General features: G+C 41.8%; 1 protein-coding gene across 1 annotated transcript; it reads left to right on the top strand.

Moving 5' to 3' along the window:
* Positions 1–32,961: 32,961 nt before the first annotated feature.
* LOC126084304 (sodium-dependent phosphate transport protein 2B-like) lies at positions 32,962–63,026 on the top strand. Its single transcript, XM_049898791.1, has 12 exons — positions 32,962–33,073; positions 33,167–33,301; positions 36,002–36,130; positions 43,221–43,364; positions 45,317–45,428; positions 47,769–47,964; positions 50,268–50,363; positions 51,393–51,513; positions 57,650–57,817; positions 58,854–58,970; positions 59,084–59,208; positions 62,403–63,026. Exons 1-12 carry the CDS (start codon positions 32,962–32,964, stop codon positions 63,024–63,026), a joined length of 2,079 nt encoding a protein of 692 aa, XP_049754748.1.
* Positions 63,027–72,089: the final 9,063 nt, after the last annotated feature.

Here is a 72,089-nt window from a genome sequence, read left to right as displayed (position 1 = left end):
TTCTTGGATTAATGCCGGCCTTGTTGGAGTGAGATGGAATCTCATTGTAGTTTCGATTTGCATTTCTCTAACGGCTAATGATCATGAGCATTTCTTTAGGTATCTGTTAGCTACTTGAATGTCTTCTTTAGTGGTCTATTCATATCTTTTGCCCATTTTTTAATTGGGTTGTTTGTCTTTTTGTAGTTGAGTTTTTGCAGTATCATGTCGATTTTAGAGATCAGGAGCTGATCGGAAATGTCATAGCTAAAAACTTTTTCCCAGTCTGTAGATAATCTTTTTACTCTTTTGGTGAAGTCTTTGGATGAGCATAGGTGTTTGATTTTTAGGAGCTCCCAGTTATCTAGTTTTTCTTCTACATTCTTTATAATGTTTTCTATACTGTTTATGCCATGCATTAGGGCTCCTAATGTTGTCCCTATATTTTCTTCCGTGATCTTAACTGTGTTAGATGTTATATTTAGGTCTTTGATCCATTTTGAATTTGTTTTTGTGCAAGGTGTGAGGTATGGGTCCTGTTTCATTTTTTTTTTTTGCAGATGGATATCCAGTTATGCCAGCACCATTTGTTAAAGAGACTCTCTTTTCGCAATTTAACTGCTTTGGGGACTTCGTCAAATATCAACTGCTCATATGTGGATGGATTTATGTCTGGATTCTCAATTCTGTTCCATTGGTCTATGTATCTACTGTTGTACCAGTACCAGGCTGTTTTGACTACTGTGGCGGGATAATAGGTCCTAAAATCAGGTAGAGTGAGGCCTCCCACTTTGTTCTTCTTTTACAGTAATGCTTTACTTATCTGGGGCCTCTTTCCCTTCCGTATGAAGTTGGTGATTTGTTTCTCCATCTCATTAAAGAATGTCGTTGGGATTTGGATCAGAATTGCATTAAATCTATAGATTGCTTTTGGTAGAATAGACATTTTTATAATGTTGAGTCTTCCTATCCATGAGCAAGGTATGTTTTTCCACTTACGTAGGTCTCTTTTGGTTTCTTGCAGAAGTGTTTTGTAGTTTTCTTTGTATAAGCCTTTTACATCTCTGGTAAGATTTATTCCTAAGTATTTTAACTTCTTGGGGGCTACTGTAAATGGTATTTGGTGGATTCCCCTTTGATGTTCTTTTTGTTGGTGTAGAGGAATCCAACTGATTTTTGTATGTTTATCTTTATCCTTATACTCTACTGACCTATTAGTTTCAGTAATTTTCTTGAGGATTCCTTAGGATTTTCTGTGTATAAGATCATATCATCTGCAAATAGAGATACTTTTACTTCTTCCTTGCCAATCTGGATGCCCTTTATTTCTTTATCTAGCCTAATTCCTCTGGCTAGGACCTCCAGCATAATGTTGAATAACAGTGGTGATAAAGGGCATCCTTGTCTGGTTCACATTCTCAAGGGGAATGCTTTCAGACTCTCTCCATTTAGGATGATGTTGGCTGTTGGCTTTGTATAAATGCCTTTATTACACTGAGGAATTTTCCTTCTATTCCTGTTTTGCTGAGAGTTTTTATTATGAATGTGTGCTGGACTTTGCCAAATGCCTTTTCTGCATCAATTGACAAAATCATGTGATTCTTGTCTTTTCTTTATATGATGGGTTACATTTATTGTTTTTCTAATGTTGAACAATCCCTGCATACCTGGTATGAATTCCACTTGGTCATGGTGAATTATTTTTTTGATATATTGTTGAATTCTATTGGCTAGAATTTTGTTGAAGATTTTTGCATCTAAGTTCATGAGGGATATAAGTCTGTAATTTTCTTTTTTTGTGGTATCTTTACATGGTTTTGGTATCAGGGATGTGCCAGCTTTGCAGAATGAGTTTTGTAGTATTCTGTCCTTTTCTATGCTCTGAAATGCCTTTAGTAGTAGTGGTGTTAACTCTTCTCTGAAAGTTTGGTAGAACTCTGCAGTGAAGCCATCTGGGCCAGGGCTTTTTTTGTTGGGAGTTTTTTGATTACCTTTTCAATCTCTTCTTTTTTTATGGGTCTATTTAGTTGTTCTACCTCTGTTTGTGTCAGTTTAGGTAGGTAGTGTGTTTCTAGGAAATCACCTCTTTCTTCTAGGTTTTCAAATTTGTCTGAGTACAATTTTTCTTAGTAATCCAATATGATTCTTTTAATTTCAGTTGGGTGTGTTATAATATCGCCCATCTCATTTCTTACTAGGGCTATTTGCTTCCTCTCCTGTTTTTCTTTTGTCAGTTTGGCCAATGGTTTATCAATATTGTTAATTTTTTCAAAGAACCAGCTTTTGGTCTTGTTAATTCTTCGAATTGTTTTTCTGTTTTCTATTTCATTTAGTTCTGCTCTAAGTTTTATCATTTGTTTTCTTCCGGTGCCTGAGGGTTTCTTTTGTTGCTCTCTATTTTAGTTGCAGGGATAATTCTTTGATTTTGGCCCTTTCTTCTTTTCGTATTGTGCAATTATTGATATAAATTGACCTCTGAGCACTGCTTTTGCTGTGTCCCAAAGGTTCTAATAGGAAGTGTTTTCATTCTCATTGGATTCTATGAATTTCTTTATTCCATCCTTAATGTCATTTATAATCCAGTCTTTTTTGAGCAGGGTATTGTTCAGTTTCCAAGTGTTTGATTTCTTTTCCCTGCTTTTCCTGTTATTGATTTCCACTTTTAAGGCCTTATGGTCAGAGAAGATGCTTTGTAATATTTCAATGTTTCGGATTCTGCTAAGGCTTGCTTTATGGCCTAATATGTGGTCTATTCTAGAGACTGTTCCATGTGCACTAGAAAAGAAAGTATACTTGGCTGCTGTTGGGTGGAGTGTTCTATATATGCCTATGAGGTCAAGTGGGTTGATTGTGGCATTTAGATCTTCCATGTCTTTATTGAGCTTCTTTCTGGATGTCCTGTCCTTCACTGAAAGTGGCGTGTTGAAGTCTCCTACTATAACTGTGGGGCTGTCCATCTCACTTTTCAATGCTGATAGAGCTTGTTTTATGTATCTTGCAGCCCTGTCATTGGGTGCATAAATGTTTAATATGGTTATATCTTCTTGGTATATTGTCCCTTTAATCGTTATATAGTGTCCTTCCTTATCCTTTATGATGGATTTAACTGTAAAGTCTATTTTGTCAGAAATTAATATTGCCACTCCTGCTCTTTTTTGATTGTTGTTTGCTTGATATTTTTTTCCATCCTTTGAGTTTTAGTTTATGTCTCTGAGTCTAAGCTGTGTCTCAAGTAGGCAGCATATAGAAAGATCGTGTTTTTTAATCCATTCTTCCACTCTCTGTCTCTTTATTGGTGCATTTATTCAATTTACATTCAGCGTAATTGTGAATAGACATGAATTTAGTGCTATCATTTTGATGTCTTTTTTGTGTGTTGTTGACCGTTTCTTTTTCCCACTTAATTTTATGCACTCAGTAGATTATATATTGTCCTTTCCTCACATTCGTTGTTGTTGATTTTGTTTCCGCTGAGTCTCTATTTTTTACTTGTATTTTATTTTGATGTCTAGGATAGTTTGTCTCCTTTGTGGTTACCTTATTATTTACCCCTATTTTTCTAAATTTAAACTTAACTTTTATTTCTTTGTATTGCCTTGTCTTCCTCTCTATATGGAAGATCTATGACTACATTTTTTTTATGACTACATTTCATTAAAAAAAAAAAATTTCTTAGTCCCTCTTTATTCTTTTAAAGTTGTCTTCTTTTACATAATAACATCACTGTTTCCCTGTTTTGAGCATTTTTTTATCTTGATATATTTTTGTGATTTCCCTGTCTAGATTGACTTCTGATTGCTCTGCCCAGTGTTCTAGTCTTGGGTTGATACCCAATATTATTGATTTTTTAACCAAAGAACTCCCTTTAGTATTTCTTGTAGTTTTGGTTTGGTTTTTACAAATTCCCTAAACTTCTGTTTATCTGGAAATGTCCTAATTTTACCTTCATATTTGAGAGACAGTTTTGCTGGATATAAGATTCTTGGCAGACAATTTTTTTCCTTCAATTTTTTTAAATAAGTCATCCCATTACCTTCTTGCCTGCATGGTTTCTGCCGAGTAGTCCATGCTTATTCTTATTGGCTCTTCTTTGTAGGTGACTTTTCGTTTATCCCTCACTGCTCTTATAATTCTCTCTTTTTCTTTGGTTTTGGCAAGTTTGATTATAATATGTCTTGGTGACTTTCTTTTAAAGTCTACCTTATGTGGAGTTCAATGAGCATCTTGGATAGATATCTTCTCATCTTTCACAATATCAGGGAAGTTTTCTGCCAACAAACCTTCAACAATTCTCTATGTATTTTCTGTTAGCCCTCCTTGTTCTGGTACTCCAATCACTCATAGGTTATTTCTCTTGATAGAGTCCCACATGATTCTTAAGGTTTCTTCATTTTTTTTGTAATGCTTTTATCTGATTTTTCTTTATCTATATTACTGCCAAGTGCTTTATCTTCAAGTTCAGAAATTCTGGCTTCTACTTGCTCAATTCTGCTCCTCTGACTTTCTATTGAGTTGTGCACTTCTGTAATTTTATTGTTAATCTTCTGAGTTTCTGATTGCTGTCTGTCTATGGATTTTTCCAGCTTATTAAATCTTTCATTATGTTCCTGAATAATCTGTTTAATTTCTTCAATTGCTTTGTTTGTGTGTTCCTTGGCTTGTTCTGCATATTGTCTCATTTCCTTCCTGATGTCTTGAAGGTTTTTGTATATTAATCTTTTGTATTTTGCCTCTAGTAATTCCAGGAATGCACTTTCATCTAGAAGATCCTTTGATTCTTTGTTTTGAGAGCTTGTTGAAGTGATCATGGTCTGTTTCTTTATGTGACTTGATATTTACTGTTGTCTCCAAGCCATCTATAAGTTATTGTATTAGTTTATTTTCTGTTTGCTAACTGTGTCATAGCTTCTTGCTTTGTTTTGTTTTGATATGCCCAAATGGTTTGCTTGAGTGAGTTAGCTTGATTATTTTTGCCTTACAGCTCTGATATCCTGTCCCCAGATGGCTAGAGCTGTTATCAGGTATATCAGTCTAGGAGTCCATTCACTTTTCTTGTGTGAATTTAGCTCAGGTGTCCAGGTAGATGATTATCAAGTGTGTAGTACATGCTCTATCCTAAAGTCTTAGGGGGCAGGCTTGATTGGTGTAGGTACCAGTATCTGGTTGCAGCAGGGGGTCACACTCTGAACAAGACAGAGGGCTGAGAATCACCCCCCACGTGCCTCTGAGGAAAGGATGTCCCTGTTCCCTAGAGCGTACAGGTGAGTGGGTTCTGCAGACTGACCATGGGCACCCAATATTTTTGGTTGTAAGGACTTGGAGGAACCAGTTATCCTTGGACCCCCTGGCGTGGGTGGCTGCGTGACCTGAAAGGAGGCACCAGTCCTTAGGCCCCTGATGTGGGTAGGTGAGGACCCTGTTTAAAAGACAAAGCAATGTCAAACATCAAACACTGACCTCTCTGCCCCACCGCTGAAATGGTTGGAGTCTGCCAACAAGAGCCTATTCTCCTGAAATAGGCCCATCCAGGTCCATGCAAAGGGGAAAGGTTCTCAAAGTCCACAGACTGTTTATGCCTGGACAGGAGCCGCTTCTGTCCTGAGCTCCCCCGGTTATTGGAGCTGGCAAATTTCTTTTTCCCCAATTGCAAATTTATTCCTTCTCCAAGGCTGGGAGGATAGTTCTTGGTGCTCAACAGGGCCTATCTCAGGCCCAGTGAAATCAGCTGCTGAAGCTGGCTTGGGAGCGGAGGGTGGGGGAGGGGCACAGTAAATTATATGCAAGTATTTAGCTTTTGCCGAGAGCACCATTTTTCTCTGGTTCTGGAGATGTGAGTAGGCTGTGTGGCTGGCTGCTTCTCCCTGAGGAAACTGTGGCCGAATTCTAGTACCAGCCCACTGCCACTGCTCCCAGGAATGGTGCCTGGTGGCTCCCAGTGATTCAAGTCCGGTAACTCTTCTCTGCTTCTGAACCGTCTTTCTCTCCCCCGGCCCTCAGTTCATTTTCTAAGCTTGCCTTTGATATTCAGGGCTCCTAGCTTGTCATAAATATACTCATTTCACTTGTTTTTTCAGCTTTTTGTTGTAAGAGGACTTGCTGGAAGCATCTGTCTATTCCACCATCTTGGCTCCATCCCCTCAGCTCAGCATTTTTCACTGTCCCATGAAATGAATTAGTTCTTTATAAGAATCAGCACAAAGCTGGTTCTTATGAGGCAGAGGTTAAAGACGTTCCAAATGTCCAAGTTTTCCAGACTGCTGTACAACTCCATCATCTCTGACACTAACTAATCCCCCTCCCCACAGTACTCTTCCTCCCATCTTTGAGTTACATAATTCACTGCAACTTCTCACAGAACTCACAAACCATATCTAGGAAATTACTCATGCATTCGTGGAGGCTGGAAAGTTCTAAATCCACGGGTCAGGCTTAGACTGCTCCTGACCCACAATGCTACATGTGGCTCCAGAGACTGACAAACCCAAACTGGCAGGTCAGACCACACGCTTCTGGCTTACAAGGCTGTGGAAGATGATGAATCTGGTCAGACGATAGGCCACAGGCCCAGGGGGCTGCAGAGGCCAGGAAATCCCAGAATTGACAGGTCAGATTGCAAGTCTCTAACTCAAGTCCGAAGAACTGGAGGTCAGATGATCACAAACTGGAGGCTGGATCCAGATGCAGAGAGAAACAGCCTTGTCAAGGCATGCATATATACATATATATATATATATACCTTGGATGCAGGCCACACCCCAGGGAAAGGCATAATTCCTGCAAGGCTGTGGCTCAACACCCACACTAATATGCTTCATTAATATGTACATTAGTATGTAAAGGCTGAAAACTCTGGTGGCATAGTGGTTAAGTGCTACACCTCCTAACCAAGACATTGGCAGTTCAAATTCACCAGGCACTCCTTGGAAACTCTATGGGGCAGTTCTACTCTGTCCTATTGGGTCGCTATGAGTCGGAATTGACTCCACGGCAGTGGGTTTGGTTTGGGTTTTTATGTACAGGCTAGGATTTAAAACACATGAAATGGAGAACAGTCATACAATATTGAGAATCAAGGCCTAGCCAAATTGACACATAATCTCATCCATCACTGGCTCCTTGTTCTCACTAATGATCAGTCAGAACAAAGCCAGAGTCTAACTGCAGAACTGACCATCAATTGTTCATATGCAAGTTCAAGCAGAATTTGATGGAAATTTGAACAAGTCCACAAAAGCCAAAGTATGGCCTTGAGTATATCCCACCTGAATTGAGAGACCATCTGAAGAATAGATTTGACACATTATATACTAACAACTGAAGACCAGATGAGTTGTGGAGTAATATCAAGGACATCGTACATTAAAAAGACAGAAAAGAAAAAAAAGATCATAATGAATGTCAGAAGAGACACTGAAAGATAGAGCAGCTAAAGTGAACAGAAGAAATGATGAAGTAAGACATGAACAGATTTCAAAGGGCTTCTCAAGAAAGCAAAGTATGTATTACAATGAAATGTGCAAATATATGGAGATAGAAAACAAAAAAGGGAAGAACATCCTTACCATTTCTTAAGGTGAAAGAACTGAAGAAAAAATTCAAGCCTTGAGTTGCAATACTGAAGGATTCTATGCGGAAAGTATTAAATGCTGAGGGAAGCATCAAAAGAAGGTGCAAGGTATACACAGAGTCAGTGTATTAAAAAGAATTGATCAATGTTCAGCCATTTCATGAGGTAGCATGTGATCAAGAATCGATAGTACTGAAGGAAGAGGTCCAAGCTGCACTGAAGGTACTGGCTAAAAACAAGGGTTCCAGAAATTGATGGAATACCAGTTGAGTTGTTTCAACAAATGAATGCAGCACTGGAGGCACTCACTCATCTTTGCCAAGAAATTTGGAAGACAGCTACTGGCCTTTAGGATGTTCTACCTCTAGGCATCTCTGTTGTTTGGAGAGAGTCAGAACTGCAGTGTCTGTGGAGACTGGGCTGAATCAAGGCAGTTTGCAATCTAATCCCATTGGTTTCAAGTCTCCTTCCTGATCTCAAAATCAGTGCTGTCTTGCTGTCTTTTGGGGAAAGGACAGGCATCCACAGCCCTATCCTCTGTCCTCTTCTCAGTCCTGCCCAGTCCTGCTTTGGGATGGACCTCCCACATGCTGCTCTGGGACCTGGGTGACTTGGAGTACAGGTAGCCTCCGAGCTGTAGGCCTGTAGCAGGGGATGCAACCCTGTAGGTGTCCACAGGAGGGTGTGGGATGCTGTTTCTCACTACTCAACACTGAAATAATATCAGCAGAAAGTTTTTATGAATCTGGCACCAGGATTGTCCCCTGCTACCCTCTATGTTATGCCAGAAAGGCCTTGTCTGGGCAAGAGTGAGTCTTGGCTTTTCTGTACTAGAAGTTTGACTTCTCTGCACCCCAGAGGAAAAGTCCCCAGAGTTATTGAGCCCTAATCATATACAATGTGGGCATCTTTCCAAGGATACATAGGAAAAAATAGCACCTTCAGAGAACCTGTCAGAAAAATAAACAAATCTGTTTAGAAAGTATAGCCAGAATGCTCCTTAGAAGTGAGTATGGTGAAACTTGTTCTCCTGTACTTTGGACATGTTATCAGGAGGGATCAGTCCCCAGAGGAGGACATCATGCTTGGTAAAGTATAGGGTCAGTGAAAAACGGGAATGCCCCCACTGAGATGGTTTGACACAGTGACTACAACAATGAGCTCAAACATAGCAATGATTGTGAACTTAACACAGGACCAGGTGGTGTTTTATTCTATTGTATGTAGGGTCTCTAGGAAAACTCCATGCCACCTAACAGCTACAACGAACTGAACTAAAATGGTGTCTGGGGGGCATATTCTCAGGGTTTCTCCAGTCTCTCTCAGGCCAGTAAGTCTGGTCTTTTTTTTGTGAGTTAGAATTTTGTCTTACATTTTTCTCCAGCTCTGTCTGGGACCCTTAATTGTGATCCTTGTCAGAGCAGTCAGTGGTGGTAGCCTGGCACCATCTAATTGTACTGGACTTGGTCTGGCAGAAGCCATGGTAGTTTTGTTCCATTAGTGGTTTGGACGAATCTTTCCCTTGTACCTTTAGTTTTCTTCATTCTTCCTTGCTCTCAAAGGGATGAGACCAGTGGAGTATCTTAGATGGCTGCTCATAGGCTTTTAAGACCCCAGATGCTACCACTCACCAAAGGAGAATGTAGAACATTTTCTTCATAAACTATGTTATGTCAATTGAGCTAGATGGCCACTGAGACCATGGTCCCCACAGCCCTCAGCCAGCAATCGGGTCCTTCAGGGAGTTTGGATGTGTCTAGGGAGGTTCCATGACCTTGTCTTGTACAGTTGTGCTGGCTTCCCCAGTACCGTGTGCTGTCTTACACTTCACCAAAGTTAACCAAAAAACCAAACCAAACCCAGTGCATCGAGTCAATTCTGACCCATAGCAACCCTATGGGACAGAATAGAACTGCCCCATAGAGTTTCCAAGGAGCGCCTGGCAGATTTGAACTGCCAACCCTTTGGTTAGCAGCCGTAACACTTAACCACTACGCCACCAGGGTTTCCTCACCAATGTTACCACTTATCTATTGTCTATTTAGTGTTTTTCAATCCTCATTCCTCCTCTCCTATCAAAGCTTGTTTCTTTTTGTGTGTAAACATTTTCATGAGTTTTTATAGTAGTGGTCTTGTACACTATTTTTCCTTTTGTGATTGACTTAATTCACTCAGCATAAAAGCTCTCCAGATTCACCATGTTGTGAGATGCTTCCCAGATTCATCATTGTTCATCACTGCGTAGTACTCCACTGTGTGTATGCACCATAATTTGTTTATCCATTAACCTGTGGATGAGCATATAGGTTGTTTCCATCTTTGGAACTGTGAACAATTCTGCAATGAACATGGGTGTGCATGTGTCTGTTCTTGTGATGACTCTTGTTTCTCTAGGATATATTCCTAGAAGTTGATTTATTGGGTCATATGGATTTCTATTTCTAGCTTTTTAAAGAAGCGCTATATCATTTTCTAAAATGGCTGTATCATTTTCAATTCTCACCATCAGTCCATATGTGTTCCAATCTCTCCACAGCTCTCCAACATTTGTTATTTCCTGTTTTTCCTTTTTTTTTTTTTTTTCATGCTAGTAATGCCAGAGTGAGATAGTATCTCATTATGGTTTTGATTTTCATTTTTCTAATGGCTGGTGATCTTGAGCATTTCCTCATGTGTCTGCTAGCTGCTTGAATGTCTTTTTGTGTGTGTGTGAAATGTCTGTTCATTTCCTTTGCTCAGATTTAAATGGATTATTTGTCTTTTTGTTGTAGAGGTGTTGGATTTTCCTGTAGGTTTTAGAGAATAGACCCTTGTGTGATTTGTAATAGCCCAATATTTTTTCTCGGTCACTAGGTTCTCTTTTTATTCTTTTGGTGCAGTCTTTTGATGAGCATAAGTTTTCAGTTTTTAGAAGAACCCAGTTATCTAGCTCATCTTCTGGAGTTTATGTGTTGTTAGTTATGGTTTGTATCCTGTTAATGCCATGTATTAGGGCCTCTAGAATTGATCCTATTTTTTCTTCTATGATGTTTTTTTTTTTTATTTTATGTTTAGGTCTTTCATCCATTTTGATTGATTTTTGTGTACAGTGTGAGGAATGGGTCTTGTTTCATTTTTTTACAGATGGACATCCAGTTTTGCCAGCACTGTTAGTTAAAAAGAAAGTCTTTTGCACATTTGGTGGACTTTGGGCCCGTGTGGAAGGTCAGGCGACAGTAGGTGGACGGATTTACACCTGGGTTCTGTATTGTGTTCCTTTGGTCAATGTATCTGTATTTGCACCAGTCCCAGGCTGTTTTGACTACTGTAGCTGTATAGTAGGTTCTGAAGTCAAGTAGTACAAGTCCTCCTACTTTATTTTTCTTCTTCAATAGCACTGTATTTATCCATGGCTTCTTCCATTTCCATATAAAGTTAATAATTAGTTTTTCCATCTCTTTAAAGAATGTTGTTGATATTTGGATTGGGATTGCATTGTATTTGTAAATTGCTTTGGGTAGAATTGTCCTTTCCACAATGTTGAGTCTACCTATCCATGAGCATGGTGTGTTTTTCCATTTGGTTTCTTGTAGCAGTGTGTCCTAGTTTTCTTTGTACAGATCTTTTAGAACCCTGGTTAGATTTATTCCCAAGTGTTTTATTTTTTTAGGGGCTATTATAAAAAGTATTGTTTTCTTGATTTCCTTTTCATTATTCTCTTTATTGGTGTATAGGAATTCAACTGATTTTTGTGTTTATATCGTATCTCACTATTCTACTGAATCTATTATTTTCAGTAGTTTTTTCGTGGAGTCTTTTGGGTTTCCTACATATATAGTATCATATCATCAGCAAATAGGAACAGTTTAACTTCTTCATTACCAATGAATTCCCTTTATTTCTTTTTCTTGCCTTATTTCTCTAGCTAGGACTTCCAGCACAAGTTTAAATAGGAGTGGTGATAAAGGGCATCCTTAGCTTGTTTCTGTTCTCAAGGGGAATGTTTTCAGCCTCTCTCCATTAAGAATGATGTTGGCTGTTTGTTTTGTAGAGATGCCTTTTATTATGTTGAGAAATTTCCCTTCTATAGCTATTTTATTGAGAGTTTTTATGAGGAAAGGGTATTGGACTTTGTTGAATGCCTTTTCTGGATCAATTGAGATGACCATGTTATTTTTTTTCTTTCCTTTTATTTATTTGATGGATTATATTGATTGATTTTCTAATGTTGAATCATTCTTGCATACTTTTTATGAATCCTACTTGGTCATGGTGTATTATTTTTTTGATATGATGCTGAATTCTATTGGCCAGAATTTTTGCATCTGTATTCATGAGAGATATTGGTCTGTAATTCTCTCTTTTTTTTTTTTTTTTTTTCGTGTGTGTGTGTTGTCTTTGCCTGGTTTTGGTATCAGGGTTATGCTGGCTTCATAGAATGAATTCAAAAGTATCACTTTGTTTTTTATGTTCTGGAATAGTTTGGTTAGTATTGGTGTAAGCTCTTGTCTGAATGTTTGGTAGACTTCCCTAGTGAAGCCATCTGGGCCAGGATCTGTTGTTGTTGTTAAGAGTTTGTTTTTATTACCTTTTCAATCTCTTCTCTTGTTATGGGATTATTTAGATTTTCAACATCATTTTGAGTTAGTTTGGGTAGGTAATGTGTTTCTAGAAATTTGCCCATTTCCTCTAGGTTTTCAGATTTGAGGGAGTATAGTTTTTCATAATACTCTGTTATGATCATTTTTATTTCAGTTGGGTCTGTTGTAATGTCCCCCATTTCGTTTCTTATTTGGGTTATTTGCTTCCTCTCCTGTTTTTCTTTTGTCAATTTGGCCAGTGATTTGTTGATTTTGTTGATCTTTTCAAAGAACGAACTTTTCGTTTTGTTGATTCTTTCTATCGTTTTTCTATTCTCTATTTCATTTATTTCTGCTCTGATCTGTATTAAATTTCCTTTCTTCTGGTGGCTGTGGGCTTCTTTTGCTGTTCTTTCTATGTGTGTGAGTTGTGTAGCTAATGTTTACTTTGTCCCTTTCTTCTTTTTTGATGTGTGTATCTATTGCTATAAACTGGCCTCTGAGCAATGCATTTGCTTTTTCCCAAAGGTTTTGGTATGATGTGTTTTCATTCTCATTTGATTCTAGGAATTTTTTAATTCTGTCTCTGATTTCTTCTATTACCCAGTGATTTGTAAGCAAGAATGTTACTCAGTTTCCATGTAATTGATTTTTTTTTTCTCTTCCTTTTGTTAGTTTCTACTTTGATGTTTGATGGTGTTGTGGCCAGAGCAGACACTTTGTATTACCTCAATGATTTGAATTTTGTTGAGGGTTGCTCTGTGGCCTAAGATGTAGTCTATTCTGGAGAACATTCCATGTGCATTGGAAAAGAATGTGTAGTTTGCATCTGTCAGGTGGAGTGTTCTATATATGTCTATGAGGTCAAGTTGGCTGATTGTGCCCTTTAGCTTTTTTGAGTTTCTTTCTGGTTGTTCTGTCCTTTACCGAGAGTGGTATGTTGAAGTCTCCTACTATTGCTGTGGAATGGTCCATTTCTCTTTTCAGTGCTGTTGGAGGTTGTTTTACGTATTTCAGAGTCCCGTCATTGGTGGTGTAGATGTTTATTATGGTTATGTCTTCATGATGGATCATCCCTTTTTTGTCTTTAATGGTGAATTTTGTTTTAAAGTCTATTTTATCTGAGATTAGTATTTCTGCTTCTGCTCTTTTTTTGGTAGCAGTTTCTTGATATTTATATTTTTTTCCATTCTTTGATTTTTAATAAATTTACATCTTTGTTTCTAAGGTATGTCTCTTGTAAACAGCATATTGATGGATCCTGTTTTTTTGTTTGTTTGTTTTACCTATTCTGTCACTCTCCATCTCTTTATGGGTGCATTTAGGCCATTTACATTCAGTGTAATTATCGATAGCTGTGAGATTACTGGAAATCCTGATGGCGTCACGGTTAAGGTCTACGGCTGCTGACCAAAAGGTCAGCAGTTCAAATCCATCAGATGCTCCCTGGAAACTCTATGGGGCAGTTCTACTCTGTCCTATAGGGTCATTATGTGTCAGAATCAACTTGAGTGCAATGTGTTTGTTTTTTTGTTTTTGCGAGTTTATTGCAGTCATTATCATTTTTAGTGATTTTTTTTTGTACTGCAGACATTTTGTTTCTCTTACTCTCCTGTACTGAATTCCTTTTGTTTATGATTTTTTTCATTTCTTTTGTTTTTGTAGATTTTGTTTTTACTGAGACTTCACGTTTTTCTTTATTTCGATGAGTAGGTTTGTTAACTTTCTTTGTGGTTACCTTGAACTTTACTCTTGTCTTCCTAGGTTTGATCCAGTCTATTATTACTTGGTATTGCTTTGTCTTTCTCTCCATTAGAAAGTTCTATACCTACACCATTTATTCCCTCTTTTATTTTTCTGATGTTGTCATTTATAGATTAGCCTCTTCTGTTCCCTGTTGTAAATCCTCTGGATTTGAATAGTCCTTGAGGGTTCATTTCCTACGTTGGTATCTGGCTGTGGTGATCTTTCATCCTAGGTTCAGGCTGTGGTCTGCTGTTGTTTGTTCTCAAACTGAAGGACTCCGTTTAATGATTCTTGTAAGGTTGGTTTGGTTTTTACATATCCCCTTAATTTCTGGTTATCTGGGAATGTCCTAATTTCACCATCATATTTGAACAAGAGTTTTGCAGGATATATTATTCTTGGTTGACATTTTTTTTCTTTCAAGTTTTTATATATGTCAACCCATTGCCTTCTTCTCTGCATGGTTTCTGCCAAGTAATTAGTGCTTAGTCTTATTGTTTCTCCTTTGTATATGACTTTTTTTCTCAAGCTGCTCTCATGATTCTTTCTTTGTCTTTGGTTTTAGTGAGTGTGATTATGATATGCCTTGGTGATTTTCTTTTGGGGTCTATCTTATGGTGTTCATTGAGCTTCTTGGAGAGTCAGCTTTTCATCTTTTATGACAGTAGTGAAGTTTTCTGTCAGAATTTCTTCAATGATCATCTCTGTGTTTTCCATTTTCTCCCTGTTCTGGAACTCAGATTACTAACAAATTTTTGCTTTTGATTGTACCCCACATAATTCTCAGGGTTTCTTCATTTTTCTTCATTCTTTTTTCTGATTTTTCCTCAAGCAAGATTGTATCCAAGCGTTTGTGTTCAATTTTGCTGATCTTGTCTTCCATTGTTTCAAACCTGCTCCTCAGACCTGTCCTTTTCTGAAATCTTGTTACTTCTTGGATTTCTAGTTATTGTTTTTGTATGATTTCTAGCTGTGAATTTATTTTGGCATTTTGTTCCTGTATTACTTTCCTGAATTCTTTCTTTCTTTTTTTTTTTTTTTGTTCTGTATTTTTTCCTTGAATTTCCCTGCCTTTTCCATGAATTTGTTGATTTTTCCCTCATTTTTCCCCCTTTTTTGCTTCAACTCTTGGATATCTCTGAATATTAGAGATTTGAATTCCCTACCAGGTAGTTCTAGTGCCTTTTTTTCTACTGGAAAGTCATCTGGTATTTTATTTTGGACGCCTACTGGAACCATCCTGTCCTGTTTTGGTTTCTTTTGTTTGTTTGTTTTTTGTATATATATATGTTTTGATACTGTCTGCTATCTTCGGGACATTCAGTAGTTATTTCTTTCATTTAATGACTGTAGATTGCTTCATCCTGCTTTTTTTTATTTGTTTACTTCTAAGCAGGCAGACTGTGGGTTCTTTGTTGTTTGCTTGTCTGTGAGTACAATAATTTTCACCTCCTTGTCCAATGGGCAGGGAAAGTCACTCAGTTATGGTGCAGCAGGGCAGGTCCAGCTGAAGGAGAGGGGCTGGGAATAGTTGTTTGTATCTCATATGGGAGCTTACAGGATGGGCCAGGGGTCAGTGTAGGGCAGGTTCTAGTAGCCATGCCTGTGCTGCCCAGGGGTGTGGTGTTCAGCACATGGTGCAGGTTGGCATGAGGGAGGGGGAAGGTTGTGTGGAGCCAAGATGGGTATAAGAAAGAAGAGAGAGAGGAGAGAGAAACAGAAGCCAAGGCAAACAAAATGTGTTGAAGGAGCTTGCTGTTGGAGTGGAGAGACAAAAAACTGAGAAATGGAGAAAAACAAAAAGGAAAAAGAGAGAGAGAAATAAAAATATATAAATAAAAATTAAAAGAATGAAATACCCCCAAGGATCCCACAAGTGACTGGGGAAGTGGCTCCCAGGACTTGGAGCACAGCCCATCTAGTAGAGGTGGAGATGGCACACAGCACCAGGTATTCAGGAGTCAGAAAGGGAAGGAAAACAGAGAGAGATGAGAGACTGAGAAATGAAGAAAGACAAAGAGGGAAATAGAAAAGAAAAAAAATAATAAAAAAGAAAGAAAAGCCCCCAGGGATCCAACCAGTGTGTTTGTGCAGACCTAGGAAGTAGCTCCCAAACCCTACAGTACAGGCTGGCTAAAAAAAGGGGCTCCCAAATTGTGAAAAGAAAAAGAAAACAAACAAAACAAAACAAAAGAGACCCCTTAGATCCCACCAATGTAGTGGCACAGACTAGGGAGGCTGTTCCCCAGCCTAGTGACACTTCACAGCCTGTCAAGAAGAAGCAAAGATGGTACATGGAGCCAGGCGTTCGAGAGAAAGGAGGCAGATGAGGTGAGATGCAGGGAAGAAACCAAAAGAAGCCAAAAAAAGCACCAGTAACAAAGAAGTAGCACTGAAGGAGCAGGCGGTGTAGTGAGGGCAAATCCAAGCGGCACGAAGCCAGTGCCTCCTAGCCGGTCAAGTAACCACAGCCAGCAAGGCAGAGGCAGAGGTCTAGCAGGGGGAAGAAGGGTGGGGCATGGGAAAGCGTACATCACTGGTTACCAGGTCCCCTGTCTCCTGCTGGGAGCTCCACGCAGCTGCTTTCCTGTTCTCCTGTCTCCAACAGGAGTCCAAGATGGTGAATCCGTGCTCTGTTAGCTGATAGGGGACCTCTGCTTGTATCTCTCCTTGCTCTCTGTTCTCTGTCAGTTTCTTATTCCATTTGGTGCTTGGTTAAGTTCTTTATCTCTTCATCTGATGCTCAGGGACCCAGGATTGACATTTGTTTTACTTAGTTTTCAGGGTTTTTTTGCTATAGAGGGGTGGTGTGGTGCTTCTGTCTACAGCACCATGTTGGTCCCGCCTCTCTGGGCTTTTCTTTATTTCCTGTCATTTTAATGACCTTTTGCTTTTTTCATATATGCCTGAAGGACACTTGATGTCATCCCACAACTCGTCTGGTCTTTGGTAATTTATGTTCAATTTGTCAAATCTATTCTTGGGATGGTCTCCAAATTCGGGTGGGATATACTCAAGGTTGTAATTTGGCTCTTGTGAACTTGTTTTAATATTCTTCACCTTCAACTTGAATATGAGGAATTGATGGTCTGTTCCAGAGTTAACCCCTGGCTTTGTTCTGACTGATGATGTTGAGCTTCTCCATTGTCTCTTTCCACAGATGTAGTCAGTTTGATTCCTGTGTATTCCACTTGGTGAAGTCCAAGTGCATAGTCAACATTTATGTTGTTGAATGAAGCTATTTGCAATAAATAAGTTGTTGGTTTTGTGAAATTCTAACATGAGATCTCTGGGGTCATTTCTATCACTGAAGCCATATTTTTCAACTACCAACCCTTCTCCTTTGTTTCCAATTTCCCCATTCCAAACACCAAGAATTATCAATGCATCTCTGCTACATATTTGATCCATTTCAGACTGCAGAAGTTAGTAAAGATATTCAATTACTTCATCTTTGGCATTAGTGGTAGCTGCATAAATCTAAATAACAGTTGTATTAACTGGTCTTCCTTGTAGGCGTATGAATATTATTCTATCACTGACAGCATTGCACTTTAGAATAGATCTTGAACTGTCCTTTTCGATGATTAATGTGACACCATTCCTCTCCAATTTGTTATTCCCAGCATGGTATGCCATATGATTAAGTGATTCAAAATGGCCAATACCAGTCCTTATCAGCTCACTAATGTCTAGGATTTCAATCTTTATGCATTCCATTTCATTTTTGACAACTTCCCATTTTCCTGGGTCCATACTTTGTACATGCCATGCTCCAGTTATCAATGGTGTTTGCAGCTGTTTCTTCTCATTTTCAGTGGTATCACATCAGCAAATGAAGATCCTGGAAGCTTTACTTCATCCACGTCATTAAGGTCAAGTCTATTTTGAGGATGCAGGTCTTTCTCAGGCATATTTTGAGTGTCTTGCAACCTGAGAGGCTTATCTTCTGGCACTATACCAGGCAATGTTCTGCTGACATTCATAACCTTTCCACTGGCCAATTTTTTCTTTAGAAGTATATCACCAAGTCCCTTTTCCTAGTCTGTCTTAGTCTGAAAGCTCAGCTGAAACCTTCCACCATGGGTGACTCTGCTGGTATTTGATATACCAGTGACATAGGATCCAGCATCACAGCAACACACAAGCCCCCATAGAATGACAAACTGACAGATGAGTGTTGGGGGGTGGGTTTAAGGAGAAAAGACCATCGTTGAAAGCCTCATGCAGCAAGTTCCTGGGGACACTAAATCACCTGATTGGGTCAGACCGAGGAATCTGACATTACAGATGTTGACAGGTCGGGGACAGTATACAGATTTGAGTTTTGGCTTGTGGGAGAGTTCATGAATTGTTAAACAGGAGGAGCAGAGAAGAGAGTGGAGAATATGCAATCAGAGCCTGCCTGAGGCACAGAAGAGTATGAGTGAATATGTTCAAAGAAGACACATGAGGTAGGTCATTCACACTAGGAAATGATCTTTATTATGAGCCTGACAGCCCCTAAAACATAAATGTAGAACTTGCTTCAGAATCCAGGGTCTAGTCACTTAGTTATGCTACAACACATTCATTATTCTGTGTAACCAGGGACCAAAGCTTGAGATTCTTGTAAAGAACTTAGAAAGTTTATTCTCACATGCATCGCAGACAATGCCCTGGGCCACATTGTTACACACCAAAGGACCTCGATGTCACCCTGTGAACAGAGAAGGGAAGAGTCTCATCCCAGAATCCTCTTGTTTCCCCCTTCTGGCTTTTTTTTTTCCCCCTCCTGGTTCCCATGTCCTCCTGCTCAGGGTCTGGGTGTTCAAAGGAGGTAGGGGCTTAAGAATCACCATTCACTTTGGCTCTTAGTGAGAAAGGTGGGCAGAGACCATACCTCTGGGATCCCTAAGCAGAGTGAGTCTCTGCCCTGAGTCCTCTCTTCAGTTCAACCCAGTCCCAGACTTTACTCTTGTTCTCCCATGAAGGAAGGACCAGAAATGAGCTGGATGAAGATGCCTGGGTGGCATCCATGGTGAATCCTGCTGTAACGTATCTTCCTGGCCAGGGAATTCCTGACCATGGTGCTTTATAATCACTCTGTTTGTGGAGCAAGGCAGGAAAGATGCTTGTCTCTTTACCACTACCATATTCTTAGTGTACAGAGGGTTCCCCACACAGTTGGGTGGCTTCGTCATAGTGTGAGATGATTTGCTTGCACTGTTGCTTGTTCTGCACTTCCAGGTCTACTTCCTGGAGTGTGGCTGACAACCAGCCATTATCTGTTATTCCCCAGGCTGCCACACTGCACGACAGCTCTGGCCTCACCCTGGGTAGGGTACTAGTCTGCACAGCTATGTTCAGTTGAGCATTGTATTCCAGCTGGTCAGAGAAGGTGAGAAATGGTAATTCCCATCATGTTCTGCCAGCAGGGCTCTGAGCTAGGAAAGAGGTTACCTGTTCCTTCCTTGTTCTTAGTGCCCCCCCATCCCCTTCTATTGCACTGGGACCAGTAGAACAGTCAAATGGAAATGGGAGAGGAACCTGAGACTCTGAATGAGCTGAGGCTCCCCAGTACCCTGTGAGAGTGTGCCCAAATGGAGACAAGAGGATACCCTCAGTAACATGATGTCTTTGAAATTTGAAACTCTGCTAAACTCTGGGTGAGGGAAGGCTTGAAGCACAGGATAACTTGCTGCATGTTTTTAACTTTCTTGATATTGTAAGCTCCCAGGGTGGCAGTCATATTTCTGCAAAGAAACACTCAATACAGAGAGTCATAGGAACTTCAACTCAGCATTAGATAAAGATATTGATGTTCCAACCCAAGGCAGGCCTGTGGCAGAGTCAAATTTGGAAGAGAAAAATGGGCAGAAGTTGTGCCTCACTTCTTTCCTCCAACACCTCAGTCCAAATATGGACCGTATTACCTTCTCTCTGCAGCAGTGACCTAGGCCTGGTCTTTTAGCAGCCTCACCTACCACCCAGTCCCCAGTCCACAAATCCCAATAATCTAACCAACACTCATTCCCCCAGGCTGGAGATGAACAGAAGGTACCTTGATGTGCTCATAGGTCCCAATGGACTGAGGGACCGTGCTGAGCTATGTCTTGGAAATGGCGTTAGGGTTTCCAGGAAAACAAGAACCCAGTCATTGCTCCTCACCTTTCAAACAGTGAGCAGCTGTCAGTACAGTCTTTTCGCTCCAGAAAATTTCCACATACTTTCCTAGTGTTCTCAGAGACTGTGGCTGATGCCATTTAGGACTGGGAGTGTTGTGCAGCCTCTGTGCACCCTTCAATCACTGTTTAAAGAGAAAATCTCTAAGCATCTTTGTGCTCACAGAATCCAGAGGATGGGCACTGCCTGTTATATAGAAGACTGGGATGTTCAGAGGCTGGATGGTCTACAGAGTGTGATTTGGGTTGGAAGCTGTGCTGCTAACACTGAGATGGGATCCTGGCTCCTGTGTGCAGAATGGCTGTTTTGTAGCATGACCATTTTTGTCCCTAGTACTCATTTTCTTCCTCCAGAGATGAGAGACCTCAGCCTTTATTTGGGTTAAATATACTTCAGACACATGTTAATAGGAAATGATCTGCCTTTAGCATACGCATCCCAATAAGTGCTTCAAGTCCTCTTCACTTCCAGCAAGCAAGGTTGTATCGTCTGCATATCTTCCCAGTCTGTTTTGAGTGCCTTCCAACCTGAAATACTCATCTTCCAGCATTTTATCAGACAATGTTTCACGGCTATTTGTAAGGTGTTCACTAACTTTTTTTTTTTTTTCCCCCAGAAGTAGACCACTAGGTCCTTCTTAGTCCGTCTTAGTCTGGAAGCTCAGGTTTCTTGGGAACATTTTTCCCTTTGAGTTCTTCACATTGTTTATGCACTTACTGATGACAATCAAAGAACTACAGCCTTCAGTAAGGACTGTTGTTATTAGGCACTGTCAAGTCGATTCTGACTCATAGAGACTCTATGTACAACAGAACAAAACACTGCCCAATACTGTGCCATCCTCACAATTGTTGTTATGCCTGAGCCCATTTTTGCAGCCACTGTGTCAGTCCATCTTGTTGAGGGTCTTTCTATTTTTCACTGGCCTCCTACTTTGCCAAGCATGGCGTCCTTCTCCATGGACTGATCCCTCCTGATAAATTACACCTCAGTGTAAAGAAAACAAAAATCCTCACAACTGGACCAATAAGCAACATCATGATAAATGGAGAAAAGATTGAAGTTGTCAAAGATTTCATTTTACTTGGATCCACAATCAATACCTATGGAAGCAGCAGTCAAGAAGCCAAAAGACACATTGTATTGGGCAAATCTGCTGTAAAAGGCTTTTTTAAAGTGTTATAAGACAAAGATATCACCTGGAAGACTAAGGTGCACCTGTTCTAAGCCATGTTAAAAAAAGACTGTCTTCTCCCAGTTTAATGGACTTTGGGGCTCTGTGAAAGATCAAATGGCAGTAGGTAGATGGATTTACATCTGGATTCTCAACTCTGTTCCATTGGTCAATGTGTCTGTCATTGTACCAGTGCCAAGTTGTCCCGACTACCATAGCTGCATAGCAGGTTCTGAGGTCAGATCGTGCAAGGCCTCCAATTTTGTTTGTTTTCAATAATGCTTTATTACCTGGGGTTTGTTTCCTTTCCATATAAAGTTGACAATTAGTTTTCCCATCTTGTTAAAGAATGCTCTTGGTATTTGGATTGCACTGTATTTGTAGATTGCTTTGGGTAGAACTGACATTCTCACAATGTTGAGTTTACCCGTCCGAGAGCATTGTATGTTTTTCATTTACGTAGGTCTCTTGATTTCTTGGAGTACTGCTTTGTAGTTTGCTTTATACAGATCCTTTATATTTCTGGTTAGATTTATTCTTAATTTTTTTTTTTTTTTATAAATGGTATTGCTTTCATGATTTCCTTGTCACTAAGCCTTATTTTCCTCAGCTATAAAACCAGAAAGCGCCGCAGTGGCAAAGGGCATGCATGAGTTTTAGAGTAAGACCCTGTGTCATGCACCCTAACCCCTCCAACAACCCCTCAGCTGGAAAGGGAGCTACTCTGAGCCTCAGGGAAGGGTTTTGTATGTGAATTCGAGACAAACATCCCTTACTATGGACATATTGAATGCTTTATCTTGCAGTGCCCTACACATAACTGGATAGCCGTTTTTATAAGCATCATGATGTGCTCTCCCCAGGTCAGACAGGATGGAGAAAGGATATGAGGAAACAGGGAATACACCAGGCAGAGCAGGACAGTGAAATAAGGGCCCATGAGGGGGCCATTCTCAGGGTGACACCAACCTTAGCCCCTTCCTCAGCCATTCAGATACAGACCAAGCTTGCCAAGTCTCTAACTTGTTAGAGCCCAGGCGACCAGGACAGAAAGCACTTCCAAAGACTGATAAGGCCAAATAATCCTGCCTTTGTTTGGGAAAGAGTTCCCAAGTGGCCTCTCTCTCTCAAAGTCCCTGGCCTCTTCAGCCTCAGAGGACCTAGACTAGGACTTTTAGGTTCTTGGGGACGAGAAAGCAGGGGACAGACCTGGAGCCCAAAGCGTCCTCCGCTTGCTGGGCTTTCCGTGGCCAGAGCTGGAAGGGGGTGGGACGGCGCGCGCCAGCCGCGGGCCAAGGCGGGAATGGCTCCACCGGGCGGAAGGACTTTTGCTGCCCCTAGGGCGACTGGAGACCGTCTGAGGCACTCCTCTGGGCGGGACACACAGCAGGCAGCAGGCGAGGCCACGATGGCCTCATTAAGCTGGCAGGTAGGCAGTGCCCTGGTGATGGCGACGGCGGCGGCGGCAGGCCGTCCTGGAATGTGTGAGAGGCGTGATGACAGCAGCTGCTACCTGCCTCTTTGCGCAACACCTGCGCTATGTATACCAAGCGTGCTGCGTTTTACCTGGGTGTCTTCTTCAGTCCATTACCTGAGACAGGGGCGCTGGTGAGTACCGCTGCTGGAGGAAGCGAGCTTCCTTCTCTCCTCTCTCTCCCCAGCTTTAAAGAACTTTAAATTACTTTACCTTTTAGTTATCCCTCCATGCTGACCTCAAGGAACTTGGCTTTGAGGTGCAGAAGAGAAAAAAATAATAAACGTTTCCAAAATTTCCCAATTGTTTTCTTCTTAATGTTACGCCATTGCTATTACTACTACCACTGTTACTACACTATTACTACTGACAGGGTAATTAATCCCTCACACTGGGGACCCTAGAATTATGTTTGGTTTAGGGAGGGGGGATACGATAGTGGAAGGCACCACCTAAGGGTCAAGACAATTGAGTTCTTTTTTTTTTTTTTTCGGCTGAGTCACTAAGCAGCTGTGTGAACCAAGGCAGGTCCCTGTTAGCTCCTGGCCTCAGTTTCCCCTCCTTTTAAGAAGGGGAATGGGATCTTCTTAGTCTTTGCCACACTTTGTGTGGCTGTCTGGTAGTGGGGCCTCCCCTCAGGACTCCCACATGCTTGTTTGCAGGGTTTTTTATCTAAGGTGACTGTGGGAGACAGTCTTAGTTTGTTGTTTGCATCTGGGCAGGCAGCAATCAGCAAAGAGTTTGTTTTTCAGCTGTTTGGGGAGAAAAGAGCCCACAGTTAATTTTTCAGCATTATCAGTGCCAAAGGGTACCAGGCAGGTGGGCTACAGAAGTGGCTCAAAGAAGATGCGCACAGAGACAGTTGGTTTACTTGTGGGGGGACTGAGCATTGTCAAGCCAGGAGAGACAGGGACACACGTTGGTACGAGGTTAATTCAGGTTGCCTGGGACAACCTGAACCGTAGCTGGTGCCAAGGGAGGAGAATTTGAATCTCTTGCTTTCCTTGGTGAGGAGGCAGCTTTCTCAAATGTGTTGATTTCATAATGGCAGCCTGTGAATTCCATTTCCTGGGATCACTTTTCTCTCCCTGTTTTAGGTTCACTCAGAGGTTCCTGTATTACGGCACTTCTCCAGACCTTGTTTTTCTTTCTTTCCTTTTTTCCCCCCGTACTGACAATTCTGTAACCTGCTCTGTGTTGAGTATTCCTGGATGAGTTGTGTCTCATAGGAATGATCATTGTTTCAGATTGTTAAGGATGTTCAAATCTCTTTACCTTTGCCAGCCAACCCACTGACAATGATTTCTTCTCTACTTTTTGTAACTTTGGGAACTGGTAGTAAGAAAGGCATGCTTTGTAAAAGGTTTGGATCCTAAATAAAGACCTCCTCCTATGCTCACCCACATCACTCAACTATCTCATTGAAACAGAAGTCCCTGGTAGTGTGAGGACAGGGGTCTGAATTATTGCTGTAGAAAGTTGACACACACATTGCCTGAATTCAATTTAATGAAGAGAACAGCCTCTTGGGATCAGGGGGATATGGAATATACCAAGATTTTAATACCAATTTCAGCTGTCTTCCATCCTACTGTCCTCACCCCATCTCCACCCTGGGGACAGTCCTCAGTGGAATGGCAGGTGTCAGCAGGGAGGTGTGCAGTCAAGACATCCCAGGTGGCAAGAGAGGCCCCAGTGACATACACTTGTTGAAACTCTCGATGAATTAAACTCCAATAAGTTTAAGATATTTCTAATCATAAATTAACCCTTTTAACTGCCATAATGTTGTTTTGCACTGTCCAACTCATAGTGACCCTATAGGACAGAGTGGAACTGCCCCATAGAGTTTCCAAGGCTGAAATCAGGTGGCTAGGTCTTTTCTCCCAAGGAGCCTCTGGGAGGGTTCAAACTGCCAACCTTCCAATTAGCAGTTAAGCCTTCCGCTATTGCTCCACCAGGGTTCCTTAACCCCGTAATACAACGATGATTGATGTAACTACAAGAATTTATTTTAAAATGCCATAAATACAAACTAAAATCTTCTATGAGGGTAATGATTTGATAATGTGACCCAAGTTTAAAAAAACAGGATTAAAGTCTTTTTTACAGTCCTGTTAATGCATCTCATCAAAAGTCTAAACTAAGCCATTCATCAATGTGAAGTCCAGGCCATTGTTTCCTTGTCTCCTCTGCCCCAACATGCCTCCCTCATATCTTTCTACCACCACCATATCCTTGGGGATTATTTTCCCTTGTGATGGCTAAAGGAAGCCGAAGAAAAGTAGCTATCATCGACTTGGGAAGTCTTGGTCATTCTTTGAAAGAACAAGAAAATATTTCGTGAGCATATTAAGATGGACAATGGAATCAGAGTTTGAATTGCCTAAGCAGGGGCTGTGGCTGTGTGACTTTAAGCAATTAACCTGTATGTGCCTCAGTTTCCTTCTCTGTAAAATTGGGATAACATCGGTACCTATCTTAGGTACCAAGTGTTCAACAGACATTTGTTGGCTGGCTCTTATGTACCAGGCTCTTCCTAATTGTGGGTAATAGTCATCATTCCAGCCCTTGTGGAGGCCAACACCTGATAGGAGAATGTAGGTCTCAGTCTGGGTCTTTCTGTGGGACCACCTGCCCTGGGCCTGGCCCACGTGCCTTCGCTACTGCTGTTCTGGGCACAGGCGGCCCCAGCACACGTTCCGGATGAAGAGGCCCAGACAGTGCTGCTGGAGCAGCCAGTTTAGGTGGGGACAGCCAGAAACTTTGCTTGGCAAGAGAATACATTCTTTTTGGCATTGGGTACATATGTGGGAGCAGGAATTTGAGCCAAGAAGATTATCAGCATAGCCAACTTGTTTGTAGAGACCAGTGGTGGCAGCAAGGGAGCAGATGTGTGATCACAGGGGACCTAGAGGACTGTGAATAGCCACTAATCCTCCTCCTGGGAAGACATCATTACCTTTTCTCTGTTTCTTCAGGGCAGGCAGCAAGCTAAAGTGATGCTCTGGGGGAAAGGTGTGTCTTGCTTTCTTTATCTGTAAACAGTAAAGAACCTCTCGTTATGACATTTGATGAGTCCACAAAAACTTCACAGGACTCTCCCCTGTCCCAAAACAAATGCTAGCTCTTTTCTGTTCATTTGAGTTCATCTGTTACACAAATGGAGAGAAGGTCGTCTGGGTGACCAGCACTAGAGAAACCTGGAGGTTAAACTAGTCATTGTCAATGAGGAATTTCATTCATTCATTCCAACAGGTCCTGTGCTAAGGGCCTCACCTACAATTCATCCTCACTACTGCTCTGTGAGGGAGATGATGTTATCGTCCCCATTCTTGAGATGTTGAAACTGAGCACAGAGTCACATGAGTGAGTGGTTCTCTGTCCATGTGCCAGGCACTGTGGTGTCAGCAGAGGTAGGAAAGTTGGGGGCCAGGAGGCTCACCCACATAGCTCCCCAGTCCTGGTGCTGACTGTGGGGAGTTGTCTTCAGGTCCCCCCCTTACCCCAGGGCTGTGGAGTAGCCTGCAGAGAGGGCTGGGGCTTTGTTGGCAGGAGGGCCAGGTGAATGAGGCCTATGTGCCCGTGCCATGGGGTAGATGCCAGCATGCTTCCCTCTGCTGCCCTCACCTTGACTGAGGTACTAACTGTCCTGCATTTCCCCACTTCCAGGTCCCAAGAGAAGAAGCTTGAGCTGAGGGGTGGCAAGGGTGAGGAGGGGAGTGGCCGGCAGCTCCAGAGCATGCTGGACTGGTCCGTTGGCAGTGCCAAAGTATATGGACCTGTGCCTTTTTTCTTCCCTGTCGTGTCTCGTACAATGAACTCCCACAAACAGTGGTGCAGTAGAATGTAGGAGAAAATGAAGCACTAAGGGAGATGATTGCTTCATCACGGAAGTGTTTATATAGAGGAAACTGGAATCGACGCAAAAATAAACGGTCAAAAGAGCAGGGAAAACAAGACATCCAAGAAGGAGTAGATAGTAATATAAATTTGCTTTTTGCCTTCAGCTTGGGCCTCACATAGAGTAGGTATTCCTGACGTTTTAGCTTGTTGGATCCCTTGTCATCACATCCTATTCCTTCCTGTACAGGTCCATGCAAGAGAAATCTGAATTCTCCTCTTCTGTGCCCTTTGCTTGTAGTATTGTAAAGTGTTGGTCCATGGAAAGGTCTGCTTTTGCTTTCCCGAGAGTAGTTTTGTTTAAGCCTTGAAAGGAAACAAGTCTGAGAAGTCACAGAAATCTAGTCAACATGATTTTGCTTACACCTTCCATACTGGATTGAGAAGAATTTCCCTCACGGGCCTGCTGTGACACCAAGTTGTAGTTTCGTAGTACACTTGCCCAATCCAACAGACCTTGACCAACTCAATTTGCACGTGATGACTAGGGAGAACAGCCCATCGGTGAGATTCAGGTGGCACAATCTACTGGCCCCTGAAAGAAAATGCTTAACGGATAGTTTCTTCCCTCTAAAAAGTGAAATTTCACTTAGGAGGTAGATTTTAAGTATAATGTGCCTAAGAAATAGAAAAACCATCCTAGAATTAATTAAGATTATAAGGGAAAGAGAGATAGTAAACATTCACAATATTTTTCAGATTTTTATCAAAGGACCCCCAAGAGCAGAGGGCCATGTACATGAACCACTGGATGTCTGTGGGTAGCCCAGAAAAGCCCTGTGCTAAAGCTTAAGACATTTTTTGTGCCCTGTTTTTAATCCACATAAATCTTGCATTCCATATCATACTATATCCATGCTTGTTTTCACAGTATGATAGTTGATAATCGCATGTGGCCAGGCACTGTTCTAAGAAACATAACACATTTAATCCTCACAATAATCCTTTGGGACTATTGTTATTATCTCCATTTTACATATGGGAAAACTGAGGTATAGAGAACAAGCCCAAAGTCACACAGCAAATGACAGAGCTAGTATTTGAGCTTGTGTAGTTGGCATCTAAATTCCTGTCTCTTAAATTTCTAGACTAAAACCAAAAAACCTGTTGCTGTTACGTCAATTCTGACTCACAATGACCCTATGGATGGAGTGGAATTGCCCCATAGGATTTCCAAAGAGCACCTGGTGAATTTGAAAAGCTGACCTTTTAGTTAGCAGCCGTAGCTCTTAACCACTACACCACCAGGGTTTCCAAGGTACTCAGTCCTCAGGGGACATTTTTTTTGGAGGGTGTGCTCACTACTGGTATCTAGTGAGTAAAGCCAGTGATGCTGCTAAATATCCTACAATGGACAGGATGACCCCTTCAACAAAAAATTGCCCAGTACCCAACGTCAACAGTGCCGACACTGAGAAACCGTGTTCTAGATGAGCTTCCTCCATGTAAATCTTATTTCCCAAATATAAATCAGCTGCTAGTTAAATTACTTAACATTTGCCTTCTCCAATAATATTAGTAAAATCAGTGCTCTGGGAAGAGATTCAGATTTCTGTCCTGGCTTGCTCTACTGCCCCCCGCCCCCCAACCACATCATAGAGAAGTAAGCATGTTGTGGCTCCAACTTCATTGACAGATATACCTGGCTGTAAAACTGGCTCTGTCACTCAGCTATGGGGTGACTGTGAATGAATTGCTTAATCTCTTTGGGCTCCAGGTTTTCCCTTTTGTAAACTGGAGATGATCATGATGCCTTTCTTACATAAGGATTGAATGAAATAATATATGTCAAGCATCAGCATAGCACTTGACTCCTCTTTGTTGCTCATTAAGTAGTAACTGTTCTTGTTAGAAAGCCATTAAAAGATATCACAGTTGTGTGTTGGAGTGCCAGGTGAGTCACACAGGTAGTATAGTAGTGCTAGAAGCACACAGAAGGGAAAGAATAGAAAAGGCCAGAGAACTCAGGCACAGGAGGAGGGAGAACCTGGGCTAAGTCTGAGGGGTGGACAGAAAGATGTGAGGACAGCCTTCTATGCAGGAAATGGAGCACTCATTCAGCTGCTCACCAATAGATTGGTGGTTTGAGTCCACCCAAGGCACCTGGGGAGAAAGGCCTGGTGAACTGTTTCTGAAAGGTCACAGCCATTGAAAAACCTACGAAGTGCAGTTCTACTCTGAAACACATAGGATTGCATGAGTAGGAATTAACTCAAGGACAGCTAGTTTGTTTTTTATTTTTTTGCCTGAGCAAGAGCACAGAGGTGGGACTGTCCAGGATGCCAATATTAGGCCAGTGAGACCACAGGAGGACTCAGATGAGGAGTAACCCAAAACACCAAACCCATTGCTATAGAGTTGATTCTGACTCATAGTGACCCTGTAGCAACCCTATAGGATACAGTAGAACTGCCCCATAGGGTTTCCAAGGCTGTAATCTTTATGGACACAGACTACCACATCTTCCTCCCACAGAGCAGCTGGTGGGTTTGAACCACTGACCTTTTGGTTAGCAGCTGAGCACTTTAACCACTGCACCATCAGGACTCCTTAGATGGTGAGCAGTGGGTAGTAAAAGATCGGTGAGTTATGCAGATGGGGAGTCAGTTTGCACCCAAATTCTTACCTCTGGGTGTTAGGAAAGTTAACCTGTGGAGAGACACTAGAGCCCAAACTAGTTGGACAGGCTGCTGCCTTTGTCCCAGCAGGAGGTACTGAGGCCCAGGTGAGGGAGGCGGCACCAGGAACCAAAGACAGCCAGGGTATGAGATGCTCCCAGGTAGAACCAGTAGGTCCTGGTGCCTGGTCATATTTGGAGGCACTCAGAGATGACTTTGAGATTCTCAGAGGATGATGGCAGGAATCACAGCAACAGGAACATTCCCCATAGGGGATCATATGGAGTGAAGAGGAAAAGAATGAGTTGGGTTTAGGTTAGGCTGAATTTGAAGCAATGGCTGGTATCAATGGCCTGCAAGCACTGGTTACAGGAGGCCTTTTTCAAGTGCCTGGAATTGGGCCTATAATCAGCACAATCTCGTCTTTGATGTGTGACTCACTCTTTCTTGTCACATGGTCATTCAGGTGTTTCCACATATCACACAACAGGATGTGTCTTCATAGGCTCCAGGTCAGGTGGTGATTGAGGCAAAACATAAACTCACATAGGCAGAGAATCTTAGTGCAGCCCTGGGCCAAGTGGCTTAGTCTCTCTTCAGTTTCTCATGTGTAGAATGGGAATAATACTAACTCACAGGGCTGCTAAGAGGAGTGACAGGAAACCAATTCTCTTAAGATTCCTAATAACCCAGAGAAGGAGGCACTGTTATAAAGCCCATTTTACAGATGTGGAAATAAAAGTATGAATAGGTCAACTGACTTGCCCAAGGCCACAATGTGTCCGGGGCAAAGCTGGGTTTGAGTGTGGTTCTAGAGTCCGGTTCTGAACTTCTATGCTATGTGGGTACCCAGCATAGTGCCTGACTGAAGTTGAGAGTTCCAAAATTCCTTTCCTCAAGATACCATGGTTCAGGATCCCTTTACTAGTCAGAGAGGTAAAGAAATTTTAGCTGTAGTCAAAAAAAGCACATTGGATGGGCCTTCTTAAACCTCTATGCCATTTCAGAAGCCCTGGTAGTAAATTAGTTAAGCATTCATCTGCTAACCAAAAAGTCAGCAGTTCAAATCCACCACCCACACCTTAGAAACTCTATGGGGCAGGTCTACTCTGTCCTATAGGGTCACTGAGTTGGAATCGACTTGGCAACAACAGGTTTGGGTTTTTTTGTTTACATCATTTCAAGCCTGGGCCAATTCACCCACCATGGTGGCCTTGAGCTGTGATTGGATTTAGCCAACGTTAGCCTATCCTTCCCAACCGTCCCAGCTGTGCACCACCTCCCCTGCCCTGCCCCAGCTTTATAGCTGCCCCTCAACACGCCCCAGGAAGGAAATGCATCCTTCAGGCCTTAAACAGCAGGCTTTGTCCCACATTTAATTGTCAGCTCAAAGAAGGCAGCTTTTCACTGAGCTGCAGGGAGGATTCAAATCTCTATGACAGGTACCGGGTATAGGACATTAGAAAACAGCCTGCCTTCAGAAACTGGTAGTCAGGCAGAGGGCCCCAGCCCAAAAGCCACTGTGGGACAAGGTTCTGGATTAAAATGAGCCTCTGTTCAAGGTTCTTTCTACCACTTTGGAGTTACTTAGAATCAGTTTCTGTGCCTCAGTTTTCTCATCTGTGTAATGTGTAGAATAATACCACTTCCCTCCATGTAAAGTGCCTAGCATGCCCTGGCCCATGGTAAACCCACTCTCCCATAATAAATGTTAACTCTCTGATACTCAGAACACATGGTACTATTGTGAGTGGGACCTGACAATCTGCTTCTGTAAAAATAACAGCCTAGGAAACCCTATGGGACAGTTCTATTCTGCCCTATTGGGTTGCTATGAGTCAGAATTGACTCAACAGCACCCAACAACAACATTATGAGACAGGTGAGGTGCTGGGGGCTTATTAATAAACTGAAACAAAACCTGAATTAACTGATGGAGCAAGGCAGGTATTTCTGATGTTTTCTGAGATTCAGTATTTCTAGGTTTCTAATTCCTAGAAGTGAAATTCCTGGGTACAAAAAATACAAGTCACTTTCCACATATGGCCAACTTTTGTTTTTTTGGAACTTCTTATAATGTTCATCTCATCACAATTCTCCACCATGACATATTACATGTTTTTTCTTTTTTTTCATTGCTATTTTGATAATTGGAACTTATGTCTCACGTTGTTTTAATGGTATTGTTAATGAGGCTGAACCCTTTCTTAAATAAGTATTTCAGCCATTTGTACTTCCTGTTCTGTGCATTGTTTGTTTCAATCCTTTTGGACTACATTGTCTAATGTGTCTTAAAGGACAAGGACTGAAAGCAGTGGCTGGCGAGGTGTGTCAAGAGCTGTGCTTCCTTTTCACATTCCTGAGAAAGGCTTTGTGGAGAAAATGGGTCATGAGGAAGTCTGAATAGAATAGAATGGAATGGAATGGAAAGGGAGGGGATGGGGGGAGAGAAGGAGAGGGGAGGGAGGAGGGGAGGGAACAAATGTTGTTCTGACATAGGGTCTTCAATGCAGACAGCATGGCATAGTAATAATAAGAACTGTTCTGTGCCAGGCTCTTTTCAGGTATCATCATTAATTCCATAATAACTCTGCAAGGTACAAAGGATTATTCCTATTTTACAGATGGGGAAACTGACACTCAGAGGCATAAAGTGACTTGCCTAAGTATAAACCCAATAGTAAGTGTCACGGCTGGTATTTGAACAAGGTCCAATGTGTCATGCTTTTGACCCAGGTGTAAGTTAAGCAGGTAAAATGTAAAATAACATATACATACACCTTGTTGTTACAGAGTAGAACAGCTGCACAGGGTTTTCAAGGCTATCACATTTTGAGGGCAGATCATCAGACCTGTCTTCTGAGGGTTGCTAGTAGTTGACGGTTACTAGTAGTTGAGTGCTTAACCGTTTACACCACCAAAGAATTCCGAAAAAAAGGGTTAGCAAAAAAACAAAAGGGGTGCTAAGTAAGAGTGCTGAAAATAATTCCTAACTTTGAGAATTTTTACTCACTAAAAGATACAATTAAAAGAGCAGACAGGGTATAGGCTGGGAGAAGTTTATTTGTGATATATGTTACCAGCCAAAGGCTTATATCAAGAATATAAAAATAAGAAAGAAAGGAAGGAAGGAAGAAAGGGAGAGAGGGAGGGAGGGAGGAATGAATGAATGAAGGGAGAAGGGGAGAGGGGGAGGTAGGAAGGAAGAAAGAAGAAAAGTCAAACAATTGAGTAAAAAAATGGGATCTATATATGTACGTTACATTATATGTACACATTATGTCATACATGTTATACATCCTCAGGATGAGGCAGGTTTATGAGCAGACCAACTTGATGTGAAAATCAGCCCAGTGTAAGGACTTGGCATACCATGAGCTGATGACGACGGCTGTGTTTGCATTCTGTTTCTAACTGAAGAAGAGAGTTAAGACACAGAGATCAAGCCAGAAGTTGGCGGATTAACTAAGTATACAGATCTGAGGCTGGACCAGAAACATACTGGAAGAAGTGGTCTGATTTATGGCAGCCAAGATGAGGGGTTGAAAGAGGAATAAAATGTAGCACTTAAGATTCCAAACTTAGAAGGTATAGCATGACACCCAACCTTCCTGTACTCCCCACAAAGAGAAGCATTATGACTAATTACTACTAGTGGTTCTCCCCATCATGGCAGTTCCCCCATCACTATAACTGGGCTTTACCTGACCTTCTCCTAGGCATGCGCCTCCTATTGGTGGTGGCTTTTTTAAGCTCCCTTTTTCCATCCACAGACAATGGCTCCTTGGCCTGAGGTGGAAAATGCCCAGCCAGACTCCAAAAAATACATTGAAGAGGTCACTAGTCAGCAGTCCGCCCCACATGAAAAAGGTGAAGAGACTGCTAAAAGTGAGTAGTGCTCATTCAGCCATTGACTGGTCTCCTATGAGAACCTGAGAGGACTCAGGCCTGACTCCTGTGTCTTGTTGCTTGTTTGGGCAGATGCACCCAAGAACCCTGTAACCAAGATGAAACTTCTGCCTTCGTATTCCAGTATGGCACTGATTGAAGACCTCCCAGAGGTGGAAGACCCATGGGACATACCTGCACTTAAGGACATGGGGATCAAGTGGTCAGGTAAAAATGAAGCCAACTCATTCCAGCTGGGGCAAGGTGGGAGGGATACTGCTCAGCAAAAGTATTGGCACCACTGGTTCACTCTTGTGGGTCACCCTCCCCCTTTTCATTGTTCTCGTGTTTTATATCAAAGGTCTTGGCCAGGAATGCCACCTGGCTGCCACTGAGGTTTAGAATTAAAGCACAACATGTTGTTTGGGGAGCATTTTTTCTTACAGCAAGTTTGTTGTGCAACAAATGTGCCAGACACTGCAATTATAACCAGTTCAGAAACTGAATTGTAGTTTTGGCAACCAAGTTCTGGGTACCGTCGGAGGTGCTCTGGGCACGGCTATGAACAGACAAGGTCTTTGCTCTCAGAGAGCTCCTCAGAGGGCCTCTCACCTAAAGGTGGGCATCAGAGGAGGCTTTTGGAAGGGTATTGCCTGCATCATGGATACAGCACACCTCATCCATATGCTTACATCCTACAAGCAGTAGCTCCTGGCTCCTGTACCAGGATGTTGGCACCTATGGAGGCATCAAGGATAGATACAAGTTGTTGTTATTAGGTGCCGTGAAGTTGTTTGTAACTCATAGCGATCTTATGTGTAACAGAACGAAACACTGCTTGGTCCTGCGCCATCTTCACAATCGTTGATATGTTCGAGCCTATTGTTGCAGCCACTGTGTAAATCCATCACATTGAGTTTCTTCCTCTTTTTCGCTGATGCTCTACATTACCAAGCATGATGTCCTTCTCTAGAAAATGGTCCACCCTGATAACATCCCCAAATTGTGTGAGACAAAGCCTCAACATCCTCACCTCTAAGGAACATTCTGGCTATACTTCATCCAAGACAGATTTCTCCATTCTTCTGGCAGTCCATTGTATATTCAGTATTATTCACCAGCACTATAATTCAAAGGCATCAATTCTTCTTTGGTCTTCCTTATTCATTGCCCAACTTTCTCATGGGTATGAGGCCATGGAAAATACCATGACTTGGGTCAGGCACACCTCAGTCTTCAAAGTGATATCTTTGCTTTTTAACACCTTAGAGAGGTCTTTTGCAGCAGATTTGTCCAGTACAATACATTGTATGATTTCTTGACTGCTGCTTTGGGGGCATTGATTGTGAATCCAAGCAAAATGAAATCCTTGACAATGTCAATCTCTTCTCTGTTTATTATAATGTTGCTTATTGGTCCAGTTGTGAGGATTTTTGTTTTCTTTATGTTGAGGTATAATCCATACTGAAGGCTGTGATCTTTGATCTTCATCAGTAAGTGCTTCAAGTCCTCTTAACTTCCAGCAAGCAAGGTTGTGTCATCTGCATGACGCAGGTTGTTAATGAGTCTTCCTCCAATCCTGACGCTGCGTTCCTCTTCATATAGTCCAGCTTCTCTGATTATTCACTCTGCACGCAGGTTGAATAAGTATGATGAAAGAATGCAACCCTGACCCACACTTTTCTGATTTTAAACCACGCAGTATCCCTTGTTCTGTTCGAATGACTGCCTCTTTTTCTATGTTCAGGTTCTGCATGAGCACAATTAAGTGTTCTGTAATTCTCATTCTTCCAAATGTTATCCATAATTTGTTATGATCCACACAGTCGAATGCTTTTGCATGGTCAATAAAACACAAGCAAGCATTTTTCTGGTATTCTTTGCTTTCAGCCAAGATCTATCTGACATCAACAATGATATCCTTCCTTCCAAGTCCTCTTCTGAATCTGGCTTGAATTTCTGGCAGTTCCCTGTAATGTACTGCTAAAGCCATTTTTGAATGATCTTCAGCAAAATTTTACTTGTGTGATATTAATGATTTTGTTCGATAATGTCCACATTCAGTTGGCTTACCTTTCTTTGGAGTGGACAAAAAAAGATACAATTAGACAAATGAATGTGCAACCAGGATAGCTGGGGGTGCAAGTAATTCTACATTTCTTTTCCAGGTGCAGGATGTAAGGTTTGTGTGGAGCTGGGAGGGAAGGGAGGCTGGCGTTAGGAGGGAGGGTAGTTGGGAAGGAGGGGAACTGGGCTGGGAGAGAGGAGAACTGGGAGGCAGGGCAGCTGTGATAGGAGGGATCTCACCTCTTCTATTCTCAGCTCCTAATCAGGAAGAGGAGAGGTAAGTGTTAAAACAAGCCAGAAGATACTGAGGCAAGCCCTAGAGAGAGAGGATGGGGGGATGCCAAGGGGGGGAGGAGGAGGTAAGGACCATGCAGAGCTTTAAAAGTGACTGGAGAAAATAGCAGTCAAGGGTGGAGCATCCCAGGAAGAAACCAGGGCCCAAAGGCCCTCCACGATTGCTATCAAGAAGTCACATTCTAGAAAATACTCTGCCATTACATCTAATCCAGCATTTAGCAGGTGGCAAGTGCTCTTACCTCCCTCAGTCAGCAACAGTGTAGCTCAACTGAGTCTGGAGCCTGGTTTGCCTGTCTGTGTCCCAGATGCCACATCTCCTCCCAAATGCAAATCCTTTACAGTCACTTCACCAGGGGGTTCGATAAATGGACTACAGTGGTGCCTGCTTGGAAAACTGCAGCAATGGATGCATTGGATCTGTTGGTCTTCCTATACCCAAGAGCTCACTGCCCTGCCTGACTGGTTCTGTCCATAGGTGGGAGGTGGAGTGTTCTGAGCTCATTGCCAAACTTCTCAGTATTTCAGAGACTAAAAGCCTTCATGATTTTTTTTTTTAACCCCTAGAGAGAAACACCAAAGAGAAGATTCTATGTGTATTTCAAGGAATTGGAAAATTCATTTTCCTTCTGGGATTTCTCTACTTGTTTGTGTGCTCCTTGGATGTCCTCAGCAGTGCCTTTCAGCTGGTTGGAGGTACGGATGGATGTGGGAGGTGTCTAATTGAATTGGGTTCAGACGGAACAACTCACCAAGCCCTCTCAAGCTGCAGGATCCTGGAATGTTTTTGGAATAGAAGCCACTTCAGAGTTGATCTTGCAAAGTTGATGCCTCCCATTTTACAGAAGAGGAAACTGAGGCCCCTAAAGGTGCTATGACTTGCCAAAGTGGCTTAGACAGGAGCCAGGGTTGGAGCCAATGCCAAGCCGATGAATCCTTGGCCCTGACTGCCCCATGTCTGTCCTCAAGCCCCAGGTAGGAAGCTGTTTGATATGAGGACTTTCCATCTTAGGGATCTTTGATGTCTTTGGGCTTCTCTACCCAAGGGGATTATAGGATAATGGTTGCTGTCTTAGGTTACAGCTGGGCCTTTCGGGGGAGAACAGGGCTCCTCAGTCTGGAAGAATCTGCAACCATGGCAGTTGTCTAAACATATTCTAGGACTGAGTATGGCCCGATGGTATTATGGGAACATTGAGGGTGAAGTTGCCATATGTGTGGTAATGTTTGTACCTCCAATGGTACTTTGAGAGCATACTGGTTGCAGGCATTTTCAAGGGTATAGTTTTTTCCTCCCCAAAGCCCTTTCCATTTACAAAGGACAAGACTGAGGCTCAGAAATATCAGTAATTATTCCCAAAGTTCACAGCCGAATTCAAACTCAGTTCCAGGACACACCAAATACCACAGTATTTGCACCTCTTTATTCCTCTCTTCTTTGTAACCTGGAAAAATTGGGGAAGGGAGCACTTGTGGGGGAGCAGGAGAGGGGCAACCACCACTTCTGGTTCCCCTGATTGACAGCAGCATTAGTAACGGTCCTCACTCTGCCCTTAGTAGCTGTGTAATCTCAGGGAAGTCACACTACCTCTCTGTGCCTCAATTTTCTTTCTAAAATCAGAGGAATGGACTTGGTGGTCTTAGAGGCACCTTAAAGCTTTCAAAAAACAGGTTTCTGCCATCAGACACAGAAGAAAACAAATAATAAAAATTAGAGAAGAATTAAATGATATAGAGAACAGAAAAACAATTGAAAGGGTTAACAAGACCAAAAGCTGGTTCTTTGAAAAAAATAACAAAATTAATAAACCATTGGCCAAACTGACAGAAGAGAAACAGGAGAGAAAGCAAATAACCTAAATAAGAGATGAGATGGGTGATGTCACAACATACTTAACTGCAATAAAAAGAATATCAGATTACTATGAAAAATTGTACTCTAACAAATTTGAAAACCTAGAAAAAATGGATGAATTTCTAGAAACATACTACCACATAAACAAACACAGAGTTAGAACAACTAAATAAACACACAGCAAAAGAAGAGATTGAAAAGGTAATTAAGGAACTCCCAACAACAACAAAAAAAAAGCTCTGGCCCTGATACCTTCACTGCAGAGTTCTACCAGACTTTCAGATTAGAGTTAACACCACTGCTAGTAGGTATTTCAGAACATAGAAAAGGACGGAATACTCCCAAACTCTTTCTATGGAACCGGCATATCCCTGATACCAACACCAGGTAAAGACACCACACAAAAAAGTAAATTACATACTTATATTCCTCATGAACTTAGATGCAAAAATCCTCAGCAAAATTCTAGCCAATAGAATTCAAAAACTTATCAAAAAAAAAAAAATTCACCATGACCAAGTAGGATTCATACCAGGTATGCAGGGATGGCTCAACATTAGAAAAACAATTAATGTAATCCATCATATAAATAAACAAAAGACAAGAACCATATGATCTTATCAATTGATGTAGAAAAGGCATTTGACGAAGTCCAACACCCATTCATGATAAAAAATCTCAGCAAAATAGGAATAGAAGGAAAATTCCTCAACATAATAAAGGGCATTTATACAAAGCCAATAGCCAACATCACCCTAAATGGAGAGAGCCTGAAAGCATTCCCATTGAGATCAGGAACCAGACAAAGATGTCCTTTATCACCGCTCTCATTCAACATTGTGCTGGAGGTCCTAGCCAAAGCAATTCGGCTAGAAAAAGAAATAAAGGACATCCAGATTGGTAAAGTCTATTTGCAGATGGCACGATCTTATACATACAAAACCCTAAAGAATCCTCAGGAAAACTACTGAAACTAATAGAAGAGTTCAGCAGAATTTCAGGATACAAGATAAACACAGAAAAATCAGTTGGATTCCTCTACACCAGCAAAGAAAACATGGAAGAGGAAATCACCAAATCAATACCATTTGCAGTAGACTCTTTTTTTTTTTTTACAAGAAGATAAAATACTTAGGAATAAATCTAACCAGAGATGTAAAAGACCTATACAAAGAAAACTACAAGGCTCTACTGCAAGAAACCAAAAGAGACCTGTTGTTGTTGTTAGGTGCTGCCAAGTCGGTTCCGACTCATAGTGACCCTATGCACAACAGAACAAACCACTGCCCAGTCCTGCATCATACTTACAACTGTTGTTATGCTTGAGCTCATTGTTGCAGCCACTGTGTCAATCCACCTATTGACAGTCTTCCTCTTTTCTGCTGACCCTGTACTTTGCCAAGTATGATGTCCTTCTCCAGGGACTGATCCCTCCTGACAACATGTCCAAAGTATGTAAGGCGCAGTCTCTCCATCCTTGCTTCTAAGGAGCATTCTGGTTGTACTTCTTTCAAGACAGATTTGTTTCTTCTTTTGGCAGTCCATGGTATATTCAATATTCTTTGCCAGCACCACAATTCAAAGGCATCAATTCTTCTTTGGCCTTCCTTATTCATTGTCCGGCTTTCACATGCTTATGATGCGATTGAAAATTGTCATTGTCCGGCTTTCACATGCATATGATCCGATTGAAAATACCATGGCTAGGATTTAGGATCGGGGTATCTTAGTCTTCAAGGTGACATCTTTCCTCTTCAATACTTTAAAGAGGTCCTTTGCAGCAGATTTACCCAATGCAATGTGTCATTTGACTTCTTGACTGCTGCTTCCATGGCTGTCGATTGTGGATCCAAATAAAATGAAATCCTTTACAACTTCGATCTTTTTTCCATTTATCATGATGTTGCTTATTGGTCCAATTGTGAGGGTTTTTGTTTTCTTTATGTTGAGGTGCAATCCATACTGAAGGCTGTGGTCTTTGATCTTCATTAGTAAGTGCTTCAAGTCCTCTTCACTTTCAGCAAACAAAGTTGTGCTATCTGCATAATGCAGGTTGTTAATGAGTCTTCCTCCAACCCTGCTGCTCCTTTCTTCTTCATATAGTCCAGCTTCTCATATTATTTGCTCAGCATACAGATTGAATAGGTATGGTGAAAGGATACAACCCTGACATACACCTTTCCTGACTTTAAACCAATCAGTATTCTTTTGTTCTGTCCTAACAACTGCCTCTTGGTCTATATACAGGTTCCTCATGAGCACAATTAAGTGTTCTGAAATTCCCATTCTTTGCAATGTTATCCATAATTTGTTATGATCCACACAGTCGAATGCCTTTGCATAGTCAATAAAACACAGGTAAACATCCTTCTGGTATTCTCTGCTTTCAGCCAGGATCCATCTGACGTCAGCAATGATATCCCTGGTTCCACATCATCTCCTGAAACCCGCCTGAATTTCTGGCAGTTCTCTGTTGATATACTGCTACAGCCGTTTTTGAATGATCTTCAGCAAAATATTGCTTGCGTGTGATATTAACGATATTGTTCTCTATATTCCACTTTCGGTTGGATCACCTTTCTTGGGAATGGGCGTAAATATGGATCTCTTCCAGCCAATTGGCCAGGAAGCTGCCTTCCATATTTCTTGGCATAGACTAGTGAGCGCCTACAGCACTGCATCTGCTTGTTGAAACTTCTCAATTGATGTTCCATCAATTCCTGCGGCCTTGTTTTTTGCCAGTGCCTTCAGAGCAGCTTGGACTTCTTCCTTCTCACCTACAGAAGTGGAAAAATATACCTTGCTCATGGATAGGAAGGAGCAACATTGTAAAAATGTCTATTCTACCAAAAGCCATCTATAGATACAATGCAGTTCTTATCCACATTCCAAGGACATTTTTTAATGAGATGGAGAAACAAATCACCTACTTTATATGGAAGGGAAAGAGGCCCTGGATAAGTAAAGCATTACTAAAAAAGAACAAAGTGGGAGGCCTCACACTACCTGATTTTAGAACCTATTATCCTGCCACAGTATTCAAAACAGCCTGGTACTGGTACAACAACAGATACATAGACTAATGGAACAGAATTGAGAATCCAGAAATAAAACCATCCACATATGAGCAGCTGATATTTGACGAAGTCCCCAAAGCAGTTAAATTGCGAAAAGAGAGTCTCTTTAACAAATGGTGCTGGCATAACTGGATATCCATCTGCAAAAAAATGAAACAGGACCCATACCTCACAACATGCACAAAAACAAACTCAAAATTGATCAAAGACCTAAACATAAAATCTAAAACAATAAAGATAATGGAAGAAAAAATGGAGACAACACTAGAAGCCCTAACACATTGCATAAATCGTATACAAAACATTACTACCAATGCACAAATACCAGAAGAGAAACTAGATAGCCGGGAGCTCCTAAAAATCAAACCCCTATGCTCATCCAAAGACTTCACCAAAACAGTAAAAAGATTACCTACAGGCTAGGAAAAAGTTTTTAGCTATGACGTTTCCAATCAGCACCTGATCTCTAAAATCTACATGATGCTGCTAAAACTCAACAACAAAAAGACAAGTAATCAAATTAAAAAAAGAACAAAGGATGTGAACAGGCACTTCATTAAAGAAGAGATTCAGGTAGCTAACAGATAGATGAGGAAATGCTCATGATCATTAGCCATTAGAGAAATGCAAATCAAAACTACAATGAGTTTCCATCTCACTCCAACAAGGCTGGCATTAATCCAAAAAACACAAAATAATAAATGTTGCAGAGGCTGTGGAGAGACAGGAACACTTATACACTGCTGGTGGGAATGTAAAATGGTACAACCACTTGGGAAATCAATTTGGTGCTTCCTTAAAAAGCTAGAAATAGAACTACCATACAATCCAGCAATCACACTCCTTGGACTATATCCTAGAGAAATAAGAGCCTTTACACAAACAGATATATGCATACCCATGTTCATTGCAGCACTGTTTACAATAGCAAAAAGATGGAAGCAACCAAGGTGCCCATCAATGGATGAATGGATAAATGAATTATGGTATATTCACACAATGGAATACTATGCATCGATAAAGAACAATGATGAACCTGTGAAACATTTCGTAACATAGGGGAATCTGGAAGGCACTACGCTGAGTGAAATTAGTTGCAAAAGGGTAAATATGATATGATACCACTATGATAAGAACTCAAGAAGTAGTTTAAACACAGAAGAAAATATTCTTTGATGGTTATGAGAGTGGCGGGGAGGGACGGAGAGGGGTATTCACTAATTAGATAGTAAACAAGAATTAACTTAGGTGAAGGTAAAGACAACACACAATACAGGAGAGGTCAGCACAACTAGACTAAACCAAAAACAAAGAAGTTAAATGAATATACCGAATGCTTCAAAAGACAGAGTAGCAGGGGTGGGGGTTTGGGGACCGTGGTTTCAGGGGACATCTAGGTCAATTGGCGTAACAAAATCTATTTAGAAAACATTCTGCATCCTGCTTTGGAAGAGTGATGTCTGGGGTGTTAGAGTGGCCATCTAAGATGCATCGATTTGTCTCAATTGACCTGGAGCAAAGGAGAATGAAGAACACCAAAGACACAAGGTAATTATGAGCCCAAGAGACAGAAAGGGCCACATAAATCAGAGACTACATCAGCCTGAAACCAGAAGAACTAGATAGTGCCCAGCTATAACCTATGACTGCCCTGACAGGAAACACAACAGAGAATCCTTGATGGAGCAGGAGAGCAGTGGGATGCAGACCTCAAACTCTCATAAAAAGACCAGGCTTAATGACCTGACTGAGACTGGAAGGAGTCTGGAGGTCATGTTTCCAGACCTTCTGTTAGCCCAAGACTGGAGCCATTCCCAAAGCCAACTCCTCAGACAGAGATTGGACTGGACTATAAGATAGAAAATGATACTGGTGAGGAGTGAGCTTCTTGGTTCAAGTAGACACATGAGACTACGTGGGCAGCTCCTTTCTGGAGGGGAGATAGAAGGCAGAGGAGGACAAAAGCTGGTTGAATGGACACAGGGAATACAGGGTGGAGAGAAGGAATGTGCTCTCTCATTATTAGGTGGAGAGCAACAAGGAGTACATAGCAAGGTGTATACAAATTTTTATATGAAAGACTGCTTGATTTGTAAACTTTGACGTAAAACAAAATAAAAATAGAAATAAAAAAAAGAAGAAGAAAATAGATTTCTATTATGAACTTGGAGCCCTGGTGGCTCAGTGGTTAAGAGCTTGGCTACTAACCAAAAGTTGGCAGTTGGAATCCATCAACTGCTCCTTGGAAACCCTATAGGGCAGTTCTACTCTGTACTGTAGGGTCATTATGAGTTAGAATCAACTTGACGGCAATGGGTTTGTTTTGTTTTTTATTATTTATTATGAACTTAGGCTGGCTGGGGCTGAGGCATGGCTGGAAAAGATGAGCAGAATGACAAGATCCACCCCTGGAAGATGAATCTTCTGAGTTGGAACTGTATTGCAGAGACCTAGAAGAAGAAATAGGGAATCAGGAGGCTCACTGGCATCCCCTGAACTAATTGATGCCAGGTTCATGACCAAAGAAAGCTAAAAAAGAGCTTCCTGAGGGAGTTCAAACCTTCTGGTTGAAGAATGGGAGGGTGTAGGGTGAGGAAACAAGATGAGTGGTGGAGGTGATGGTGGGTGGGGAGCTAAGCCAGAGAAGTTGAGATGGGAGGGCATGTGAGGGATAGCCAGCAGGTGGGGTCTCTTGTGGCAACTAGGCAGCATTGGGAGAAATCATGGAAGGACGTTTCCACAGAGCTGGAGACTGGGCTCCCAAACCTCATGGCCAACTGGCCTTGGATGGAGACTTCTGTTGACCCAGCGACTACCACACCAACTTTCATGTGGTTGTGGGTTTGTTTTTCAGGAAAAGTAGCCGGGCAGCTCTTCAGCGACAACTCTATCCTGTCCAACCCTGTGGCAGGGCTGGTGATTGGGGTGCTGGTGACCATATTGGTGCAGAGCTCCAGCACCTCCTCGTCAATCATCGTCAGCATGGTTGCCTCCTCACGTAAGTCTGGGGATCCATGAACCCATGTTTCTAAAAGCTGTGGACCATGTTTCTGAAAGTTGGGAACCCATGTTTCAGACATTTACCTGTCCACCTGGAAAGGCTGGTATTTACTCTTACTGTATGTCTAGACCTTGTCACCATTATCTTCCTATTTTCTTCAACTATAAGGAACTCCACCCTTGATCACAGACAGCCTCCTGTTTGGGCTTTAATGATTGAGCTTGAGGACTTAGCTCTGAATTCTGTGGAACTGCACGTCCAGTCCAGTAGCCACTAGCCACAAGTCTATTTATTTTTCATTTTAATTAATTTAAATTTAAAATATAAAATATTCCTCAGTTACACTAGCTACATTTCAAGTGCTTAATAGCCACGTAGAGCCTTTCCAACACCACAGAAATTCTATTGGATACCACTGGTGAGCACAAGGAACAAAGACATCTAGTCACATCACACACTGGCTTTGGGACAAGCAAGCCTGGAGAGATGGCATTCCGAACTCATATTTGCTCCAACTAAGTTGAGATAGGTTCTTTTAAGGCAGACCAGTTTGCATTTGTTAATTTTCAACCACCTTGAATTATTTAGCATTTTTAAACTTTCCTCATCTGGGCCTTCTCAGATTAAAGTCACATCCCACAGATCCTTCTTCCTGTGACCTGAAGGAATGTATTACTCCCACGAGGAATAGCCTCAAACCCCTCCTTCTCAATTGCCTACTCTTCTCTGAAAATCTTTGGCCAGGTCACTAATGAAAAGCTATTTCCTCGACAACCTAAGCAAAACTGACATATTGCCCAAAATTCACTGGTGAACTAACTAGTGGGTCCAAATTTTTTACCTCGGGTGGCATTTGCCTATCAAATATAAACATAACAAGGTGCCTGGCACATAGGCATATAAAACCAAAACACATTGCCATCGAGTCGATTCTGACTCATAGCAAGCCTATAGGACAGAGTAAAGCTGCCCCAGAGGGATTCCAAGGAGCAGCTGGTGAATTTGAACTGCCAACCTTCTGGTTAGCAGCCTTAGCTCTTAATCCTCTGTGCCACCAGGACTCCACATAGGAATATAATAGCCCCAAACTCCTTCTCCTTCTCAGTTTCCTTTTTTTTTCTGAAAATCTTTGGATAGATCTCTAATGAAAATTTATTTCCTCAGTAATGTAACCAAACCAGCATTTTGGCCAAAATTAACTAGTGTACTAATTCACTAGTGAATTAGAAAAAGGCATTACTTCTTCAAAATATTTGACTTCCACAAGTCAGAAAATTTTGATAATAGGCAGGTTTTTCCCTTAAATATCGGCGGTTTCCTGGTCTCTTTAGTCTAGTCTTGTACCTGTAATAGGGAGGAGAGAGAACTTTAGAAAGGCATTTTTAAACTGGGGTCCAAAGAAAGGTTCGGGGGATCTGTGAATTCTCCAAAATTGTGTGCCAGAGTTTTTTGGTGACACATGTGCATATTTCTATGTCAAGCCGCCCTAGATTTTCAATTCCTCAGACTCATAGCGAGGCGCCTAACCCCAAATAAGCTGAGAACAGCTGCTTTCGGGAATTACCACCTTGAACGAGCTCAGCCTTGCCCTGGGCCCACAGCTATGGGGAACACAGTCAGTCTGCTTTCCTGAATTTTTTGTTGGTCTTAGGTCCGACTCATGGTGACCCTATGCACAACAAGATCTGTTTTTTGTAAGCCATAGGGTTTCATTTGGAAGTAGATCATCAGGACTTTCTTTCTGGTCTGCCTTAGTTTGGAAGCTTTGATGAATACTGTTCAGCATCAGAGCAACATGCAAGCCTCCACTGACAGATGGGTGGTGGCTGCGCATGCGTGCGTTGGCTGAGACTCAAGCTCAGGTCATTCACACGGAAGGCGAGGATTCTACCACTGAGCCACCATTGCACTCCTTCCTGAACTTGCCCACCTTCTTTTCCACCCTCCAGTGTTGACTGTGCGGGCTGCCATCCCCATCATCATGGGTGCCAACATTGGAACCTCCATCACCAACACCATTGTGGCATTCATGCAGGCAGGAGACCAGAAAGAGTTCCGAAGGTAGGAGGCTCCGAATCAGCCTTTGCCACTTTCAGGTCTATTGTTTGGGGCCATATTAGACCATGAGAACATGTATTCTCATTGCTGGGGTTCCTAGAAGTAGCCATGGTGGTGTATAGTTGGAGACTGAGATCACATACAGCTAATTACACTCCCTGGGCCGCAGCTTCTTATCTTCATAGCAAGGTTAATAACAGTACCTATGACTGCAGTGTTGTCCTGAGGATTAAACCTGAATGTGTATAGATGTGTTAGCAAGGTGCCTGGCACATAGTCAGCGTTCAATAGAAAGAAGCTCTAGCTCTAAGCCTACCTGCTGCATGGTGTAGTTAAAACCAGCCCAGTTAGGGAAGGATTTACGGTCCCACTTAGTCATAAATGGTTATAATTTCCTATAGCTTCCATTTTTGCCCACTCAACCCGTGCCACTTTTTCTTTGTTCTTCACTTGCATGCCAATAAAAGGCAAAATATAGCTTTTGTGGCAGCATAAGATGAGAAAAGAGGGGTGGTTTGAATACAGGCAAAGGGAGCTCATTTCTTCCAAAAAGGGTAATGTGGAAATTAAGCACATTTTTTTGGATAGTCTGAACGATGATTGACTTTTATCAGAGCTTATTAAAATACAAAGAGTAATGAGCAAGGCAGACTGAGGATATTTGCAGCTTGCCTAGGTGATGTTGTCACTGTGTGAGTCAGGCAGGTGGCATTAAAGCAGGCGGGTTGGGGAGACTGCAAATGTCATCCTTTGTGTCAATTAGCCCAAGACAGTGGACGTTCTCAGAGATGTCCTCATTTTCCCCAAACCTTGGAGAACCTCCTTGTCACTGCTCAAGTGTGAGGCTGGATTGACATTTCTATGCCCATTTTAAAAAATAATTTATTTGTTGTTGGAAACATACACAGCAGAACATCCAGCGATTCAACAATTTCCATGCCCATTTTGTCAATGTGGCAACTGAGGCTCAAATAGGCTAAGTGACTCCGCTCAGGGCATAGCTGGGACTCAATCCATGTGTTCTTATTCCAGATCTTGGATTCCTTCCACAGTTCCACCAATTTTTGCCTCAGGGTAGCATTTACTTATGATGTAAGAAATATGAAAACATGAGACTTACCAAGGTTCCTGATATATAGGAATATACTTGACTTAGCTGGCTCCTGTTTGGAGGTATTTAAATAGATTGTTTTCAATAACTTCTTTAGGGATATGTTTTTTGGTTTTTTTTTTTTTTTTTTTTTCTCTCCTGGACTCCTTAGATAGAGTCCTAGACCAATCATTACTATATCAAACATCTATATGGCTCTGAAAACATTTTGCCAAATTACTGCAAAATATTTGTATCACTTTACACACACCAGTAGTGTATAAATGTGTCTCCGTTAAACCACCCCCTACAGCAACAAAAGTTATTAAAAAGAAAAAAAAATCTTTGCTAATGTGATAGGTGAAAATTTGCACTTGTAATTTCTTTGATTACTAGTGAAGCTCAGCATTTATTACCCCTTCCTGAGTTGGGATCAGCTCAATGGCAACGGGTTTTGTTTTTTTCGGTTTCTACTGTTGACGTCCATTGTAAAGGTTAACGCTTTTGGTTTGGGGAGTTTTTTTGACATACAGATGTTTTCCAAAGGAAATTTTTTCACTAAGGAAAAAAATCTAGATGAGAGCTTCTTAGCCTGGGCATGGATGGGGTGGAATTCAGGGGGCTCTGTGATCCTGCTCAGATAGAGGCAGAGAGTGGTACATATGAGTCTTGCTTCCTATGGAGACTGTTCATGTGTTTCATGAGATTCTCCAAAGGAGCCATGATCTTAAATTCTTTTGTTTTTAAGCTAAGAGTTCTCTCGTGTAGAGAATTTTGTGGTTACCTTAGTACGGGGTTCCCACATTTTCAAAGGAAGGCTGTCTCCATTTAATATGTGTGATTCACAAGTGGCCTTGATATAATTCTTCAAAACAGCTATAAGAGAACATGTATAAAACATGCCTCCTCCAAGCATCGGAGGCTCTCAGCTGAGTGTTCTCTGATCTGGTAGGAAAAGCTCTTTCTAGGAGTGGAGACAAGGACCCTGGGCCCAGAGCCCATGCAGTGATCTTCATGTCCCCTGTGCTTGCCAGCACTCAGTTTCCTCATCTGTTGAATGGGGATGTTAATACCACCCACTTTGAGGTCACTGTAAGAAAGAAAATGAGATTTTACACATGCGTACAGATATGGGAACCCTAGCAGATGGTAGCAGATGGTAGCAGATGGTACAGGTAATGACCTCTGTAGATCTTGTCCACTTGCTTACTGACTAATCTGGCCATTGGCTTGGTGGGGTTCCCCTCGGGCAGGGCTTTTGCAGGTGCCACTGTCCATGACTTCTTCAACTGGCTGTCTGTGTTCGTGCTCTTGCCCCTTGAGGCCGCCACACATTACCTGGAGGTACTGACCAACCTTGTCTTGGAGAGCTTCCATTTCAAGAATGGTGAAGACACCCTGGAACTTCTGAAAGTCATCACAGATCCCTTCACAAAGCTCATTATCCAGGTAAGCCAGCATCCTTCAGAGAGGAGAAGAACCTGTTCCCACCCCAATCAGCCGGGCAGACATGGTGAAGAGTGGGTGACTCTATAAACACAGCTCTTGACTACCTCTGGAACAAGCCAAGGAAGATGGGGCTTTAGAGACATCTGAGAGAGTAATTGGCCTTTCTTTTTTCCTTGATTTTAACACCTGTGTCATCTTTATTTTGAGGGAGGGGAAATGCTTCTTAAGAGACTCAAGGACTTTCCATTGGACACCTGGGGATACTTTGGCTCTATGATGTTCCCACTCCTGTACTCAGTACCAGTGGGCTCACTGAAAGTAATGACTTAGAGAAAGTGGAAAAAAAGAAAAAACAAAACAAATAATTGTAGTTGAGACAGTTCCAACTCATGGCAACTCTAAGTGTGTCAGAGCAGAACTGTGCTCCATAGGGTTCTCAATGGCTGATTTTCAGAAGTAGATTGCTAGGCCTTTCTTTCAGGCATGTCTCAGTGGACTCAAACCTCCTGCTGAGTGCATTAATTTCCATGGTCCATGGTATATACGGTGTACTGCCTACTTTTTCCAGCTTTCAAGTTCTTTAATAGTATACTTTTACCACTGTGTTTCCCGCCCTCCAGTGGGGACTTGGGAGCCCTGGTGGTGCAGTGGTTAAGCATTTAGCTGCTAACTGAAAGGTCGGGGGTTTGAATCCAGTAGCCACTCCTTGGAAACCCTAGGGGGCAGTTCTACTCTGTCCTATAGGGTCACCAAGAGTCAGAATGGACTCAACAGCAACGGGTTTCTGAGTTTGGGTTTTTTTTTTTTTTAAGTGGGGACTTGCGTAATGGCAAAAGGTGAAAGAAACGTTAGTTGAAGCAAAATAGCTGGAGTCTGAGGTTTGCAAGTAAGGTAGTGCAACCAGGAAGTGTGATTGGGTAAAAATTTTGTCTCTTTTGCTTTTTGTACCTCCAGATAAGCCTTGTAAGCATATTTATGGTTTCCTGTGTGGGTTTAGTGGCGAAGTAGTCTAGCACTTGACTGCTAACCGAAATGTCAGTGGTTCGAACCTACCAGCTGCTCTGTAGCATAAAAATGAGGCAGTCTGTTTCCATAAAGATTACAACCTTGGAAACCCAACAGGGGAGTTCTACTCTGTCCTGCAGGGTCACTATGAGTCAGAATCAACTCCATGACAGTGGGTTTGGTTTGATTTGCTGTGATAGTTAGGGAGCCCTCGTATGTTTGGTTTTGCTTTTTGTGTCATATTCGAAAAAGCAGAATTTCCTTACGTAACCTAATGGAAGGCACCATGACAAACATCAGCAACCAAGGCCTGGTCGTACAGAAGGGTGACCACTAATAATGGGTTTGAGAACCTTAAAAGTTCTGTGGTAACCAGGTAGTACCAGATAATAGTTCTCAAAATCCATATTACCAACCAAAAATTTAAACATACTCCATGACTCAGTATGCGTCCGTTAATGAAAACATATGGTATTAAAAAAAAAAAAAACTCAAAGCAGAAAATAGTTGGACCTTGTAAAGGTTAATAATTTGCACTGCTTATGGACCCCAGAGAAAATAAATAGCCCACTTACTCTACTACTAGCCAAAGAGGAAGCTTACTGCCTGCCTTTGCTACCAGGGGCCATCTCACCCTTCTGGTCTCTAGTTGTTTCTGTTAGCTGTGGTTGAGTTGGCCCCAGACTCGTGATGACGCCATGTCCAATGGGATCAGACCATTGTGATCCACAGAGGTTTTATTGGCTGATTTTCAAAATAAATTACTAGGCCTTTCTTCCTAGTCCATCTTAGTCTAGAAGCTCTACTGAAATCTGTTCAGCATAATAGCAACTCGCAAGCCTCCACTGACAGGAGGTGGCTGCACATGAAGTGTGCTGGCCGGGAATCAAATTCTGGTCTTCTGCATGGAAGGCAAGAATGCTACCACTGAACTACCAAGGCCTCCCTCTAGGGTCTTTCCATGTTATTGAAATAAAAGCAGGCTTTGTGGATGTTGCTTTTGGGAGAAGACACCAGCTTGGGCCTTGCTCTGTCATTTACTCATCCAGCAAATACATGCTCCCTAAAAACCAGTTCCTTTGTTCATGCAATCATTCATTGATTTATCAAGCACCTACTAACTTCTAGGTACTGGGTTCTATCCTAGGAGTGCAGACAGAATGAGTCCCAATTCATCCCTGAAGAGGCTCACGGTTTAGTCAATCTCCTCAGAATCTTTCTAACAGCAACCTCCTAGATTCCTTCACAAACCAGTTCTGAGAGAGTGCTAATTCTTTTCATTTTATTGCCTTCCTCAGCTGGATAAAAAAGTTATCAACCAAATTGCGATGAAGGATGAAACAGCCCAAAACAAGAGTTTGGTCAAGATTTGGTGCCAGACTTTTACCAACATGGTAAGTTTCTAAGAATAGTGTCTAATCTTAAGGCTTTCATTCAAGGAAGGTAACTAGAAGGCAAGGGGGAAGAAAAAAAAAATTAGTTCCTGAAAATCAAAACTGACCAGCAAGATTTCAAAGAGGGAAATTGCCTGCTGCATTGGCTTAACCAGTAGGGCAGACAGATGGAGCAGACAGGTGCCCTTTTGCCCTATCCCACAACTCAGATTCATATTCCTGGCTTGCCACTGGCTGCACATCTGACCCCATTTATGGAGGGGTCCAGGGAAACAGTGCATCCTCAGGATCTTCGGGTGCTGGCAGATGGTGGCATCTCTCTCACGTGCCTCTGTGGAAGGTTCCACCAGGAACCTATGCATTCCTCCTCTGAAGGCCCACAGCATCCTTGCCCTCTTTTGTCAAAGAAACTTGCCTAGCCTTCTTTGTGGCAGGGTTATAGCTTATCCTTGTTTATAGGGAGAAACCCTGGTGATGTAGTGGTTAAGAGCTATGGCTGCTCACCAAAAGTGTGGCAGTTTGAATCCACAAGGGGCTCCTTGGAAACCCTATAGAGCAGTTCTACTCTGTCCTATAGGATCGCTATAAGTCGGAATCGATTTGACAGCAACCAACGGGTTTGGGTTTTTTGTTTTTGTTTCTAGGGTGTATATGTGTGTTTTTTGAGGCGCTAAGGCTGGAGATGAAAAGAAACACAGGAAGTAGGTGTGAAGGTTGCTTTTGTCTTTCCCCAGTTGTTCCAAGAGCTTTTCTAATAAAGGTGGAACAGCAACATCAGTAGGCAAAGACCAACAAGCTTCAATGAGAATATTTTATAAAGGCTCAAAAGTCCCATTGGATATTTATAACAACTGGCACCTTAAAAAAAAATAAATAAATAACAAGTCCTTAAGATAAAACAAATGATACAAATGAATCATTATGCACCCCCGACATGTATAACGACTCCCTCCTGGCCCCCCATTGCCTGCCACTCACCACCAAAAGTGAATGTTGGGGACCACACAATTTCTTATGTTTGCCGTCCAGACTGAGATGAATGTCACTGTCCCCTCGCCAGAGAACTGCACTTCCCCTTTCCTCTGTTTCACGGATGGTCTCCAATTCTGGGCCACGAAGAATGTGACCTACAATGAGAACATCGCCAAATGTGAGTGGAGCTCAGCAGGGCATCGCCCCCTGGGATGGGCTGTCTGGGAGGGTGACAGGTGTTCCTTATCTATGTGGTGCCCCAGTAAATGAAGGAAAGAAGGGCAGTAAGCTTCACTGAGCACCTGCCCTATACTGGGCTTTCACAACAGAGGAAACTAAGGCTTAGTGACTGAGGTGACTTAGGTCCCACAGTAAGGGGCAAAACTGGGACTTGAAGCCTGGTGCTTCTGCCGGCTCCAAAAGTCATGATGTCTGTACCATATAACCTCTGAAGAACTTGGCAAATGATGTGTTCCATCCTGATTATATACCCATTTGTATATCCTGCTTCTCTAATTAAGATAAGCTCACTGCCATCGAGTTGATTCCAATTCATAGTGACTCTGTCGGACAGATTAGAACTGTCCTATAGGGTTTCTAAGGAGCAGCTGGTGGATTCAAACTGCTGACCTTTAGTTTAGCAGCTGTAGCTCTCAGCCGCTGCACCACCCGGACTCTAACATATAGTGCCCAAACTAAACATAATACTTCAGGCGTGATTTACCCTCCGAGAATCAAGTGAGCTTATCACCTACCATGTTCTCAGTTCTGTATATCTATTGCTATAACCATGGTTTGCTGAAATCACCATGGAGACACAGAGACTTTGAAAAACAGGGGATTTTACAATTATCAATATGTCCCTCTCTGACTTTCTCATTCAACACCTCTTTGCTCCTCATATGCTTTGTCGAAAGTATTCTCCATATTATGAGTAAACAACCACATGAGATTTAAAGATAGCGCTGAGCTGGAGTGTGGGAGTTGTCCCTAACTAGCTTTGTGACTTTAAGGACCTCACTTCCTCTTCTAGCCTCATGAGAAAATATCTCCATAAACCGTGAAGCATGATATCAATGAAATAGATACACACTAGGTTTGAATCCCAGCTTCACTACCTTCTAGAAGTGTAACTTTGGTTTTAACCTCTCTGAGCCCACATTTCCTCATCCGTAAAATGGCGATAATTAAAATGCCACCTTGCTGGGTTTTGTGAAGCATAGATTATGTGAGCACTTGGCACATAGTACATGCTCAATAATGTTAGACGCTATTAGACTTATTAGTCTTATTAACTGGTCTTGGAAGCCGTGGTGGCATAGTGATTAAGGGTTAAGTGCTACAGCTGCTAACCAAAAGGTTGGCAGTTTGAATCCACCAGGCACTTCTTGGAAACTCTATGGGGTAGCTCCACTCTGTCCTATAGGATTGCTATGAGTCAGAATCGACTCAACGGCAAGGGTTTTTTTTTTTTTTTTTTTTGTAGGCGTGTGGATATTATCCTATCACTGACAGCATTGTACTTCAGGACAGATCTTGAAATGTTCTTTTTGACAAAAAATGCAACACTGTTCCTCTTCAATTTGTCATTCCTGGCATAGTAGACCATATGATTGTCTGATTTCAAAATGGCCAATATCGGTCCTTTTCACCTCTTTAATTCCTAGATATCAATCTTTAAGCATTCCATTTCATTTTTGACAACTTTCAATTTTCCTAGATTCATACCTCACACATCTCATGTTCCCATTACTAATAGATGTTTGCAGCTGTTTCTTCTTATTTTGAGTTGTGCCAAGATAATATCCATACTCCTACAAGGAATACCAGTTAATATGACTATTATTCAAATTTATGCACCAACCAATAATACCAAAGATAAAGAAATTGAAGATTTTTACCAACTTCTGCAGTCTGAAATTGATCAAACAGGCAATCAAGATGGATTGACAATTACCGGTGATGGGAATGTGAAAGTTGGAAAAAAAAAAAAAAAAGAAGAGGAACCAGTAGCTGGAAAATATGGTCTCGGTGATAGAAACAGTGCTGGAAATAGCATGATAGAATTTCACAAAACCAATGACTTACTTATTGGAAATGAATTGAACAACATAAACAGCAAAATGTGGACCTCAGATGAAATGCACAGGAATGAATTGACTACATCTGTGGAAAGAAAAGATGGAGAAGCTATCATCAGTTGGAGCAAGGCCAGTGGATGACTACAGAACAGATCATCAACTGCTCATATGAAAATTCAAACTGAAGCTGAAGAAAATCGAAAGAAGTCCACTAGAGCCAAAGTATAACAGTGAGTATATCCCCCTGGAATTTAGAGACCATCTCAAGAATAGCCTTGACACATTGAACATTAATGACCAAAGACCAGACTAGTGGAATGACATCAAGGACATCATACATGAAGAAAGTAAAATGTCATTAAAAAGATAGGAAAGAAAGAGAAGACCAAAATGAATGTCAGAAGAGACTCTGAAACTTACTCTTGAATGTAGAGTAGATAAATCCAACAGAAGATGTGATGAAGTGAAAGAGCTGAACAGAATATTCCAAAGGGCAGCTCTAGAAGACAAAGTATTATAATGAAATGTACAAAGACCTAGAATTAGAAAATTAAAAGGGAAAAGCATGCTCGACATTTGTCAAGCTGAAAGAACTGAAGAAAAAATTCAGGCCTTGAGTTCCAATAGTGAAGGATTTTATGCGCAAAATACTAAACAATGCAGGAAGCATCAAAAGAAGATGGAAGGAATACACAGTCACTGTACCAAAAAGAATTGGTCGACATTCGGTCATTTCAGGAAGTAGCATATGATCAAGAGCCGATGGTATTGAAGAGAGAACTACAAGCTGCACTGAAGGCGTTGGTGAAAAACAGGGCTTCCAGATTTGACAGACTACCAATTGAGATGTTTCAACAAATGAATGCAATGCTGGAAGTGCTCACTCCTCTGCCAAGAAATTTGGAAGATAGCTACTTGGTCAACCAACTGGAAGAAATTCATATTTGTGTCCTTTCCAGTGATCTAAAGGAATGGGAAAATCATCAAACAATATCATTAATACTACACACAAGTAAAATTTTGCTGAAGACAGTTCAAAAGTGGTTGCAGCAGTACATAGACAGGAAACTGCCAGAAATTCAAGCCAAATTCAGAAGGGGACATGAAATGAGGGATATCATTGCTGATGTCAGATAGATCTTGGCTTGAAAGCAGAGAATACCAGAAGGATATTTACTGTGCTTTATTGACTATGCAAAGGCATTAGACTGTGTGGATCATAAATTATAGATAACATTGCAAAGAGTAGGAATTCTAGAACACTTAATTCTGCTCATGAGGAATCGGAACATAGACAAAAAGGGAGTCATTCAAACAGAACAAGGGGATATTGTGTTGTTTAAAATCAGGAAAGATGTGCATCAGGGTTGTATTCTTTCACCATACTTATTCAATCTGTATGCTGAGCAAATAATCAGAGGAGCTGGACTATATGAAGAAGACCATTATATCAGGGTTTAGGAAGACCCATTAATGACCTGCATTATGCAGATGACACAACCTTGCTTGGAGAAAGCAAAGAAGACTTGAAGCACTTATTGATGAAGACCAAAGACTTCAGCCTTCAGTATGGATTGTGCCTTAACCTAAATAAAACAAAAATCCTCACAACTGGACCAATAAGCAACGTCATGATAAATGGAGAAAAGATTGAAGTTGTTAAGGATTCCATTTTACCTGGATCCTCAATCAACACCCATGGAAGCAAACCAAACCCATTGCCATTGAGTCAGATTCTGACTCATGCCAACCCTACAGGACAGAGTAGAACTGCCCCATAGAGCTTCCAAGGAGTGTCTGGTAGATTCAAACTGCTGACCTTATGGTTAGGAGCCATAGCACTTAACCACTACATCACCACGGAAGCAGCAGTCAAGAAATCAAACAACATATTGCATGGACAAATCTGCAGCAAAAGACCTCTTTAAAGTGTTGAAAAGTGAAGAATCTCTTTGAGGACTAAGGTGCGCCTGGCCCAAGCCATGGTATTTTCAATTGCCTCATATACATGTGAAAGCTGGACAATGAATAGGGAAAATCAAAGAAGAATTGATGGATTTGAATTATGATGTTGATGAAAAATATTGACTATACCAGGGACTGCCAGAAGAATGAACAAATCTTTCTTGAAAGTGGTACAGCCAAGTACTCCTTAGAAGAAAGGATGGTGAGACTTTGTCTTGAGTTCTGTGGACATGTTATTAGGAGGGACCAGTTCCTGTAGAAGGACATCATGCTTGGTAAATAGAGGATCAGCAAATAAGAGGAAAACCCTCAGAGACTGAAACAGTGACTGTGAAAATGGGCCCAAACATAGCAATGATTATGAGGATGGTGCAAGCCCCAGTAGTGTTTTGTTTTGTCGTACATAGGGTAGTTATGAGTTGGAACTGACTTGACGGCACCTAACAACAACAACATTAGGGTTATTTTGAAAGGTAGCTTAACCTGCCAATAAAGTAGATGCTTTTTAAATGTCTTCGTTAGGATTACTCTATAATGAAGAGCCTTTCCTAAATCCTATGTCTTTCATATTGTCATGGATTGAATTGTGTCCCCCCAAAATATCTGTCAACTTGGCTAGGTCATGATTCCCAGTATTGTATGATTGCCTACCATTTTGTCATCTGATGTGATTTCCCTCTGTGTCGCAAATCCTATCACTATGATGTAATGAGATGGATTAGTGGCAGCTATATTGATGAGATCTACAAAATTAGATAGTGTCTTAAGCCAATCTCTTCTGAGATATAAAAGAGAGAAGTGAGCAGAGAGACATAGAACTTCATACCACCAAGAAAGCAGCACCAGGAGCAGAGCACATCATTTGGACCTAAGGTTCCTACACAGAGAAGCTCCTAGACCATGGAAAGATTGATGACATGTACCTTCCTCCAGCACCAACACAGAAAGCCTTTCCCTGGAGCTGACACCCTGAATTTGGACCTGTAGCCTACTAGACTGTGAGAAAATAAATTTCTGTTTGTTAAAGCCATTCACTTGTGGTATTTCTGTCATAGCAGCACTAGATGACCAAGACACATATAGACGCTTCCGTATATTCACATGGAAACCCTGGTGGCATAGTAGTTAAGAGCTACAGCTGCTAACCAAAAGGTCGGTAGTTCAAATTCACCATGAAACCATATGGGGTAGTTATACTCTGTCCTATAGTGTTGCTATGAGTTGGAATCCACTCAACAGCAATGCATTTGTTTTTGTTTTTGTTTTTTTGGTTTATGTATTCACCTAGAGATTTCTGTAGGGACTTGGTATTCTACTTCAAAGATAGATTTGGCTGCTGGGACACTGACTTAAACAAGGTGAAAGTGTTTCTCCCTCATATAACTCAGGTATAAGCAGTCCAGTGTAGGCATCTTGGCCTTGTGGTATCCTGAGAGCCAATATTCCTTTTTTTTTTTTAATTTATTTATTTTGCTTTTTTGTTGTAGAGAATATATACAGCAGAACATACACCAATTCATTTATTTTTGTATGGACAATTCATTGACACTGATTACAGCCTTCAAGTTGTATAAACATTCCAACTCTCATTTTCTGAGTTATTCCTACCCCATTAACACAAATTCACTGCCCAATAAGTTTCGTATCTAATTTTTTGCATTGCTATTGTCAATTTGATCTCATATAGATAGTTGCTAAAAGAGCACAATTCTCAAAGCAGGTATTCTCTACTAGTTAGGCTAAGCTATTGTTTGGATTTAAGAAGACTCCAGGGGATATTTTTGGTTTAAGGTTTAACGGTTCTCTCAGGGCAATAGCTTTGTGGTTTATCCAGCCTCCATGGCTCTAGAAAGTCTGGATTCCGTGAGAATTTGAAATTCTGTTTTACGTTTTCCCCCTTTTGATCAGGATTCTTCTATAGAAAACTCCTATCTTGATGCTCTGTATTCCTGGGGTGTTGTCCATGATGCATCTGTATCTCTGCTATTGAGAAGGGAAAAAGAAAAAGGGCAGCTCACAACTTCTGTCTAGGAGCACTGCCCAGACACGCATATGGTACATCCACTGAGTTTCCAATCACCAGAACGTAGCCCTGGAGCCAGACTTAGCTGTAAGGGAGGCTGAGAAATGGGGCTTTTATCCTAGGCTGCCATGTGTCAAACTAATAACTTGTGTTACATGAGAGAGGAGGCTGTTGGGGAATAAGTAGAAACATGTGACCATGGGTGGCTGTGTCCTCCTGAAAAGATCTTTCTGTGGTCTCTGCAGGTCAGCACATCTTTGTGAATTTCAACCTCCCGGATGTTGCCATTGGTATTATCTTGCTGATAATCTCCCTGCTGGTCCTCTGCACCTGCCTGGTCATGATTGTCAAACTCCTCAACTCTGTGCTCAAGGGGCAGGTTGCTTTTGTCATCAAGAAGACCCTCAACACTGGTAGGTACTCAGACCTACCTCCCCCCGCCCCCATTCTGGGCCTTCCAGGGAATGGCGTCACTGGCCAACTCCAAAGGAATCTTTATGATTCCCATTGAGCAATGGCCTTTGCATGGAGTTTCTCTCTTGGATCTGAGAACCTGCAGACATTAAAATGTCATCCCCCCTTGATATTTTCCTTGGTGTCTTGAGTATGGGCCTGGGGAGCAGGCACAAATTTCCATCCCATGTTGGCAAGGTCCTGAGAAGGAGCCAGCTAAAATTCAGAGAACCAAGAGTTAGGCCTTCTTCCCTAGCTGGTTTTCTGTATTCCCAGGCTTTACTGGGTCCACTGGGGCCCTTAGGAAAAGGGTAACGAGTAATCAACTGGTTCCCACTTTCCTTCTATTTTTGGGGAGAATATGCTGCTCTGGATGGGTTTATTTTGGGTGGTGATAAATACATCCACATCTGGAGGCAACCAATGAGACACTACTGGCCAAGAGGAACTCCTGCTGAGTATGGTGTCCTGGCCAGTGACATCATCATCCTGTGAAACCTCCATGAAATCGGGCCAAGAAAGTCTGCCTCACAGGTTGTCATGAGGGAGAATTAGGCGGTTTGGGGGCTTCCTGGGTGTGGGGTACCTGATCCTGTGCCAGTGGTGTGGAGGGCTGTGCTGTCCCAAGCTGCTGCATGTTCTTGATTCTTCTTTAGGTGGAAACAAAGGTAAGGAGTGTGTAGTAATGGGAGAACAGGCTTAGGAGGAGATTTAGTGTCTGGGTGCTTTGACTGCTTTGTGGGAGAATATTTGGGTGGGTGCAGCATTTCTTACCACTGACCTCCAACAAATATGATTTTGTCTTCATTCACATAACACCACACACACATCTTTAAAGTACAGGATGAAAGGCAGCAAGGAATGAAGCTTTGCACTCTCAGACCAAGGTGTGGGATGGGCAGGCATCTTTATAACCTAACCCACTAGCCTAGCCCCTGGCCTGGACTCCTCCAGAGCTGTCAACCCACCCTCCATCCTGTGCCTTCTGTCTTCCAGATTTCCCCTTTCCCTTTGCCTGGTTGACTGGCTACTTGGCCATCTTCGTGGGGGCAGGAATGACCTTCATCGTGCAGAGCAGCTCTGTGTTCACTTCTGCCATGACCCCGCTAATTGGTGAGTTTCCCATTTTCTCTGCCCCCAAGTTTCTCCCCCTTGCTGCCATTGCCATCTCCCATCATCCCCTGGGGCTGATGCTATAGTCTTTGTGTTGTTCCCCCCCACCCCAGGCATCGGTGTGATAACTCTTGAGAGGGCATACCCACTCACGCTGGGCTCCAACATTGGCACCACCACCACTTCCATCCTGGCTGCTTTAGCCAGCCCAGGCAATACTATGAAGAGTTCACTCCAGGTAAGGACATGCTGCATGGGGCAAGGGCTATGTGGGGGGTTGGGAGGATATAACCATATAGTTACATCCCTTGGTCTTGGAAGCTGATGGTTTCTAACAAGAGTCAAGCTTTTATACGCTAGGTTCTACAGGTGGAACTAAGGCATGGAGGAGAAGGCATAGGGAAATACATTCCAGGAACTCAATCTCAGAAGAGCCAAAGCTTTCTCCTTGGTAAGGTAGAAAGACTCCCATCATTGGCAGTGGTTTAGACAAAGGTTGAGTGACCACTTGATAGAAAGATCGGAAAAAGTGTTTAGGCAGCACAGACACCGCCTCTGATCTCCTTGCCTCCCTCTTGGGCAGACTCTACCTTGTCAGTCACCAGAGAGGCAACCTGGGGCCTGGGCCTGGCATTAGAGGAAGAATCAGGGCACCTGACTTACCCAGATCCAACTAGGTGACCTTGAGCAAGCTATATCACTCCTTTGGGGTCAGACTTCCAAGGATTTGAATCCTGGCCCACCATTTACTCACTGTATGACCTTGGAAAAGTGACCTAAACTCTCTGAGCATCAACTCCTTCATCTGAAAAATGAGGAACATATAATGCTTATCTCATTAAGATTATTATAATGATGTGATGAAAGTATTGCCCAAACTGCTGCCAGTGGAAATAAAATATGAGTCACAAATATGAGCCACATACATAATTTAATTTTTTAGTCCCATTTTTTAAAAATTATAAAAATAGCTATAATACAACATTTGACAATTCAACATTTTTACATGCACAGTTAGTGAGTAGTCACATTTTTTTAAAGTACAAAGGAATGCAGATATTGAACTTTAATAATGTAGTTTAGTTAATCCAGTATATCAAACATTATCACTTCAGTATGTAATCAACATAAAAATTTGTGAGATATTTTAGATTTTTTTTTATGCTAAATCTTTGAAATCCCATGTGTGTTTTGCACTTATAGCACATCTCAATTAGGACTGGCCACATTTCAAATGCTCAGTGCACATGTGGCTAGTATGAGACAAGGCTGGCCCAAAGCCCCTAGCATGCCAGAAAAGGCCAAGTGGGTGGGCTCTGAGCCAAGCTCTGAGCCAAGCTACTTGGATGGAATTCTACCCCTATGATATCCCTCCTGAGTGTCTTTGTAAAAGTAGCTTAACCTCACGGGTATATGTCAACTGGGGATAATATTTGCCACCTCATGGAATATTTTTTGAGAATTAATTGAGAACAGTGCCTGGCACATACTAAACACTCCAAAAACATCTGTGCCACTGCTATTAATTTTTTTTTTCAGTATATGTTACCACCCTTTCTTTGTCTCTCCGCTCCCTAGAATGAGGCTATTAAGCCAGAAAATCAGCTGCTTTTTAAGCCTTTTCTCCTGCCCAAATCACATATGGACAAACATGACTTGTCTTCCAGTAGGGATACAAGCTTGATTTGGGGCATACGAATCAAGGAAGTTTGTTTTGTTCTCAAAATTTCCTCTGCTGGGCAGTTAAGAGGTAGAAGCAGCAGGGCCAACCAATGGATAAATTCATGAAGTTCATTGTTAGAGGACCTTGAAGGACAGGGAGAATTTCAGTGGATTGAATGGGGGAAGCATTCCAGGCAGAGAGAACTGACCAAGAGGGTTGCAGGGTACACGTCTGGGTCGGTGGATTTTATTTCTTCTTTTAACCTTCACCAGGCAAGGGAGATGACTTGGGGTGGGGGCAGGGGGGGGCAACAAGAGGATACAGACATTTATTGCCTTGTAGGGTTGCTATTAAGTCAGAATTGACTTGATGGCAAAGGGTTTTTTGGATGTGAAGACCATTTTAGAAATTGCCTGATGGGGCCCATCCAAAATCCAAGAGAAGTTTGATTTAGGATGTAAAACAACGCAATTCAATTTCAAAAGACAACTTTATTACTGGTTTCCAAAACCTCTTGTTGCTGTTCTTAGGTGCCGTCAAGATGGTTCTGACTCATAGCAACCCTATAGGACAGGGTAGAACTACCCCATAAGATCTCCAAGATGCAGATGGTAGATTCGAACTGCTGACCTTTTGGTTAGCAGCCATAGCTCTTAACCACTGTGCCACCTGGCCTCCTCAATCCTCTTACTAAGTCTTTACTGGCTTTTGAATGTCAAATGCCATCTTTTAAACTTTTTATTATTCCTACTCATTATTTTATTTACCATAAAGCAAGCTACCTTTTTACTTTTTTCATTGAGGTACAAATGCTAGGAGAACAGTTGGATTTTTACATATATGCTCTCCCATATCACCTCTACCCTAAGCAATATAAATAATATTGCCAATACCTCTGAAGTCTCCCTTAGGCTTCCCCCCAGTCAGTGCAAAACACCGTGCCTTCCCATTAAAGAATAACTATAATTCTAACTTCTTTTATTAGGATTAGTTTTGCCTGTTTTTGAGGTTCATATAAAATGGAAATATATACAGGTAACTCCAACTGAATGACATATTAGAGTAACAACAACTGCACTTACAACATTAGTAATATGTATTACGTACAATGTTGTAGCCCTTAGTTTGCTGTTATCATTCTCAGATGTAATGTTTGCAATCTCCAAAGTCAAATAAAGATTGGATTAATAAAGATACTGATAATAAAAAAAAAAGGCAACAATAAAAACTAAAAAAATGAAGCATTCAATTTATGTGAGAACTGACTTAAGATGGAGTAGACTTTGGAATGGAACCTTGTTGTAAGTCAGGAACTACCTACAGAATGCACTCTTTTGTGCCTGGCTCCTCAGGTCTGTGAGCTTCATCCACGTAGCATGTATCATTAGTTCATGCATTTTTACTGCTGTGTAGTATTCCCCTACATGATGAGATGTATATCACCAAGCTACCTTTTAAAACAAAATAATTTGTGAGGAAATTACCATTCTGGAACTCCTCAGAGGAAATGTTGGAGAAAAATGAATTTCTTGATTCTTAATCCCAGAATCAACCTTTTGTTCCAACTTGGAGACAAGTCATGTCTGTCCGTTTGTGGATGGACAGTTGTATAACTGTCCCGTTAGCTGGTCTGAGCTGATGCTGGCTTCCAGCTGAACTTTTGTTCTCTTGCTGAGTTCTTGTTGTTGATAGGGTGACTTTCTCCCCTGCCCCCACCCTGGCTATACAATAGACACGCCTGTTCACTTGCCCAACCCCTTGTGTTTCAGATTGCCCTGTGCCACTTCTTCTTCAACGTCTCTGGCATCTTGCTGTGGTACCCGATACCACTCACCCGCCTGCCTATCCGCCTGGCCAAGGGACTGGGCAACATCTCTGCCAAGTATCGTTGGTTCGCCATCTTCTACGTGGTCTTCTTATTCTTCCTTGTCCCACTGACAGTGTTTGGCCTTTCACTGGCTGGCTGGCAAGTGCTAGTGGGTGTGGGCATGCCCATCATCTTCCTGCTGCTGCTGGTGGTGTTCATCCAGCTCCTGCAGTCTCACTGCCCGCACATCCTGCCCCACAAGCTCCAGAACTGGAATTTCCTGCCCCTGTGGATGCACTCACTGAAGCCCTGGGACCACCTCATCTCCCTGCTTACCAGCTGCTGCCAGAGGTGCTGCTGCTGCTGCTGCCATCTATGTTGCATGCTGTGTGGCTGCCCCAAGTGCTGCCGCTGCAACAAATACTTAGAGGACCTGGAGGAGGGACAGGAGTACTCTAAAGACACCCCCATCAAGACCCCCAATGCCTTTAATAACATGGCCATAAGCAAAGAGTCCCAGGATGAGGTCAAGTTCCAAGTCGATACCATGGGTGCAAAGACCATCTCCAGCAGCACAGCCTTTTAGGGGACTGCCAAGAGATGGGAGGAGGGACCCCAAGCCCTACACTCTTATGCACACCTTTCACTGAGAAAGGGAGCTGACATCAGTCCTAACTCTCACTCCCCTTAGCTCAGTACATCACCTTCAGGATTGTTTTATCTCAACCCCTGCTCCCTTTGTCCTCCTCTCCCAGGAAGGAACAGGACAACACCCAATGAGAATTTGGCACTGAAACCTGGCTGGACAGATGATCACACCTTCCTGCACACCGAGGGGTTTGTCACTAGGACCTATTTTCAGATTCAAACCATGATTTTCAAAAGAAAAAAGCTCAAAGGAGGAATTTATGGAAGGTTCTCAAGGGTGCGTATGTAACTATATGTGCTTATGCATACAAACACGTGCATACACATATGTTTTTATTTATTGTGGTAAAGCTCAACCATATCTCTCTTTATTAAAGACTGGCTTCAACCAAGAGGAGGTTCAAGGGCAGCTGCTCCCAGGCACCCTTGCCCTAATCAGCTCAGTTCAGGAGAAGCAGCATAATAGTTTGTCATTTATGGAGACTTGGAGAGAACCACATGCGTGGGTCTTTCCCACTTCCTAGAACTCCACACATACACTGTCAGCATCTCCTCATCTGGTGAGACACATCCAATCAGTTTAACTGCTGTGTCCTTGCTCTCAAATACTGATTGTTGTTCATTTTTACCTTGAGACAGCAAGGTAGCTTAGGCTCTGTGGCTAGGAACTTTCCAGAATGGGAGCCACATCTGAGCTACAGAGGCTTACAACATGCTTTGTCTTGCCTGCTGCTCCAGTCTTCCTAAGTGAGAGAAAGAGAGGTTCTGTTCCAAGCTGGGCTCATTTGGGGAGGTGCATTATCTGCCAAAACATCTCAGGCTGTTAATTTGCCTAATTTAAAAGCCAGATTGACAAATTGTGGCAAAAGCCTAATGGGGCAGGTAAAAATCACCCCCTACCTTTCCCTTTTTTTTGTCTACCACAGGTTGTTGTATCATTTGGAATAAGATATACAAGATCTCCAAGTCCTTCCCTCTACTGAGCTACCTTGAATCCCAGTAAATATCCTAGCATAGAATAGTTCTCTCTGCTTACTTCTCACTCTTTGTGAGCAGCTAAGTTTCTGGACCAGCTTTTAGTGGTCAGCTTCCAACCATCATCCATCCACTGATCCATCCGTATAATGGAATCTAAGCCAGAACCTCCTTCCAAACTTTCTCCCACTTCTCCATAGACAAGCTGTTTGTCCTGCCCTTTCTCCGTGCCCACTCAGCTCCGAACTTTCCTCAGAGGGAAAAATCCAGGGCCTGGATGGGCTGCCCACAGAACCATGATCATCAACTAGCTGTGGGGCTCATGTGTGTCTATGGGACCAAGGACTGTGCTCATTCTTGTCCCGGGTATGCCTTCTGGAACCCCATGTTGTATTTGCACCTTTTCTTCCACTGTTCCTCACCCTCAACAACCCACTTCTTACCACTTCTCATGAGCTTCAGTAGCATCTGGGAAAAGGGAGCGGGTACAGCCAAGCTCCAAGACCTGTCCTCCCTTGTCCCAACTTCACCACCTTAACAGGTTGTGATACCAAACTGAGCCCTCCCCTGACTCTCCCCCTTGTAGATAGGAATTCCCAAACATGCCATTTATACTCTCTATTTATAGCCACACCACTGTACAGCATTTGTCATAACTTATATAGTAAACAGCTAGCACGATTTGTGTTTTATAGTGCTCTCATTTGGAATTGGGGCACAGTTCTTCTATGAAATGTAAAGAATAAACACCATTTTTGTATATTTTGTAATATTGTCTTTTGAACATACCTCTGTAGCCACACCTGTGCCACACACTCTGTAAATATGTAAGTTAAACTCAGGCAGCGGCTGTGGCCTTCTTTGCACTCTGGTAATTTTTTAAAATTGAATTTCTGTACTTTCGGTGATTGTTTTTTGTTTTGCTTTGTTTTTTTACTTGTTGTGGGAAGGGAGAAATAAAAAAATAAAAAAGTTGACCAAACCCAAAGTGAGTGCAATACTTTCAATTATTATAAAATAGGGGCCTGGATTTATTTCCTAAAATTAAGAGGTCTCTTCCCTCACTCTCACTACCCACAACCTACACCATACCTGATTTGTAGGGACCCTTGTTTAAAAAGCAGAGGGAAAAGTGCCATTATAGATATTAAAAACAAATAATTTCCTTTCCACAGTCTCTCTTTTTATTTTTTAAAATTTCCTTTTATACAGCATTCTAAGTGAAGAAAAATCACAACTTACTATAACTATTAGCATGAATTTGATGGTTCACCTTTATGTTGTGCAATGCCAGTTTTAAATACAGCATAGGAACTTTAACTCATATGCAGAATCATCGAAATTGTACAACTCATATTTTATAACTCGTTCCCACCAAAACAGCAGAAACACTGCATAAAACAAACTCAACTGTTTTTGTTTCACTTCTTGATACGCACACATTCTACCAGCACTCGCTCCCTTCATCTTACTGATGAATAAGGAAGGGCTGAAAGGAAAAGGAACTATAGTTAGCCTATGTCATCATTTTCACTGTAAGCTGTTGGTTAATACAGGGAAATAACACGTGTGAGAAAGGATGTGAATGGTATCCATTGTCACGTGGTAGTCCTGAATGGTGCAAATGGTTTCCTGCTTCTTAGCCTAGTACTTCCACTGACCACAGGCCCATTTTGAGTCACATGACATTTGTCGCACTCATCCTAATAATGAATTCAGGGACAGTTCTGGTCTCTCTGTCTTGGGTTAATAGCAGTTTCTTGACTTGCCTTTCATTTTGGAAATATTGCCAAACCATACTCACTGCCGTCGAGTCAATTCCAACTCATTTTGACCCTTTAGGACAGAGTACAACTGCCCCATAGGATTTCCAAAGCTGCAGTCTTTACGAAAGCTGACTGCCACATCTTTCTCCTGTGGAGTGGGTGGTGGGTTTGAATCACTGACTTTTCAGTTATCAGCCAAGCACTTTAACACTGTGCCACCAGGGCTCCTTTGTGGAAATACTTAGAGGAAGAAAAATGTAAAGAAGCAAGATTAAAATTATACAACTGCTATTCTTATTAAAAATCAAAACCAAACCCATTGCTACCCAGTTGATTCTGACTCATAGCAACTCTATAGGGCAGAGCAGAATTGCCCCATATGGTTTCTAAAGGAGATGCATATTAGTCCCTATATTTTGATGTCTAACTATATGCCCTACCACTTGTCTGTCAGTTTACCATACTGTGTTGGCTAGCATCTTGCTGTGATGTTGGAAGCTATGCCACCAGTATTTCAAATACCAGCAGGGTCACCCATGGGGGCAGGTTTCAAGGGAGCTTCCAGGGTAAGACAGACTAGAAGGAAGGACTTTGTGATCTAAAAAAAAAAAATTGGCCACTAAAACCTTATTGATAGCAACATAACATTGTCTGATATGGTGCTGGAAGATGAGACAATCAGGTTGGAAGGCTCAAAATGTGAGAGGGGAAGGGCTGTTTCCTCAAAGTAGAGTCACCTTTAACGAGGTAGATGAAATAAAGCTTTGGGGACCTTCATTTGCTCATGTGGCATGACTCAAAATGGGAAGAGAACTACAAACATCCATTAGCAATCAGAATGTGGAATGTACGAAGTATGAACCCAGGAAAATTTGGAAATGTGAAAAATGAAATGGAACCCATAAACATCGATATCCTAGGCATTAGTAAGCTGAAATGGACTGGTATTGGCCATTTTGAATCAGACAATCATATGGTCTACTATATCAGGAATGACAAACTGAAGAGGAATGGCAACATCATATTTATCATCAAAAAGAACATTTCAAGATCTATTCTGAAGTACAGTACTGTCAGTTATAGGATAATATCCATTTGTTTACAAGAAAAACCAATTTATATGATACTATTCAAATTTACACAACAACCACTAATGCCAAAAAAAAAAAGCCAAAGACAAAGATATTAAAGATTTTTACCAACTTTTGCAGTCTGAAATTGATCAAACAAGTAATTAAGAAACATTCATAATTTCTGGTGATTGGAATGTGAAAGTTAGAAACAAAGAAGAAGGAACAGTAGTCAGAAAACACGGACTTGGTGATAGAAATGACTCTAGAGATTGAGTGATAGAATTTTGCAAGACCAACAACCTATTCATTGGGTATACCTTTTTTCAACTACATAAACAGCAACAGTACATGTGGACATATACAGGAATCATATCTACTACATCTGGGGAAAGAGATGATGGAGAAACTTGATATTATCAATTACAAGCCCAGGGATTTAATTGTGGAACAGATTATCAATGGCTCAAGTGCAAGTTCAAGTTGAAGCTGAAGAAAATTAAAACAAGTCCATGAGAGCCAAAGTATGACCTTGAGTATATCCCAGCAGAATTTCAAAACCATCTCAAGAATAGATTTCACTCATTGAACACTAATGACTGAAGACCACATGAATTGTGTGATGACATCAAGGGCATCATACATGAAGAAAGCAAAGGTCATTAAAAAGACAGGAAGGACAGAAAGACTGGAAAAGATCCATCTACACGCTCTTTCCAAAGAAAGGAGATGCAACAGAATGCAGAAAGAATTGAATAATATTAATATTACACACAAGTAAAATTTTGCTGAAGATAATACAAAAATGATTGAGGCAATATATCCACAAGGAACTGCCAGAAATTAAAGCAGGTTCAGAAGAGGACATGGAATGAGGAATATCATTGCTGGTATCAGATGGATCTTGGCTGAAAGCAGAGAATACCAGAAGGATGTTTACCTGTGTTTTATTGACTATGCAAAAGTATTCAACTGTGTGGATCACAACTATTATGGATAACACTGGAAAGAATGGGAATTCCAGAACACTTCATTGTGCTCATGCAGAGACTGTACATAGACCATGAGGCAGTTGCTCAAACAAAACAAGGGAATACTGCATGGTTTAAATCAGAAAATGCGTGTGCCAGTGTTGTGTCCTTTTTTTTTTTTTTGGTGTTGGGTCCTTTCACCATACTTATTCAATGTATGGCACAGTGGTTAAGTGTTCAGCTGTTAACCAAAATGTTGGCAGTTTGAATCCACCAGCTTCTCCTTGGAAACCCTATGGGGCAGTTCTACTGCATCCTATAGGGTCGCTATGAGTCGGAATCAACTCAACGGCAACAGGTTTGGTTTTTTTGGTTTATTCAATCTGTATGCTGAGTAAATAATTCGAGAAGCTGGACTATATAAGGATGTGGCATCAGAATTGGAATAAGACTCATTAATAACTTTCAATATGCAAATAACAACCTTACTTGCTGAAAGTGAAGAGGACTTGAAGCACTTACTGATGGATTGCACATCAACATAAGGAAAACAAAAATTCTCACAGCTGAACCAATAAGCAATGTCATGATAAATGGAGAAAAGATTGAAGTTGTCAAGGATTTCATTTCACTTGGATCCACAATCAATGCCCATGGGAACAACAGTCAAGAAATCAAATGACGTATTGCAGTGGGCAAATTGGCTGCAAAAGACCTCTTCAAAGTGTTAAAAAGCAAGGATGTCACTTTAAGGACTGAGGTCCACTTGACCCAAACCATAGCATTTTCAATCTCTTCATACGTATGGGAAAGCTGGATAATGAATAAGGAAAATGAAGGATTTATGCATTTAAATTATGGTAATGATGAATGATATTGAATATACTATGGACTGTCAGAAAAACGAAAAAAATCTGTCTTGGAACAAGTACAGCCAGCACGCTCCTTAGAAGGGGGGATGGTGAAACTTTCTTAAGTACCTTGGACATCCTATCTGGCGCAACCAGTCCTTGGAGAAGGACATTATGCTTGGTAAAAAAGAGTGAAAAATAGGAAGACCTTCAATGAGATGGATTGGCACAGTGGCTACAACAGTGGGCTCAAACATAGCACTGATTGTGAGGATGGTGCAGGACCAGGCAACTTTTCGTTCTCTTGTACATGGGGTTGCTATAAGTCAGAAGTGATTCCACAGCACCTAACAGCAACAACAACTATATGCCAAACCATTTAGAGTAAACCAACTCTGGGTTAAATACTTACACACATTACCTCATTTGTATAATCATAGGAAGCCAATGTTACTGTCCCATTTTCCAGATGAAGTTGACAATGAGAAAGGTAAAAAAGTTGGTAATAAATGACAGTGCCAGGAGTGGAACCCAGCTCACCAAATGATTATCAGTGGCTGCTGAGTTGATTCCATTTCATGGTGACCCCACGTGTGTCAGAGTAGAACTGTGCTTCATAGGGCTTTCAGTGACTGATTTTTCGGAAGTATGTCAAGAGGCCTTTCTTCTGAAGTGTCTTTGGATGGGCTTGAACCTCTAACCTTAGCAACTCAATGCATTGACAGTTTGCACCACCAAGGAACTCTCTCCAAGTGATTACAAAGTCCAAATTCAGCATCACCAACTCAGCCCTAAGCATATGTTTGTTGAGCCCAAAGAGAGGTGTTACTGGTTTATAGTCCTCCTGCACACATTTCTTCATTTAGATGAACTCTTCCTTAGCATTTTATTTTGTTTTGACTCGTATGGAGTAGTGGGCAGGGCAGACTTCGTGGGTTTGATTTGGACAGTCACACAGGGCCCCATGTTCAGAAGGCTCTTGTCCTTGGCTGCCATAAGTCCCTGAAATTCTTCATTACTTTCATCTTTCAACTTGTATTTTGCAAGGTTAAAAATTAAACCGTTCTAGATAGTTTATAACAAACAACATTGTCTCTACCCCATCTCTCGCCATACTCGCACCAGGCTTCCCAAAGGCAACCCCCTCCAAATCTTTTAGTGTTTTCTTCTGGTATTTATAAGGAGCCCTGGTGGTGCGGTAGTTAAGTGCTTGGCTGCTAACCAAAGTGGAGGTTCAAATCCACCAGCCGCTCTGCAGGAGAAAGACGTGTGACACAGTCTGCTTTGGTAAAGATTTACAGCCTTGGAAATCCTACGGGCAAGTCCTAAATCTGTCCTATAGGGTCTCTATGAATCAGAATTGATGACATGGGTTTGGTTTTGGTTCTGGTATTTAAATCCATAGTTATCATGTGATGATAATGGCTTTTTTTTTTTTTACCTTTTTAAGGTAGTAATTTTTTTTCTTTTAAATTTTATTTATTTCGTTATGGTTGAGAATATATGCCACAAAACATATATCAATTCCACAGTTTCTGTATGTACAATTTAGTGACTTTGATTACGTTCTTCAATTTGCGTAATCATTCTCACCCCCCCCCTTTCTGAGTAGTTCCTCCCTCTTTCACATAAACTCACTGCTCCCTAAGGTTCCTATCCAATCTTTCTTTCTTTCTTTTTTTAATTGTGCTCTAGGTGAAAACTTACAGAGCAAATTACTTTCTCACTGAACAATAAATACACAAAATTGTTTTGTGACATTGGTTGCCAATCCTCAAAGTGTCAGCACTCTCCACTTCTCCCTACCCCCAGGTTCCCTGTTCCCATATGTCCAGTTTTTCTGTCCCTTCCTGCCTTTTCATCTTCACTTTTGTCATGGTGTGCCCATTAGTCTCCCACACACGACATGAACTACGAAGCACATTCCTCACATGTGTTATTGTTGGCCCTACAGCCCTGTCTAATATTTGGCTGAAGGGTGAGCCTCAGGACTGACCTCAATATTGAGTTAAAAGGGTGTCCAGAGGCCATACTCTCAGGGTTTCTCCAGTCTCTGTCAGACCAGCAAGACTTTTTGGTGGGGGGCAGGGGGGGATTTTTTGTGTGTGTGTGTGAAATTCAAACTTTGTTCTACATTTTTACTGGCTCTGTATGGAATCCTCTATTGTGATCCCTGCCAGAGCAGTTGGTGGTGGTAGCCAGGCACCCTCTAGTGCTGGTACAGGCTATGATATTTGTGGTCCATTAGTCCTTCGGAAAAATCTTTCCCTTGTATCTTTGGTCTTCTTCATTCTCCTTTGTTTCAACAAGAATGGGACCAGTAGGTGAATCTTAGATGGCCGCTGTCAGGCTTTTAAGACCCCAGAGGCTATTCTCCATAGTCTGATGTAGAACAATTTCTGTATAGGCTATGTTATGCCAGTTGAGATAGATGTCCCTAAGACCATGGTTCCAGCCATCAGCCCAGTAGCTTGGTCCCTAGGGGCATTTGGATTTGTCTGTGAAGCTGCTATGACTTCGCCCCGGTCAAGTTGTGCTGATTTCCTCAGTATTATGTACTATCTTACCCGTCAACAAAGTTACTGCTTATCTACTACCTGTTGTTATTGTTGTTAGGTGCCCTCAAGTCAGTTCCAACTCATAGCTACCCTATGCACAACAGAACTAAACACTGCCCAGACCTGTGCCATCCTCACAATTGTTGCTATGCTTCAGCCCATTCTTTCAGCCACTGTGTCAATCAATCTTGTTGAGAGTCTTCCTCTTTTTTGCTGACCGTCTATTTTACCAAGCGTGATGTCCTTCTCCAGGGACTGGTTCCTCCTAATAATATTTCCAAAATATGTGAGACATAGTCTAGCCATCTTTGCTTCTAAGGAGCATTCTGGCTACACTTCATTCAAGACAGACTTGTTCATTCTTTTGGCAGTTCAAGGTATGTTCAATCTTCTTTGCCAATGTCACAATTCAAAGGCATAAATTCTTCGTCAGTCTTCCTCATTCATTGTCCATGCATGCATTCACATGCACATGAGGCAATTGAAAACGCTATGGCTTGGGTCAGGCTCACGTTAGTCCTCAAGGTGACTTCTTTGCTTTTCAAGATTTTAAAGAAGTCTTTTGCAGCAGATTTGCCCAATGCAATCCTTCTTTTGATTTCTTAACTGCTGCTTCCAAGGGTGTTGCTTGTGGAGCCAAGTAAAATGAAATTCTTGACCACCTCGATCTTTTCCCTGTTTATCATGATGTTGCTTACTGGCCAAGTTGTGAGGATTTTTGTTTTCTTTATATTGAGATGTAATCAGTGCTGAAGGCTGTGAACTTTCATCTTCATCAGTAAGTGCTTCAAGTCCTCTTCACTTTCAGCA

The sequence above is a fragment of the Elephas maximus genome, chromosome 10 (genome assembly GCF_024166365.1).
Source record: "Elephas maximus indicus isolate mEleMax1 chromosome 10, mEleMax1 primary haplotype, whole genome shotgun sequence".
In the NCBI taxonomy this organism is placed as follows: domain Eukaryota; kingdom Metazoa; phylum Chordata; class Mammalia; order Proboscidea; family Elephantidae; genus Elephas; species Elephas maximus.
Note: the sequence above shows the minus strand (reverse complement) of the source record. Positions and strands in the feature narration are given on the sequence as shown.

Coding starts and splice junctions, on each gene's coding strand:
- LOC126084304 (XM_049898791.1), top strand. CDS start 32,962: ATGGCTCCTTGGCCTGAGGTGGAAAATGCCCAGCCAGACTCCAAAAAA. Junction 57,818..58,853: donor CAAGAAGACCCTCAACACTG/GTAGGTACTCAG, acceptor TCTGTCTTCCAG/ATTTCCCCTTTCCCTTTGCC. Junction 59,209..62,402: donor CTATGAAGAGTTCACTCCAG/GTAAGGACATGC, acceptor CTTGTGTTTCAG/ATTGCCCTGTGCCACTTCTT.